Source organism: Notothenia rossii, assembly GCF_949606895.1.
Source record: "Notothenia rossii genome assembly, chromosome: 5".
In the NCBI taxonomy this organism is placed as follows: domain Eukaryota; kingdom Metazoa; phylum Chordata; class Actinopteri; order Perciformes; family Nototheniidae; genus Notothenia; species Notothenia rossii.
The window spans coordinates 15,286,529-15,358,617 of record NC_136903.1 but is presented as its reverse complement, the minus strand read 5'-3'; the positions used below and the strand labels follow the sequence as shown (position 1 = coordinate 15,358,617).

Below are 72,089 nucleotides of genomic sequence, written 5' to 3'. Positions count from 1 at the left end.
TCCCACGTGGGGGCAGGGTTGAACCTTCAAAACAAGGCGTACGGGCTTCGCTCAGACATGGCTGATGTTCATATCAGACAAAGGCAATCATCTCTGCTCTCCCCGCAGTGCAACTATTATACAAATGCTGATAGGTTGTGCAAGAGTCACGAGATATATTTAAGACTAAATATGTATGCCGAGTGGCTTTAATTTGGTGGACAGCTCGATCGACTGGTCATTAGTGTGTCCTTCACGGTGTTTGTGTGTTGGGGGGAGTTTACCCCGCACATTTCAGATTGTAGGTGCTACTTTGGCAGTTTTACAGTAACATAGCTTCACATTCTTATAACCATGTTTTACAAACAAGCTCACATATCCTCATGTTTCCTTGTATGGGGATAACAATTCAAGAAGGCTTGTTGCACCGCACACATCCCTCCCCCGTCCCGCTGGTGGTGGTCTCACCCAAATATTCATCAACTTTATTTGGGCGGTAAAAAAAAAACACTCTAATGAAGCGCGGATGTGGAATTTGTGCTGTCTTTGTCAAATGTGGATATCATCGTCGGCACATCAATGCCTGCTGTTGTTGTTGTACACGGTGGGACGGACGGATGATGCCTTGTGGATCCACGGGATGATGTCATGTATCGCTGCACCCCACGTGGGGGCCGTCGCTCTCCGATAGGCAGATGTGGCCGTATTCCTTCCGAGTAATCCGATTGGACAGATAGGCGCTTTCACGGCAGTTCAGCCCTGCTGCCTGTGTGTGGCAACCGGGGTAAGCTGGACAACTGGGGGAAATGCGAGATTGTGGAGAGTACCATGTTACGCTTTTAAAGAATCTCCAACCTCTTCGAGTCGGAAGACAGATTTTGGAAGCCTATATTTTTTCTTTCTTTTTGGGATTAACCGGCCACAAACGGCGCACATTCCTCGGAGGTTTCGCGGCTGAGAATAAAGTAGTTTTAATCGAGCCCGAACGCACCACATTTTCTCCCAAACTGCTCCCCCAGTCCGGCTGGGTGCGCTCCGGAGAGAGGATGCTTGTCGAGATCCGCGTCCACCACGCGTACATTAGGAGGGATTAAGCGCATGAATTATAGCCTCTTTGGTTTTTCTTCAGGAACAAAAGTCGGACGGACGGTAAAGACGCACACACGGGTATGTATTTATCAGAGCTGTTGATTTATTTGTGGGTTTTTTGGGGCGTTTGCATCGCTTTCCGCGGAGTCACACAGTAGGTGGGAGCCGGGTGCTGTCGGTGGTGGCCGACCTGGAGACGTCCTACAGCGGGGTTTGTTCATTTGGTGAACATCAGTCAAAATTAGAATCTGAAACAAACGTATTTGATGAAACAATTTAAAATTAACCGCGAAAAAGTAGCGTACGTTTTGCTCCATGACGTGTTTGCACCAGTTTAAATTGTAAATTGATATTTATTGCCTTAGTATATCGAGTGTATCGCTGACCACTGACCGAATAAGGTCACGAAGAAGACAGAAGCGAAGGAATATTGCTGCTTTTTTCACTTGCCTCTGCAATAACTGGAACTAGTTTACTGTTTTGACTACTTAAGCAAACAACATGCATTGTACTGTGTTTTCACCCCCGTCTAAAGATTAAACCGCGTCATTTTTCAACACAGGATTTTCTCGACCTCCCCTGCCCCCCACCCCTGCCTGCTGAGACCGGTGTGGCTGGGAGCACATTTCAACCATTTTGCCAAAGGACCTGCACACTGGAGAGATAAACAAAGGATACATTTCAAGATGTATCCACAAGGCCGACATCCGGTAAGAAGCTCTTCCTCTATACTTAATACAGCTTACATGTTTATCTGACAACACTGATGTTGACATGGTTCCTGGCTGTGCTGCTGGTCCCCTTTTGAAATGTGTCCTGCAAAACGGTTTACACTCTAATGCAGCTCATCACATCTATATGGTTATATCACAAAGCATGTATGCTACACAAGAATATGCACTTAGTGGTAAATGGATGCAGATGGTTTGCCTGCCTGGAGATATTTACTCAGCCATACACTAACATATGACTGCTGAATATGGGGACAGGTGGGGGCTTTAATCCTTTTATTTGTATATCATTATTTCATTTTATTATCAGATTTCATTTTCAGTGTGACAGCCACATATTCATAATATGTTATTAGCTTCTGAAGGTGTGAAGTAGTTCCTTACTAAAGAGGAGATATTTTCGTGAAAGTAGTCTAATGTGATCTAACTATTTTTTCTCCTTTCACAATGAAAGAAAAAGATGATTAAAACTTCCTCCTGTGACTCTACTGATGTGATTTTTACACCCTTTCTTTCAGGCTCCACATCAGCCCGGTCAGCCTGGCTTCAAATTCACTGTAGCAGAGTCTTGTGACAGGATTAAAGACGAATTTCAGTTTCTGCAAGCCCAGTATCACAGGTAACAATTACAAAGTATATCACCAAAGTATGACAATGTTAACGTTTCCTCTTCATTAAATAACTACGGTCAAGGGTAATATTTGGTTGTGAAATGAAATCTAAATGGTTGAATTAAAAAATAGCAGTTATTTTTCTTTTACATAGCTGTCAAGTGGTTGAATGTGTGTGAGTTATTGAAGTGATACAGATGCCAGAAATTGACACCTTGTCTTCTATTTTAGTCTTAAGGTGGAGTATGACAAGCTGGCCAATGAGAAGACGGAGATGCAGCGCCACTATGTCATGGTAAGATTATGTTACAAAAGGGAGCAATTATGGTTCCAAATTGCAAGGCTTGTTGAAGATCTGGTTGGGGTGGAGCGAGACAGCCTAGTGTGATCACCTGCATGGTGGTTAGGGCGGGTTGAGTGTCAGGTACAGGCCTGTGAAAGGCCCCGGGGGGTTTGATGTAGCTGGTAGTTACGGAGGAGCTCTTCCTGACAGGCAGTGGGCTGAGGCTCCATTAAAGCGCTCCCCTGATCTCCAAGGGTCGGCTGCAGTGCTGCCCTCTGTGTGCTGATCTGATTATTCTCCTAGGAGACTCCACGCTCAGACGTATGCATGGCCATAAATTAGGTGTGAGCTGATGGTGGAGGGCCAGAGCTGTGTGTGAGAAAATGCACCTCGGCAAACAAAATGGAGGACGTGGAACCTGCTGCAGTTTATTTTGCACTGACTGAGTCAACCTTAGTTTCTCTGTAAGCCTCAATTATAAGCTTTCATTTTAGCAGCCCTTTAGAAAAACATAGGCATGCCTATGACGCAGGAATTTAGCTCAGACATGACGCAATCAGGAGTTCTTCCGTGGCGGTGTACTCTGTTGTTCCAGGTAAACACACTGAGGATGACTTAAACCAATACATGCAGGCTTAAGTTAAACATTCTTTTCACAGGAAGACAACATGTCAGCCTGACAGGGAGGAGGTTAGGTAAACATGTAGGGAAGTATCCCACAGCCAGCACTGGGTGTCAGGTTACGCTACGGCTGTGGGGCTCTGATCTCAGACAGAATGGCTCTCTTGTTTGAGAGTAATTTTCGAAGAAGCTAATGGACTGAATAATGCATTGGCCTCATCAAATAGACGCTGACTGGAAAGCCATTTCTGCCCTGGCTGCCACTTGTGGGCTCCATGGATTACATTTCAGCCAGACAGACTGACCTGGCTTGAAATATCAAGAGTGTTGAGCAATCGCGTTACGCTAAGTAAATAGACATCCTGGAGATCTGAGGGCTCAAGATGGCGATCAATAAATCCAACCCTTTCTTCTCTTTGCCCGCAATATAAACAACAAAATATCGATTTATCGGCTGTTCACTGTTTGCTGCTCTAAGAACTCCCTTTTTGTCTGATCTTAGTTTATCACGCTGGCCAGCAGAAGTTGGATTGTATTTTGGTTTCAATCATGTTTAAAAGCATTTGATGATGGAGTTAGTGGTGTGATTAATTAAACTATTGATTTGTGGCTATTCACATTCAAATAAAACAAACGCTACATCTAAGAGTATAAAGTAATTGCCTAAATTAAATGTTGGCACACCATGATTCTAAATGTGACTTGATTAATTTCAATTAAATCTTTGCTTTCGTTTCAGTATTACGAGATGTCCTACGGGCTGAATATAGAAATGCACAAACAGGTATGTACCATCATGTTCCTCATATCTTTCCACAGTGTCGGGGGATGTGAGACCCAGGAGGAGCCGCTGTTAACAGAGCTGACTGAGCATCGCTAATGGGCTGTAAACACACTGATCTACTGCACGCAAACAAGGCAATACAAATGGAAACGTGTACCTCCGCTTTGTGAATTATTGTGGCCCTTTTTTTAAAAAGTGCTAGAGCCTTGATTTGTCTTGGCCTTTTGATAAGATTAAAGGTAGACTTTACCAGGCTCTGCCTTTGACTTAATGATTAAAGAGAGAGAGAATTGCTGATAGGTCAGTATTTCTTTTTTAAATGAACAGTAATTGGCAAAAGTCCTTTAGCCTCTTATTGTGCCCTTATCTTCCTCGAAAGATCCTATCTTGTATAGCTCCACAGATCAGTCACTGATGCTTGCAGAGATAAAGATGGTTTGAATGAGTAATCCTTAGATTCCCATCCATGCAGCTGTTGAACCAGTGAGGCTGTCCCGTCTGCTGCGACAGCCTCTGGTTAATGATGGTGTTGGGGGGGGGGGGGGGGGGGGGGGGGGGGGGCATGGTGGATTGGTGAGGTGGGTGATCTATCAGTGTCTCGGCCGTGTGTCACACTGCCTCATGTCTGTCAGGGCTCGGGCCGCTCTGATAGCTTCTGTCAGGCACTTATCGCCAACCGGAGAGAAGAGGAGTGGGGGGATGGGAGCTGGAGTATGGAGCTGGGGGAGGGGCAAGAGCCCAGCTCTGTGTAAACAGGTTAATCGACTGATCCATTTTAGCGCCTGACTTTTATCAGGAACCTCAACAGAGCTGATGGAAGTGCTTGAATAATTCATCAGTGGGGCCCTAACCTGCTGAACGGCGTGTTTGTGAGCAAACATTGTGGGCCCCGTCCATGCAGCTTCCCGGCTTACAGCCCAGGAGGGGGGGAGAAGAAGAAGATGGGGAGTGGTTAACGGGCAGGGCTGAGATGGATTATTGGATGCACATAGGCATATTATTTTCCTGCCAGGACATTTATTCCATAGTGAGGAAATCCATTCCTCTTACTGTGCCTTTTTTCATTACCGTGCAGGGACATAATTCAGATTTCAGAATGCACACACCGGCCTGGCTCAGGTGGACTGATGTGGCGGTGTTATCTGATCCCTCTCTATCAGCCCTGACGATGTAGACGCAGAACAGCTAATTTCTGCTGGGTGATGTCAGCCAGTAAATACCATCATCTGGTGCTTGTTTATAAGCGTTGCGCGGCGTTTGGGGCTTAGGTGTTTGTAAGGCTCAATCAGATTTGGTAACTGGAGTCGTTGTACAGACATGAGGACACATGGCAATGGGAATCATTTGCTAGGTAGCAAACTATCTGCCATACTGAAGGCCAAAACATTCTTCAGCCAGCGTAGTGTCTGCAGTGTTCATACAAAAGAGGCGTGCAGAGAAAAGTGGTGGGAGTAAATGTTCTCCAAGACATCAATGCCCAATCTGTCATTTGGGACTGGAATGGAGTGTAATAATTACGGGGTGTGAACTGTTGGCTGTCAGGTCCACTTATATTAACTGCAAGTTATCGTATTTCAAGATATGGCATATTAAATAAGGTTATGGTTTTATGCTGTTTTTGTTAGAATGAGTTTATTGTTTTTGGATCCCAGCTGTCACCTGACTGACTGCTGCGGCTGACAAGGTTAATCATAGTAATGACTCATGCATCCTTTTGGCCTCGCTCGGATCAATACAAATAACTTCAAATGCCAATTGGACATTTATTCTGGACTCACTTCACATTAACAAAGGCTCCGAGGCTTTGTGTAACATCTCAGTTTAGTGGAAACATGTGTCATTCTCTGGCTTAGATGAGCCGCCAGTGAAGTGCTGTTCTAATTTTCTCCCTACTAGAAAAATCAGGAAACGGGCAATGCTGTCATCTTGGACAAATTGGAGGCCCTCTAAATCTGACTTGTCAAGTATTGTTTATAGATGGATCATGTGACCAGAGCCACCAGTAGTTTTCCCTCTATATTTAATACTCATCAGTGGCTCGACTCCATTTTCCCACTGCTGATAGCAACAGGCGAATACCTTTCTGCACACCATTGACAAGCCAGCCTGAGAGTGCTCTTAAAGTGGTGCTACACGGGTCCGAGTACCTGTAATTGTGTAGCAGCAGCGCAAAGCTGGCCTCTCAAGGGCCGAGCTGTCATCTACTTAAAGTGACAACAGCCCCATTTTTATCTGCTGGCTGACAAAAAAAAAAATCCTCCTGGCACTACACTGTATCTATTCTGACAGCAGTGGCGAGCTGAGTTGGAGCCTTTTCCCTGTATTTGCATGTTGTGTTGTGAGAGTGCAGAGGCTGCCAGTTGTTTAGGGCACGATGGATCAGGCACCTCCTGACCTCTCTCAGCCAGCTGTCACCATGACACTAAGCTACAGAGGAATGGACTGTGCGCTCAAGGCCTTTTCAAAAATCCTGTCAAATGTTCGTCTGCTATTGACATGGCTTATCTCAACAAACATGGATTATACAGGCTCCGTAGCTTTTCAACCGTTTCTGAGGGCGTTCTTGAGCTCCTGCTCGAGCACTTACGACATAGCGTTAATACTAATGCAGATAAAGCCCTTATCTACCCCTCTCATTTCTTTATTGGTTGTAGGTCACATTAATTGTGTGTCAGAGGATGCGGGGGGTTCAGTGTTTTTCCTGTATGCACACAGTAATCAAGTTCTAATCAGGGTTTTCTCATGGACTATTGTACATTCTGTAGCTCATGCTACCATCAATTTGTTTCACATTATTGCCTGTGAGCCCAGGCTTTCCTCTGTCTCATCTGATATTTCATCTTCGGCTCGTTGTTTATCCTGCTGGCTTGCCCGGCTAAGTGGCTATCCATGTTGCAGCTTGGGTCAGCAGGTCTCGTTCTGTTGGACATTACTCTCCAATCTCTCTGGCTCTGCTCAGAGGTAATACGTCTGGCTGCCAAAACTGCCTGGCATTTCTGCCATGTGTAATAAATAAGCTGGCGGTCTGCAAAGTACATTGTGTGTGCCGCTCCAAATGAAAAATCAGGAGAAAATCCCTGTGATGTTTGTGTTCCGCAGTGGCCTTGCGTTGAACTGCAGCTCATAAATTCCATAGATGATGTAGCTTTGGCACTGTTATTTTTCTGCTCCCAGTGCAGAGCTCCAACGAGAAGAAGGATGCAGAACAAACTGGCTGTGTAGTGTTTTCACAGTGGCGGGGGATGAATCACACCCACTCTGCTCACCTCCTCCCCGTTGCTCCTTTTGTCCACCATTCATTTGCTATGTTCATGTGATCGACAGGCTGAAAATTCAATTTAATGACCTGCCTCCAAGCACGTAATATGATTTTAAAGCCTGTTACGGTCAAGCAGAGGTTCCATTTGCATAATGATCCCAGCAAGATAGGTCTGCAGCCGTTGCCATGGCAGTTGGTAGACAAGCAGGAGAATGGAGGCAGGGTGGCGCGGGCGGACGGGAGGGTGGTGGGCTGGGCTGCTGATTGCAGTGAGAAAGGGCCCAGACTCCAGTCTTGGAAAGGCAGCACTCTAGTACACTCTACTGTAGCTGTCTTCTAATGGTATTACTTATAGATTTGAGGTGTTTTACCCTTGAGGTCATTATGGTTTGTAATCTTTGCTCACTGCACATTATGACCCTTTAATGTGAATTGCCTACACTGTCACATGTAAGTAAACAGTGCAGTATGCTTCCTGGGCCTGACTTCCTGGGGTGTGGTTGTGTGGTTTAACTCTGAGGTTAACTGCAGGACAGCAGCGTTGCAGATGAGGGGAAGCAGGGCAGAGTGAGTGAGGATCCTCTCAACACAGCAGCACTCTGCCGGCTCATATCCGTTTAGCATGGAGTGCACTCTCAGCACAGCTGTGCTCCGTCCCCCTGGGCTCTCCTAATGTTTTAAATATTTCAAATGTCAATATCATGCTGTTTAGAGGATGTTGAGTCAAGCAGTTCTGATTGCCGCAGTAATTGACTTAATCGGTGTAAACATTAAAGGCGGGGTTATGTGAAGTCACTGTCTGTTTCATACTTTCCCGTCTCATTTTGCTCCTCTTTTGTTTTCCAGACGGAGATTGCCAAACGGCTCAACGCAATTTTAGCTCAAATTATGCCTTTCCTGTCACAAGAGGTGAGTTTTGAATGTCTCTCTCCAACTGTGTGACAGTTTACTACTAAAATAAAATCACTTATAGTTGCCTGCATTATACAGATACTACTTGAAAAGAAAATGAAAGCAATTTGCTTGTGTGGTGTTTGCCCTGACTTTTAGAATCGCAGCAGTACTAAGAGAATTAAGTGTGAAATTCTGTGATAAGTGAGTGTGGGTGTGTGATGGATGTTGGCATGCCCCCTAATCATCTTTTGTAAATGTCTTCCCACAGCACCAGCAGCAGGTTGCTCAGGCAGTGGAGAGGGCTAAGCAGGTGACTATGACTGAGCTGAATGCTATCATCGGGGTACGTGGACTTCCCAATCTGCCTCTGACCGTGTGTATACCCTCTTTTTTATTCATTTATTTATTCTGCTCATTTCTCTGTTAATGTCTTGTTAATGCACAAACTGTGAGAATAGAATGAGAAACTCTGAATCAAATGTGTTCATGCATTTTGTCCCAATTAGTTCTATATTCTTCAGCAATATATTCAAACAAGTTCAGCTCTCAAGAGAGCTGTTCTGTTGCTCCAGCTCCGGTCTCAGCGGCATCTTCGCTGCCTTGTTGTGTGTTTATAAATGCGAGCCTGAGAGCTCTTGAGATCCCCTTTGCAGCCTGTATTGCTTTAATTGGCTAAGGTTTTAACGAGGAGGCTCATCCCTCATGCTGACCTGGCTAGCTGAGGGAATTAAAAGGCTGAGGGTGAGCAGAACACAGCCAGCGCTGCACACTAGCTGAGGCCGTGCAGACAGCAGTCAGCCATAACAGCACAGCGATGCAGGTCTGTTTGCACACCGCAGCACTGAGCTGTACTACTGTGTTCCTCGCTGCTTCAAAACACCATCTGCCCCTCATTGATCAGCTGCGCTCACCCTGCCCTCCTAAAGCAGAGGTGATTGGTGTCACCCTCGATACAAAGCTCAGGCTATCAGTGGTCTTATTACTACAGTTGAATCTTGCAGAGTCTTTAGCATGTGCTAGGCTCGCCCCAAAGGCTGACTTGATGACTGGAGGCACATATTGGAATTCAATTAATGACCCCCCGGTGACCTTTTTGTTCCAGGATAATTGCTCCCTAGAATTTGTCCGACTAGGTGTCATGAGGTGATGGATAGCTGCTTGTTTTTTTATCTGCTGGGTTGAGCAGATGCTTTATCTCACTTTCACCAAAGCGGAGCAGCTGCAAGCTGCAGTTTTCCCAAATAAAAGCTCATTTGATTTGTGGCTCCTCCCTGTGTCTGTGATTTTCACATTTGGAACATTATAATGCTGGATTATTTATTTACTTTTAGATGTGTGCCTGAGTCTTTTACTTTGGACTTAATTCAAGATGAATATCATTAAAAGTCCAAATGTTATAACATGTTGGACACACAAACTGTAAGACCTTGACTCAAGTCACGCCGCTTGTTCCTGTCAGAGGAGGTGGAAATGTAGCTACTGTATGTTTTACGAATACCTTTCCATTAGTTATTCATTGAGGAGAGGCTCTGTAGGCATGCCAAAATCCTCATGCATATTGCAAAGCAAGGTGGGGTGAAGGAGCGTGCCAGGCAGACAGGCAGCATCCAGGAGCCAGCTGCATGCCTTATTGATGGAGCTGAGGGCCATTAATAGGATGCAACTGGGGCAGCTGCTTGTATTGAGACGAGCCTGACTGGTTGAGGATCCTGTTTGATTAGAAAACTCTGAAAATATTGAAGTCAGCTAAGAAGCAGCGCAGAGAAGCCCACCTGTCTCCAAGCGAGTGGCCACCTGGATAAACACACAGTGGCTTTGTTATAAAAGGATGTTGAATTTATTTTGTCTGTAACACTATTTATTGCAGTATATAATTGTGCAGAGAGGGCGTCTGGTGCAGCTGTTGCCCTGACCGTTTTCTGTCCTCCTTTTCAGCAGCAGCAAGCTGCCTACCCTGCGCTAATGGTCAGTGGCATTCCCAAATATCTCTATGTGCCATGCTGTTGTTAATTGACTTAGCTGTATGCACACATGTGGGCTTAAAGGGCTTGTGCATGCTGCATGGCACTTCTCTGTTAAAGTGCCATGCGTTTCACTATAGTAAGTGTGGTCTCTACACTAGAGACTACTCAAATACATTTGCTCAATCTTGCCTGTTCTTTTTTTTTTAGCTCTACTCAGATAAAAAAGGGGCAAAGAGTAGCTCTTTATCTTGGAATATTAAATTAGAGGAAATAGGCCAGACTCCTTTCTTTATTTATTATTGTCTTCATTGATGGCCCTCTAATGAGGGCTCTTGCTGATCAACCATGCATATTACCCATCAGTGCCTCATTAAACACAATGGCTTTCCCCTGCCAATGAACTGGCTCCTTAATTTCCCTCATGGACACAATATTCTAACACACTCACGCGCTCTCTCTCTCTAGCTCTTTGTGTCCTGGGTACATTTTGTAATTGGATTGACATCTGCCCTTTCAAGAAAAGGATGAGGTTGCAAGTTAAAAACCTCACTATGTTTTCCAATCCAGTTCTCTATACCTTCAGGACAGATAATATTGAAGCAATTAAAAAGGCCCTCCAGATAGTATTATAAAGACATGCTTTAGGAGTAGGTGCCCTTTGTAAGACCTACATTTAAATATCTCTGTTTTTAAAAAGTATATTTTAAAGTAAGTTATTTCGGAGTTGATGTATTTTTAACTCTGTGTTTGTCAGGTCCATCCCGTTGTAGCGTATGTTGTACCAACTCCCCTGCATTTACAAAGTGCCTAATATTCTTGAAATGGCCACTGATTGAAGTCTGTCTTGTAAAACAGAGGAGGTGCGTGCTGTAACAGCAGCTAAATTATTCAGCTGGCTCGTAGACGGGTAATAAATTGCTGATGTTTTTATTGGTGTCTCAGCTAAGTATTATTTAACCTTGCTTTAAACTGCTTACTTCCATGCTGAGTGCCTTTTAACTCCCATCCATTTCCCCGTGCCTTTCAAATATTCATGGTGAATATTGGAGGGTTGACTGAGTGCCAGCATGGGACCCCTGGTCCTGGCTCCCACAGCAGCCTTCAAGACACACACAAACACACACTCAAATACTTGGAGTGAGAGGGAAGGAGTACCAGCTTCTGGCACTTAGTGTTCCCTCAGTCTCTTAAAGCATGGGTGTGCAAATGATTCATGTTCTGTTAACCCAGGAACATGAATATGAGAGGAGTAAATAGACGCTGGTTTTGTTTTTGAAGTGTTTAAAGAGCAGGTAGTTGTTTAGCCCACAGGCTGACAGATTCTTACACAGCTTCCTGTTCCTTAAGAGGATTGCTCAACTCACTGATGGCATATAGTGCTGCGGCGCTGCAGTAAGAAATCCACCAGTTTACCTGAAGTGAAAGGATTCATCTATGCTGAGCAGTAGATGCATCGAACTTTGCTTTGCAGTTTGTTGTTAATGCACTACTAACACAGTGTAATGTATCTCGAGCCCTGCTCATGCAATGGACGTGTTGAGCAGTTGATTGTTAATCATAACTTCTCCTCAGCACAGATCTAGGGATTATGCCACCATGGCCTGGTATTGAAATAGCACTGAGGGGGATTGCTTTTGGATCCTGACAGTAATAGATGTGTGAATGTGCTAATATCATCCAGGGTTTAACTGATCAGCCTCATGTTGTGGTTTCTCCTTGCCTTTTCTCCCTGACCCACTGTGTTCCTGTCTATCTCCCTGTCTACAGCAGCAGCAGCTCCAGGCACAGCACCTCTCCCACGCTGCCCACGGGCCTCCCATCCAGCTGCCTCCTCACCCCTCAGGCCTGCAGCCGCCTGGCATCCCCTCTGTGACAGGCGCAGGATCAGGCCTGCTAGCACTGGGCGCCCTGGGCAGCCAAGCCCACCTCCCAGTGAAGGACGAGAAGAACCACAATGATCTGGAACACAGAGGTGAGGAGTTAAACCAATTGGGCATTAGCTGCTCATTATTGAGAAGAATTGAAAAGTATATTAATCTCAACATTATTGCATAGATGTTAAACAGGGGGAAAATAATATAAAAAGTGTGGTGCTTCTCAGTCTCTAGAGCAGAATGGTAGGGCCCTTAGGTGAGCAGCACATCCTGTCTGTTCACATTCTGTCTGGGTAATGAGCTGGTACATTCCCAGCCCATGACTGCATAAGCTATTCAACAGCTCCAACACACGTTGATAAGAGGGGCCTTGTGCCCTGCAGCTGATTCTCACACGTTCAGCCAGAAGCATCTGTTATGATATGCTAACTGACGGGTTTTTCTCTCTTTGCTCCCTGGGGTTTCTTCATCTCCTCGGCCGCCATTGCAATGCCTGCGAAACAGAGAACGCGGTGAGTGTCCACACCTGAAACTATTTCCTGTTGCAGGGCTTGTTTGTTTTATTATTATTATTATTATTATTATTCATTATCACACTTCCATCTCCACCATAAATGTCAAGTACACAATTCCTGCCAACAGCATGATGCTACTGATTTCATGCACTGTTGTAATCTGCTTTCAATAAAATGATTAATTGGAAATAAGGCTTGGAATATAAATCCTGTGTGTTAATCCAGAAGGGAAATGACTGGTATCATGCTGGAGAGATTAGAAGCCTTGTAATTTCATCACAATTAAAGCAAGACTTTGACTTCCCCTTCTTAAAGGATTTATTTGATCCCTCCTACTGTCTCCCTTGTTTACCAGCTCACTCTCATCCTTGGCATGTGATGAATATTTATGAACACAAATGGAGAATTGTTTTGTTTTCCCCACCCCGTCTGGCTGGACCTGCTAAAGCGTTTTATTTGAATGGCTGCGATCTCTGATGGCTGCTGATGTGCCTGTGAGATTGTGTTTCTGTAGGCTGGGCCCGCTGAATGGGTGCAGTCATGTCTGAAGAAATGGAACTCCTGGGGCGATTAGCCGGCCTGTTTTGTTTCTGTGCTCTTGTCCCAGGTCATCTGATAGCAGAGTGGTGACTTTGGTTAATGAGTCACGCTAAGCATCTCCTTAAAGGTCAGCCATTATGCAGACAGTGGCCCTTTGCCCAGACAGCTAGTCCATCGGCCATTGTTCACTTCTCTGGGATGCCACTGACCTAGTCCGTGTTGATGCTCAGGACTTCAAAAGGAGGGACAGAGGGAATCCGGAGAACTTGGCAGTTTGCAGGCAAATGGCAAACTCCAGTGAAAGCCGCTGGACACCTGCCGAGTTCCTCCCACTTTGTTGGCGTTTGGAGTGAGTTGTCCCAGCTTGTGTGGGCAGGCAGGCTCCATGAAAAAGCTCCAGTCAGTCCCACGCTGCCGTGCCCACTGGCAGGATATAGATTTTCTTTCTTTATCAGAGCTCAAAGCCTGAGCTGACATGGTGCCCAAGCTGCGGCAATCAATGCCCACAACATACAATTTCTGTCTCTCCTTGTCTCTCCACCCCTCTCCCTCTCACGCTTAGCCTCACTGACTCTGGAGAAAAGGCCCTCTGTTCAGCCACAACACACTGCTCATGTCCCTGTGAGGCTGTTTGTTGTCCAGTTATGAGGAGGAGGGAGCCCGGCTCAGAAAACAAGCCCTCCTCCTTTCAGTCCAGATAACGGCCCATTCTGTCGTTTGGCCACGGACAGGCTTGTGTGAGAGATTGGGCCTGGCTGGTGTCAGGGCACTGCTTGGAGCGGGCCCACAGCTGCATTTTAAGAGTCTGCAGCATCCCTTGTTGTGTGAATGGGGCCCTTTTTTAGTGTTTGGATTGGCACACTGTGTTCTTTGTGAATTCGTAACGGATGAATGACTCACAACTCTCTTTAACAATGAAAGACAAAATGGTAATAAAGTGTGTTTGGTTTTCTCTTTGCAGAATAATTCTGTATCCCCATCCGAAAGCTTACGCACAGCCAGTGAAAAGCACCGCAGCTCCTCTGACTACAGTCTGGACTCTAAGAAACGCAAAGTTGAGGAGAAGGACAGTATGAGCAGATATGTAAGTGAAAAAAGCATCTGTTCGACATTTGGGAAAATACGCCTACACGCTTTTTGTCATGTCTGTCTGTTACATAGCTACAACCAGGACATGTCTACAGGCATAGCTTAACAAATACATTTATACTGTACAGTGCATTTCAGAACCAAGCCATTTCAAAGAGCTTTACATAAAAAAAATACACATTCAAAACTCACACATTTAACACTTTTTAAAAAAACATTTAAATTCAAAGTACTTAATCGTTAAAAAAGCAAGAGAATAGAAAATGAAAAACGGGTAGAAAATACGACAATAAGTTGCAGTGTAAGAAATACAAAAATATGTTAGTAATGAAATGCAGCGGAAAATGGAATGCCCTGATATATAAAAAAATAAATAAAGACTAGCTCTCTATGGCTCACTAGGTCACCTTTTTTACATCTTGTTTTTCTGTACAAAAACAAAGTGATAAAAGCTATTGTGGTTTTATTGGGGGTTATGTTTGCGACAATTTTTGGCCGGCGACAGTGGCTTCCCGGAGTCTCCGCTGGTTGCCTGGCAACATCACCATGACTCCAGGATTTTACTGCTCCAGGCTCATCCAACTCTTGGCGAGAAGGCAAATGAGTGCATTTCAAAGTACTCCGTTGACCCTCCTGTGGCCAGAGACATATTTCAAAGGATTCATTGAGAGAAAAAAAAGTGACTAATTTGAAAAAAATCTCTTTACAGGACAGTGATGGAGAGAAGAGTGACGACCTGGTGGTAGATGTTTCTAATGAGGTGAGCAGAGCAATTCTAGTGAATGGAATATTGACATGTACCGTGTTATAGCTGTTGCATTAACGTACAAATCTGTCTTTCTCCAGGACCCTGCCACTCCACGTGCAAGTCCCGCCCACTCCCCACCTGAAAATGGCATTGATAAGCCCCGCCCTCAAAAGAAAGACACCCCCAACAGCCCGGCATCAGTGGCCTCTTCTGGAAGCACCCCGTCATCTAAGGCCAAGGAGCTCAGTCATGTAAGACACCAAGAGTTTCAACAAACTAGGACAGTAAGGGTTTAAAACCAAAATTGCAGAGAGAGCAAAGGGATATGTGCAAATAAATCTGGGACGTTTTCTGCAGTGGATTAGGAATGGCTGTCGGTGCTTTAAGTGCATGACTAAACGTCAGGGATAATATTGTCCCGCATCAGGATCAGTCAGGTCTTCTCTGTTAATAGCTCAATGTATTTAACTCCTCCAGGATTTGTTTCTTCCTCTCTGCCTCACTAAAAGATTAAAGCCAAAGCAGTAAGGGGATAAAAACGGCCCCATCTCCATTGTGGTCATAATAGGTTTTAGAATAAATAGCAGTTTATGGCTCTGCAGGACTATGAGGGTTGTCAGAATTAGATTGGATTAAGTTCAGTTTGCTCTCAAATTGTCAGTCAGCACAGTGCCTGGTTTCGGGATTGTGATTTTGGTTGCTCTTTCGTTCCCTCGACAGAATGACAAATCCTCCACGCCTGGCCTCAAGTCCACCACCCCCACTCCCCGAAATGATGCCCCCACCCCTGGCACCAGCTCCACTCCTGGGCTCAGACCCATCCTGGGCAAACCACCAGGCATGGAGGCTCTTGGTTGGTACCACTCTTTTTTTTTTCCTCGCTAGCAACTGAGATAAATCATTTTTCCATCCTCTCCCACTGTACCGTTATGTCACATACCAATATCCTTCTCCTGTCTTTGTCTGTAGCAGCGCCAGCTTTGCGCACCCCTCTATCCATCGCAAGCTCTTACCCTACCCCCTTTGCGATGATGGGCCATCATGAAATGAATGGAGGCCTGACCAGTCCTAGTGTGTACGCTGGTCTGCACATCTCCCCTCAGATGAGCGTTGCAGCAGCTGCAGCCTATGGACGCTCGCCAATGGTAACACTCTTTCCTCTCCTTTTATTTACCTGCATCACCTAAACGACTGCAAATAGTTAAAAGGATAGTTTGACATTATTGTCTTTCTTGCTCGGAACCAAAGATCAATATTTTCTCTTAAAGTGTCCCTGAGGAGTTTTAGACCTCATATAGCGATATGGAGCTTTGTCTTTGAGTAGGACCCTGACAAGAATTGTATTTACCTTTTTGGAGAGAACCAAGCCAGCTGTTTCCTACGGAGCCCTGGAGGGTTCATTGAGAGAAAAATAAATAAAATGTTCGCACGAGTTAATAAAGCGTGGCCTCGTTTTATTTCAATTGAGGGATTCCTGTCCGTGACTCACAGTATCTGCTGCCCACAGCTGTTTTATAGAAGGAAAACCTTCTTCACTTTATGAAATCTCTGCGGCACTAGTGGCCTGTACTACGAAGCAGGATTTGCTATTTACACTATTCATTCATGAAGTATGACGCTGCGCTGTCAGCACGCGTCTCCATGTTTGTGATTGGTCAAATGTTGCTAACCCCGTCCCTTTCACGTGAACGCGCTCTCAGCCGGTCAGAGAAACCCTGTTTGATTTACTGAGTTGATAACCAGCTTCGCAGGACCGCTTATCGACATTGCGTTTGTTAGGGTTAGTTAAGCCGGGTAAATCGAACATATCCAGGGTCTGTTGAACTGGCTCCGTAGTACAGGGCTCTGGAGGCAGTAACGTGTAACTCAGCAGAATCTGAGAAGAGCAGCACCAGCTGCAAAGAACTGTGCCTTTTACTGTTTACTTCACTGCGTTTCCCTTCATTAGAACCGCTGAATAGAGATCGAGGCTGCTACGTTCAACCTGGTTTAACCACACACACTTCTACACATCGAACTACCAGAGTATTCCCCCTCGTTTTATGAAGGAGATGTCCTGTCACCGGGGCGCATGATGTGTGATTGTGCTCAGCAACGCTCTGTGTGCGTGTTCGGTGTGTTTGTGTTTGTGTGTGTGTCCGACACCACCGGCATTTGTTTTCAAATTACCACGAACAGTAATTTACACAAATCTGGTTCTCCATAGTTATATGTGTATTCCCAAGTGAAAGACATTTGTTTAATCTTAATCTCGATGTGCTATAGTCCTGCCGGAGTGCACCGGAACGAACGATACTATCATAAACAAATGCCCCCACACAGACACACACACACACACACACACACACACACACACACACACACAAACACACAACGAGGCCACGCTTTAGTAACTCGTGCGCACGAGTTACTAAAGCGTGCGCACGAGTTACTAAAGCGTGCGCACGAGAAGGTAGAACGTAAAACGTGGCCTCGTTTTATTTATTTTTCTCTCAATGAATCCTCCAGGGCTCCGTAGTTTCCCACTGCTTCCAGTTGTGTTTTTTTATAGTTAGCTTATTTATGCTAAGCTAAGCTTACTGTAGGATAATTTTTAACAGAGTAACGTGTTTTTAAAAGGTTTTCATTTTGTTATTTTTCAGGGGTTTGATCCTCACAGCCACATGAGACCCGGCCTTCCAGCCAGCCTCACATCCATTTCTGGTGGCAAACCGTAAGTGATATTTATTGAAGTGTACATTTATGTGTATGTAAGTCACTTTGGCTAAAAGTGTCAGCTAAATAACATGTAATGTATCATAATAGATGACTAACATTTGTCTTTTCTATCAGGGCTTATTCCTTCCATGTCAGTGCAGACGGTCAGATGCAGCCCGTGCCCTTCCCGCCCGACGCCCTGATTGGTCCTGGTATTCCACGGCACGCCCGACAGATCAACACACTGAGCCACGGCGAAGTTGTGTGCGCTGTTACCATAAGCAACCCCACACGTCATGTCTACACTGGTGGCAAAGGCTGTGTCAAAATCTGGGACATCAGCCAACCTGGCAGCAAGAGCCCGGTGTCCCAACTGGACTGTCTGGTGAGCACCGCTGCTGATTCACGTTTCACTCAACAGCTACTTTTTTACTCTTAGTTCTGTTTGTGTATACGTGTAGTCGTAAGGTTATGAACTCTATAAACAAACAACCATTCCTCTCACAATGGGATAATCCTTTGTTATACATAAGGACCACAACAGGAACACAACCCCCTGACAGTTTAACAGCAAATGCACTGGAACACAAATGCAGATTGAGATTTCGCTTAATTTGAGAATTACAAGTATGAGTACGCTTGGAAACAACCAAAGGAGAAAAGGATTAACATCAGATGAAATGTGCAGTTAAATTATAATTGGCTTGAAATGGTAACTTCACCAAATAAATAACAAAACTAACTCAAAACTCAAAAGGTAGCAGCGTAGGTTTGAGAACCCTTTGGCTTGTTATTATTACAGAAGGATTTTCATTTCCTTTCTCACTGACTTGTTCCAAAACCTCTCTCTATCTCCACTGACCTGAACACGTATTGATTTGCTTTGTCCTCTGTGCAACAGAACAGGGATAACTACATCCGCTCCTGTAAGCTGCTGCCTGATGGCCGCACATTGATTGTTGGAGGCGAGGCCAGCACATTGACCATCTGGGATCTTGCCTCTCCGACACCCCGCATCAAGGCTGAGCTCACCTCCTCAGCGCCGGCATGCTACGCCCTGGCCATCAGCCCCGATGCCAAAGTCTGCTTCTCCTGCTGCAGTGACGGAAACATTGCCGTTTGGGACCTGCACAACCAGACTCTCGTTAGGTCAGAAGAAAACACTTTTTCACACTGTGTGGGCTTTGGTCCCACAACAGGATTGCTGTTGCCTGAGCCATTTTAGGAGCGGATGTCAATAAATGTTTGTATGCTGTTTGACTTTGATTGCAGGCAGTTCCAGGGTCACACGGATGGTGCTAGCTGTATTGACATATCCCATGATGGCACTAAGCTGTGGACAGGCGGTCTTGACAACACTGTTCGCTCCTGGGATCTGAGGGAGGGGCGACAGCTACAGCAGCATGACTTCACTTCACAGGTACATAATGCAACAGAGGAGAGATGGATAACACACAGCCAAAGTCTTAATGTGAGGGGACACTTCCTTTGAGCCCAAGAACCATCAGTAATTACTGTTCTGGCTTGTTTCCAGATCTTCTCCTTGGGCTACTGTCCAACTGGAGAGTGGCTTGCTGTGGGCATGGAGAGCAGCAATGTGGAGGTGCTCCACCACTCAAAGCCTGACAAGTACCAGCTCCACCTGCACGAGAGCTGTGTCCTGTCCCTCAAGTTCGCCTATTGTGGTATGAACACACAAACTGATGGAGACTTAACGCTGACTGTGCTTAACTGTGAAGGGGCCTCCGTTAATTCAGCACTAAAGCTGCAGTGCCCCTTAACAGTCTTTATCTCTATTGTTTTTTTGAAGGCTACCTGCCAACTCTTTATTTTTATACCACTTTTTAGTCCAAGTAACCTGATTTCACTGTTGTTTTCTTTGCAGGTAAATGGTTCGTAAGCACTGGGAAGGACAATCTGTTGAATGCTTGGAGGACTCCTTATGGCGCCAGCATATTCCAGGTATGCAGATCAATACACTCTGTCTGCAGCCAGTCCAAAAGTACGCACAGTTGTGTCTGAGCGGAAGGGCACAGCGACCGCTGTCTGATAAGACTCTCCTATCAGTGAAAACTGAACCTGAATTATTGACCTGACAAAGAAGTCTTTTTGATGGGCATCAGGCCAGAACTTAATATCATTGCAATCTAATCTTGCCCTGTAGTCAGCTAATCTTTTCCACTTAACTTCAAATGAATGTTACCTGCCTCAAGACTAATTTGTTTTTATCTTCTTCAGTCCAAGGAATCCTCATCTGTCCTGAGCTGTGACATCTCGACAGACGACAAGTACATTGTGACAGGCTCTGGTGACAAGAAGGCCACTGTATATGAAGTGATCTACTAGGACAGACTGCTTTGGATGAACAGTAGACTCTTCCTCCATCTACCTTCCCTCACACAGACAGCATGGATGTTGCCTGCAGCCCCGGGGTGGATGGGCAGGAGGTTTGGCAGTGCCAGACTGAAGTGAACATTGGTGGCCGTGGATGCTGTGTCCTTCGGCTCTGCCCTTCCTCACCCATGCAACTAACACTTGTACAGCAAGTGCAGTTCCCCAAGGCACTAAGAAGAAAATAATGTCTTGCTGTTATTCTGTTTGTTGGATATTTTTTTTTTTTTATTCGTCCTTTTTAATGTGGAGATAAAGTTCCATGACACAACTAGAAGCGGCGCTTCGCTCTGGAGCTTATCCTTGGAGGTCCTGTGAAAAGTGTACATAATGGAGTAATAAAAGGCCTTTTATAGATTTATATTTTGGTGTCCAGTTACGCTTGTGATGGTTCTTTCTTGTTCTCTCTGTGATTTTCTGTCCCCTCTGGGGGTGGAAATTAGATTAGGACTTTGTAAGAGGATATTCTATTTCAGTTTTTTCCCCTCCTCTGCTTTTTTCATGTTCGTTGTCCAGAATGACCTTTTCGGAAATCTAATTTGGATTTTTTTTCTCCCTGACAATGCCATTTTTCTTCGCTATTTGCTGTAACAAAGATGTTTGTCCCATGGATTTTAGCAGTGGAGAATTCTGGAAAGGCCCTTTTTTCAGACTGGAAGAAGGAGAAAATCATGGTTTCCAGTTACGTCTACCCTTTGGCCCTGGTCAGCAGAAATTCAACTTCATAATGAAGACCTATCAATGAAAACACTGGCTGCTTTAAAGGACATTCAAATGGATAACTATCAACCGGAGGACTCGTGGCTTTTAAGGAGAAGCAACTGTGACTTGAGTTCAGTCTGTTGACAAGACTTTCTCCTCAGAAAAGTTTATTCATCAGTCTAAGAGTGAATTATTGCCTCTCGATCAATTATGTGACTGATGTGCTAGACTTACATGGTTACTTATAAAGGTGGCAGGAAAAGCCATTACCACATTTTACATTTTGGGTATGCTCTGTTTGCTTTCTAAAGTATTTCATAATGTTCGACTTCAATCTTCATATGGACAGGAATGGTCTCTACATAAACACACATTAGACTGTGTAGCATACACGTTTCATCATCCCTAAGGATTGTACAGTTGACAGTTGTTGATAAATCAATAAACTGTTTTTATATAAAAGAAATATATCTTGGCTGTATTTCTATAGTGCTGATGCCTTGCTACTGTTTCACGTTTGAAAGAAATAATTTGGTATTTTGTGAAAAAGCATATTTGCAGTTAGATAAGATGTACATTCATCCCACATCTTGTGTCTTTTACATAAGCTACAGCCAGTTAACTTTGCATAAACATCAGATGGGGAGAAAAAACAGCTAGCCTTGCCCTGTCAAAAAGAAACAACTTTGCATACAACCTCAACATTGCTGTTTTTACACACTTTATTTTTTTATTTAATAATGTATTATGTGCTAACTAATTAGTTTTAAGGTAGCAGGTAGGTCAACTGTAACCTTAGGATAGAACCAAGCTAGTGGTTTCCCTCTTTTTCCACTCTTAATGCTAAGCTAACTTGCTAATAGCTGAAGCTTCATTTTTACCATAAATGGGCCTCAAGATTAGTATCAGTCTTCTCAATTAACTCTGGGAATGAAGATGAAAAAGCTTATCTCACAAAATGTCAAACTATTTCTTTAAAGTAAAGCCAATTTAGATGTATTAGACACATATTTGCTGCAGTGGGAAAGGGAGTGCAAACCAGGTAATGTAGCGACTGACCGCAGCAGGAACGGAGGGAAATACACTGCATAAATACTGAAGGTCTCCTGGCTTGACTGTAAACAAGAAACGTGTCCTTAAAAGAGTACATGGCCCTGGGCTCTGCTAGTGAGGGCTCTCCCTCGCTTTCTGCATCTAATATAGATACAGGCTCCCCTTGACAGTGAACGGAAGTGCATGAGTAAATGGCTGTAAATGCAATCCAGATAGGACTCGACAACAGTCTCAGGAGAACCGCAGACAAGAGAGGAAGACATTCTTGGGACTGTTAAGAGAGGCTGCTGGGGACCTCTGGCAGGGCTAAAGTTTAACTAGAAAAAGTATGGTCACACTGTCAGCCATCATCTTTTTTTAGGGCTGTATGGTATTCATGTATGGTGAGTGGTGACAGCACTGAAACCGCACAGCCGTCTCAGAGTGATACAATGAGGTTTTTATGCAGTGCCACTTCAGAAATATGACGCAAACACTGCTCTTGAGTTCTCTTGAGTGGTCTTTTGGTAGTTGAGTACTTTTGGACAGGATGAGGTGAATGGCCCAGTCCTTCCACTCCAGAACAAGGCTCTTCTAGGACTCTGCGTGAAGCTGTGAGCCCTTCATATGGCTGCCTCTTCAGAGATGTTGTTGTTAGATTATAAAAGCCGGGCCGGATGCTTTCAGCATGGAGCCAGCCGCCGCGCTCGGCTCTCACGGGCTCATTTGTTAAAAGCTATAGTCTTTCTTTTCCCACATTGCTGAAGTGTGTACTTCCTGTGTGCATTTGTAGCTTAAGCTCCCTGCTCAAGTAGAATTTTCTTCCTCACTTAATCAAACAGTCGAATATCTGCAGATGAAAGGTTGTACCTCTGAGTGGCTATTGCTGGACACTGAGGGGGTCATTGTCTCCCCTTCCGCTGATCCACCTATCAATGGAGGGCTTTCAGCAGGTTCTGTCCCATGCTGCCTTGTTTCATTTAGAGCAGAGCTACACTGCAGACTAAAGAAGAGTGGCTTAAGTGTTTTACAGCAGCTCTAAACGTAAGAACATGGTCAAACTTCTGCTAGGATTGTTAGACTCAAAGACTCTACTGCAAATCAAAGGGGGTCTGTCATACCAATATGTGGTCTTGCACATGCAAACCACTGAATGGATGCTATTTTTTTGTTGTTGCCTGGCATTGATCACAGTCCATCAGGATTCTGGCTGTTTTTTTTTACTTGCTTTCTGTTTTCTGCCCTCCCCCATCCTTCACACAGCGAATCAGGGTTTTTTCTTCTTTTTTTTCAACAGCGAGGGACTGGCACCGTGCTGAAATGCAGAATAATAATCCCCTAATCACCTGAGCATTGCCAGTTCTAGGTTTTATCTGCAATGGATGTGAAAGCCCCCAGTGCCTAGTGATTACAGCATTTGATCTGGGTAATAATGTCTTCACTGTTGCCCTGCCTAGGGCCCGAAGGCAGTGCAGCTCTAATCCACAGTGCATTCTAGTGGAATCGCATTACACAAAGACCACCAGGGCTCTCCTCTAGAGGGGAGGGGTGGGGGGGTTAAAGGAGGAGGTTGCCATGGAAACAAGCTCTTCTCTCTCTCTGTGCATCTCTCTCTCTCTCTCTCCCACACACACAAACTCTCTCTCTCTCTCTCTCTCTCTCCTGGGACAGATAAGCAAAGGACAGGTTCTATGTTTACTTTCCATGGGCCCTCCAATCCCCGTGCAGGCTTAGCCCTGATAACACCGTACAGCCGCCGACTACTGACAGCAGATAAGCCCCCCAGCAGAGCAGAGCAGTCATCACCCTCCAACCAGGATGAACAAACCTGGGAGACCCGGATTCATTTGGATTAGGCCGGATTGCTGCTGCTTTTGCTGTGGCTGCTGTGTTCAGACTACTGATGTTCACTTTCTACATGAGAACTAGATGTTGCACTTCACCCCCGTGGAGTCTCAGAGCTTAGTCAGAGGACAAGGGCACAGTAATGGACTGGATGCTATTTTAGATATCGAGGTCAAGGGACTGTCTGCACTAGGCAGGTTTGTGTCACCGTAACTGGAGGGCTTTAAAGCTAGAAAAACTAAATTCCTCCTGATGTAACCCGAGAAGCAGATGACCACATATGAGAATGTTGATTCACCGTCTTCTCATTCCTGCCTCTTTTGTAATGGACATTATTCTCTATAGGCCAGTTAGGGTAATTCCTTTGTATTTGTTCCAAGTACCCACTAAAACCCAGTAATTTAATACCCAAAGTAATTAGATTTGTATCATGCCATCAGAAGGAACCAACATGCTCTTTGATGTTGAGATCAAGACAACTACAAGTTCTTCTTTATTATGTGTATTATGCTAACATTTAATTATATTTCCACACACATTCTTTGATTAAGGCACAGCTGGAGGTGTATAAGAAACATGACTAATTACAGAGGAAATAGTGATATTGAGCTAAAGTGGCGGGAGCTAGATTTCCCTTTGGCCCGTTCTTCTGCTTGTGTTTACTTGCACGATTTTTTAAAAAAAAATTTGTAAATCTGATTAACAGCCTGAGCACATACTCTAAATTAAAAATGGGGGATTCTCCAATATCGTTTTAAATAGGTTTGTAGGCCTGTATTTCCAGTTAATATGGATTTATCATAGGGATTTGCTGTTTGTGGCAATGATTGGGTTGATTCAACACAATAAATACAGTACAGGAATTAAATATGTCCTACTGCATATTTCCCAAACAGCACAGGCCTTATTTCTGTTGTTCTTTCTGGGAGTGATGAATACGATTCAATAGCCATATTTACCATCAGTGCATTTGAAGCACTACAATGAAGACTATCTTTCTGGTAAGGCAGGACATACTTATCAAATAGCCTAGTAATGGTGGGTCCCCTAACTTTATGGTTTAAGGAATGAAGAACATGCAACCATCACTCTTTTGTAACACCAAACTACATATTGTAGCTGATATGCCACTATAGCAGTCAACTAGGCCTATTTAAAACTTGAAATGTTATACAAGGAGGTTTATACCTGTCAGTTACTGTAATTTATACATCCCCCTAATATTTGAAAGGGCAAATAAACCTTTTCTTTTAAAATATCTCTAAATTACATATTTTAAAATAGTAATATAGTTTAATGAGGATGTTATGCAAGTGCTATGAAGTTAAAGTGACAGGGACATTGGCTACTGTTGGCTTCGTATAATACTGTAAGCTACAGACACCTACATTTAGGCTATAGTTTAGGTAGCACATAAACAGCATTACTCATTATAAATATATGAGACACACTTTTTTCTGATTTGAATTGTAAAAGGTGTCAGGTATGTTAAAATGGTCATTTGGATTTGTTGTCCTATCCAGATGCAGTTAAAGTGCACCAGACCTGATTTATTCCTACTAGTTTACTTTGAGCAACTATTCTACTACAGGGTATATGCAGGAATCCTGAAGTCAAATGTAATACCTTTTAAGACCTTTTTTAAGACCCTTTCCATACATTTTAAGACCTCATCGCAACTTTGAGTTCTAACCGGTTACATTGGCAACACACTTTACCTCACATTTACTATATTGATTGTAAGATAGCAAAACTAAACAGAGTGCAGACAGACTACTGAAGCCTCCTTTCCACATGAACTTCAACCTCTCTGTGAAGGTCAGGTTTAATGCAGTATGCTGCTTTTTTGCTTCTGTAGACTCTGTGCTCTTTCATTCCAGTAAAACTCCTCAGAAAACATTAGAAACCAGTATTTGACCAATAAACAAAACAATTGACAAAACTTTGAACTATGAAATATGTTCAACTTTGGTGAGCTTCAGCGGGGTAATGCCATATAGGAGCTCCCTCACAAATACCCAGGGGTTAAATTGGGCTGGGGCTGTCCGGGGCTAAGCCCTGGCACATAAAACGATGCTCTGACGTCATCACCCTCACACATTTTTCATATGTTTACAAAAAAGGATATATATGTTAAGACTTTTCTCGTTCTTAATATAGACTATATTTAGTGTTGTTATATGAGTTGACTTTACTTTAAAATAGCAGATCTCTGTGACCGGATATAGTTTGGCTTAGACCCCGACCCCACAAGGACGCATACGGTAAAACGCATACGCAAGCACAAAAAAGGCTTCCGTTCACACGCATTCGATTCATTAATGTGTCCGTTCACACTAGACCGCTGTAAATGCTGGAAACGATTTAGTACATATGTCAGGCCTGTAAGTGGCGCTGCTGCCGCCCGAAAATACACCAAAAGCAGCGAAGAAGACCCCGGAGCATGGTTGCCATGGTTGCCCTTCTGTTTATTCTCCGCGGTGGACGGCGTGTTCTCCTGCTGTATCTCTCAGGTAGTCCACCAGCAGATGAAAAACATCCACCTCTCCGCCTCTTCCAAGGAACGAGGGGACCGTGCGGCAGTTTCCGTAAAAAAAATGTTCCGCCGGTCAACATGTCCGTTAAAGTTGAAATCTTCCGTACAAAATTAGGAAAGTGCCGGTCAGAGGTCTTCTTTGTTATTTATTGAGCTTTAAAACAAATTGATAACGACTCTGTTCTCTGTATAATAATATAATAATATTTAATAAACGGTGACTGCCTCTCTTTTTCTCCCCCTCTTCTGACAGCCCAGCAGCAGCAGGAGACGTGGGGAGAGGGAGGCGTGCTCTTTCATCGTTATCAGAAAATGATAGGGAACACACGGAGCCGTTGGACCCCCAGAGCGTTGCGTATGTCGCTCTACCCACCTTGGGACCCGTTACCGTAGTCGTTTAGTCCCCCCCCCCCATACACAGAGCGGAGCAAGGCAACGAAACTTAAAATAATAAGCAGCATTTTACGGCGCGCTATGCATGGGGCCGCCTTGGGGGGTTTCCCCGACATGTCATTTCAGTACATTAAAGGGTGTTTCATGTTGTCATTGCTGTGAACCTTCTTAATACCTTGGAAAATGCCGTTTAATACTTTTTAATACTTTTTAACTGCCTTAATTTTCGCTAAATCGATTTATCAACTTTTAATACTTTTTAAGACCCCGCGGACACCCTGTACTAGCTTAAAACAAAGAGCCTAACAATAGTTAACTATAAATATTTCGGTCATAAAACTATCGCTGATGTCTGAGATTTGATCATGTATACAATAATGTTATTGACTTATATCATGGAAAAGAGACGCAAAGCTAACCGTTAGCTAGCACCGGATATCGTTATGAATCGAGGACGGAAGTGGTGAATTTGGCCTTATTCTGTGAAAACAATCATCATTAGCAACACACTTATTATAGACGACCAGCAGGGAAGGTGTGGAGGGGTCATTGAGTATTTTTCAGGACGTTTTGATGCTGTTTCGGTTTGATGTTCTTGCCATGAAGTTATTCGGATGCATTGCAGCCGACATGAAGAGGAAACAGCCTCCTCTGAAGCCTGCAGTCGGTGAGTGTTTGATATCTGATATGACACAACGGCTCCAGACCAGATTCATTTTAAACCAACTTTAAAGGGTTGAAAACATCCATGCTCATGCCAAATCAACAATTAAATCAAGCTAACCCTGTTAGCTAATTCAGCTTGGTTAACCCTGAAGAACAAGGCTCTGAAGAAAAAGGGACTCTAGTTTTTAATAAGCAACATTGGCCCATTTCAGAATAATATAAATTACATGTTTTGATTATAATTATTGATGCATAAGCAACGACTGTTATCAAAGATTGTTAAGGTGGAGCTAATTTTGTTACTTTGTATGCTGCATATTTCACATCATTCGAAACAATCTGCATATCACTAAAGGTATTAAATAAATGTAGTGGAGTAGAAGTACACGATTTACCTCTGAATTGTAGTGGGGTAGAACAAAGTAGCAAAAATTGGAAATACTCAAGTAAAGTAAAGGTCCCTCAACATATTACAATACTTAAGTAAACGTACCTAGTTACTTTAAACCACTGTCTTTATCTGATACCTTGACTCATTGGGGAACATAACCATTAAAACATGTTAAGGAAAGTGGCTCACAACATGAGGTTTTAATAGTATCAGCCTTTCTTTATCAAATAGCTAAGTTAAATACATCAGGTCATCACAAAGTTTAAAAGTGATCTTGTGTTGCAGAATCATGAAGTTGAACTTTCTTTTTAACTTTACAGGTTCTCTGTAAAAAAAACACCTGAATTGGTTTCAACTGATTTTCACTTCAATCCTATTAGGTTAATCATAATCTCATTATTATGATTTTGTTTGTTTTTCTAAAGCAAAAGTGAACTGTTAACTCCTGAAACGGGTCCTGTCCTGATTTCGGAAAGGAGAAATAAAAACGTGTATTAATTTATTTTCTTTAAACAAACAACACTGGGCCTGAATATCTGCTCTCTGACATATATGTGAGAAAAAACCCTAATCTATAGTGTTGATTGTAAGGTCACATCCACCACACTGATAGAGCCTTGCATTGTTCGAACGGCAAAGAAGAATAACCAGTGTGGGGGAAAGGTCATATATTTACCCATTATCTGAGCAATGTAACTGTCTCATTCTTAGCACCTCACTGTGTTTGGGAACACTGGACCTTTGGCTTTCCTCACAGCAAATGCTCTCATTTCAGTATTGCTTTAGTGCACTGTAGTCATCACTGGAGAGGTGCAGAGTGCAGCCTACACTCCAAAAGACCTATACTTTGATCATAAGATTGTCCACCCTTGTCTCTTGGCTTTTTGGAAAGCTCTTTCACATATAAGTAGTGAAGTGGCTGCATGATCTCTGTGTTGGAGAGCTCAGTGCTGTCCAAATACTCTGTAGCCCATACTTGAAGCTCAAGTGTTATTCTCAGCCACACAACGATACACCTACTGGGCCTCAGGAACTAAACATTTTGTTAAACAAAGTTGAAATCTGTACTACCGTTTTAGAAAATTCTCATGGTCGTCATATTTTTAAGGCTTCAACCATCAATCCAATTTTCATTGTCAAAACATTGTTTGAAATTGGTAATAAAAAGGTCAAAAATGCCTGTTATAATTTGCCAAAGACCAAGGAAATGTATTTAAATGTTGTATTTTAATCACCTAACAGTAAGGTATTGAGGTTACGATAAGAAAAGCATTTGTTGGTCCGTCTTCTTGACGATGACTAAATTGGTGAACTGATTATCAAAAAGGTTGCTACTAAATTGCTTATCATTATATTAATCCATTTATCAACTAAAAGGCTTATTTTAGCAGCTCTGAAATGTACGTTTTTCTTATTTATGTTGACAGTTTCGAGTTATAAGTCAAACCATATGCAAGGATTTATGAACAAGACAGCCCCGCAGGGTATGTACGTTACAGAAAGTAAACCCAGGAAAATCCTGACACCAGACTAATGAGATTTATTTGATGAAATTGTTAGCGAAACTGGATTTCTTGCCTCTGCTTCCGGTCTCTGGTGATTTCTTTCTCTTCCTGGTAAACACTTTATTTCTATTCCTGTTGGGTTCATTGAAGCATCTGTCATTCCCAGTGCTCCCACTGCGCCTGACAAAAGCAGAGCCATGTTAGATTGAAAAGACAGAGGGGCAATCTTTCAAATGGATCTCTTTTTCGAAAATATATTATGACATAATCATGTTTTCTCCCTAAAAGCCCGGGGGAGGCCTGTCTGTCAGATTGCCGTCCTCTCTTGGCTGCCTGGCCTGAACAGAAACAGCAGTTGTGTGTTAATAGAACCCAGAGGCAGTCTGAAACCTTACCCATTCTGCTTCATGCTCTCAGCCAGGAGATTAAAGTCAGGGAAACATTACAGGAGGCTGGATAATTGCCCCTGTGTCTCCAGCAGACAAAAGGCAACGCTCCGGCAATTCCCTCGGTAAATTGTCAAGAGAGGCTCAAGGATCCTTCAAGGCTGCAGCAAATTGTACAGTGCTGTCTAACAAACTACCAATCTCTGGATATTATGAGGCTTCCATATATCCTTGGCCATAATGACAGCTTGCACTGCTATAATGGAGTGCAGGCACAAGATAGCTTTTGTGAACACACTTTCAATAGAAAAATTACTACCTTAGTTCCCACTCTGCGCTTTTCTTTTTTTCTTTTGTTCCCATTTGTATTTTGATTTATTCTGCTATCCTTTTTATTTTCCTTTTTTATCCAGAGCTGACTGTTGGCTGCTGCCACCAACAGATGATTGCAACCTTTACTGCTGAGGGCCACTTGATCCCCTGACAGGGAAAAAAAAAGCAGTTAATGAGTTGCCATCCATGCCTTGTGTTAAGGGCGTCTACAAATTAACAGAGGCTCTCTTTCGCTCCCTCGCTCTTTCCTGCTCTCGCCACCACTTTCTCTCACATCTCCCCCCCTCTCCTCCCCCCCCCCCATCTCACCCACCCCTGCTCTTCAATTTTCTCCCTCTACCTACCTGCTTCACGCTCCAGTAGCTCCGTGGCGGGAGCAGCGCTGTCTGGCGTTTGGCTCTGAGCGGCACTCATTGTCAATGCGGTTCATGTTTAGAATTAGCCATTTAATGAGAACAAAAGAAATTAATTGGTGGTTTAAGCCTAATGAGACGTCTGTGAAATGAACGGGCCTCGTCAATAGAAACAAATAAAATCCTCCAGCTTGTTGTTGTGGAGCATTATTCTGACAAAGCTTTTGACACAATGATGAATAGCAGGTCAGGAGAGACCATCTGTGCTTTTTTAAACCCCTGCAGGAGGGGGGTGGAATGTGGGCTGGCTCGAAAAAGAGGGTGATAAAAGAGAGGGGGGGAAAGAGGGGAGAAAAGAGAGGAGAAAAAAAGCTGAGAAAAAAACAAATTCACCGGCTTTATTCATCGCCCTTTAGCATGATACCGCTGTCCAACCATGGTTACAAAGGAAATAAAAAACACCGGCATTAGCATGTGAAAGGCGCTGGGTCTCTGACTATGCGTCCAGAAAGCCAAAGAGCTCTGATTTCGAGGGATATTTAACCTCCATTCAGATGGCAACAAAGGCCTGGCTGTCGCGCTGAGAGCAGTGGTTCAGCCTGATTGGGGCAGGAGGGAGGGGGAGAGGGGGGGAGGAGGGGACAGGCAGGATCACAGACCTCATTTGTTCCCCCTCTTTACTTTAGCCTGTCTCTATTCCCAGTGAAGAGCAGCATTTCCTCTCTATCACCCCCCTCCCTCCTCCCCCTCCGCCTCCTCCCCCTCCCCCTCCTCTCAAAGTTGTAAATGTATGACCTGAGGAATAAATTGGATGGGAAGGAGGCAGAGCCAGAGAGGGGTAATGCATCTCTATCATGTTTCCGTGACCTTTATTTACTGCGCATTGAGCAACATCTTTGTCCATTACATGTGTCTGCCTCGCTTCCTTTGCCTCTTTAATGCCCCGGTATGGAAGTTGTGGACGTGATGGAGGTGGTTATCTGCCCGTCTTTGCCCCCCCCCCCCCCTCTGCGGCCACCCAGCAGGCCCGGCCCTGCCCTGCCTGTTTGTGTATCATGGAGAAGCTGTTTGCTTTCCTGCGCTGATCAAATAAACAGGCCATGTCTTTGGGGGCAGGAGGTTGGAGGAGTGGTGTCTGTGTGTTGTTTAGCTCTCTGGGTGTAGATAAGGAATTGTTTGATGGGCTAGAGAGAAACGAGAGCGATTTAGGTCAGCTAATCTGATTTACACAGAGATGGTCTGGCCATTGCAGGGAGCAGTAATTACATAGAGGGATTAGAAGCCCCCCCCCCAAAGCTCGCAACCTGCAGAGAGGAGAGAGAGGTGGAGGCTTTAAAGGCCGCAGAACTGCTGGAGTATGTTGCGGCAACAACAACAGCTTGAGCAGTTCTTGGTGCAGATTAAAAATGGCGGGTATGGCGCTCAAACAAAAGGGGGCATTTGGCTAAAGTAGTATTACTGAGCTTGTTGACACGCATTTACATCTGCTTTGTTCCCACAATTATCAGAATTAGTTTTCTGTTGCCAAATATCACAGTTGTGTCTGCCAGGGCTGTACCAGCTGATGTCCTCGGTTTAGTCGTTCATCACATCGTTTTCTCTTTCCTCTCCAGGAACTTGTTTACAAGGTACACGGCATATCATCGTGTGTTATGTCTCCCATACTCTGGATCAGCCTCAGTCACAGCAGCTGTGTTTGAGTGTGCTTTGCAGATTGATCACTTTCAGCCTTGACTTTCTGTTCACGATTAGAAATGTTTCCGTGTTTCTTCTAGGTACACTGAGCAAATATTCTTCACTCGTTGCCATTTGTCTGCGTATTTAAAATGCACAGCTGAATAATTGCACTGCCAGAGCCATTACTTCATCCACAGGAATGACTTGCACGCTTGGCTGCTGTTTCTAGAGTGTGCTTGGCTAATCCACTCATTGCTTTGTGCATTCAGTGCTGTGAACCATAGGGCACCCGCTTGGATGCCCGTGCATAAATTACTGCCATGGAACATAAAGTGCTGGGAGGATTTTCCTTAACGATCGCCAACGCTTTAAACGCTTCTGCTTCAACAGTCGATACTGCTCAGCCCATTCAATTATTCAGCGGCCCGTCCCTCATTAACAAAATCCTGACCTTGACATGTCTGCCCTATTTCTCTCCCCTGACAGACTCGGCTCTCCAAACGACTCTGTTTGCTCTGATATTGGCTTGGAAATCCATGCATATTGATAAGTTGTTTGCAGTGTAATTGAAAATGTCAGTTATGAGGCCCGTGCACACAAAGGTCGGCCCCAAGAACAAAAGCTGACAGGCTGTTATATATGGAGCACATGTAGTATAGGGATGAAAGAGAGGAGGGTGACAGTAGAATGCATTAGGATTATTCTATTACTACTTCATCCACTATGTACCAAAAGGACTAGGTAAAACATGGAGAGATAAGGTGTTAAGATGTTTTAATCCTGAGGTAATTACATGACTCCATTCCCATAAAGCTTTATTGATTGGTTTTTGTTCACCTGATTGGAATTCTAATCTTCCTCCAAAGGTCAAATTGTTCATCATTCATATCTCATGTTCTGGGTAAACATCCACGGCTCAAACGTTCGATGACACTTATGAATATGCTCAGCAAATTGGTAACCCGCCATCTCTGGAGGAGTCACAGGTGTCACAGGTGTCCTGTGGGTGCTGCCTCACCTCCGGGAAGTGTTGTACCTTGTGCATCAGTGATGTGATGTGTCAATCAGAAGCCGCCGCACTCTGCCCCCCCCCCCCCCCGAGGCACAACCCCCCGCTCACAATCTGATGCTCTTAATCTGCTCCACAGGAGAGGGATCTGAGGGTTAAAGTGCTCGCCACTATTTCTACATAAACAATGATTTGAACCTCAATCCCCAGGAACCTCAGCTGGCCGACGAGCCCCCACCCCCGCCATACCCCGTGCTGCCTGCAGGCAGAGTGGTGACTGCCTGCTGGTTCTTTAATCGATTGCTAATGGGTTCAATTCCGTCGTCGAGGAGCTGCTTGGAACCTGGCCCTGAGACTGAATGAAGTGGAAATACCATTTGCGGCTTTATGAGCCGTTATACTGCAGCGAGAGACCTCTATTCGCCATGCTTGGTAGCGCTGCCGAGAGTTTTGCACCACCGCCTGATGGTTTTTCTTTTGCCGGCTCCGACTGCTTTCGTCTCAGTGCTCTCCATTTACACTGTGGCCTAAAGCATTTACATCCATTCAATCTACAACAAAATGGCTTTGCTTTGCTGCATTCTTCACAAGGGTTGATGTTTAGGGTAATTACCATAGTATATCTCCCTTGTACACATGAGGCCCAACAGATTCTCCCCATCTTTAAAGCTGTGATATTATTCATCGGTTTTTACCAGTGTGCCTCGCAGGCTTCTGGGATCACTGTGTCTTATTACCCACAGCAGAGAGCACGCCGTTCAGACAGTATGAAATATGTGAATAGTGGATTAGTTATGAAAGTGCAGATGTCGGTTTTATATTGCAGTAGCATGTTTCCAGCTTCTGTGGATGTTGCAGAGAGAGAGGTTGTGCCTCGTACTCCGCTCCCTGGTTTACAGATCTGCCCAGATTTCTGCAGTGCTCTTCTGAGCTTGCTCTGGCTGAAATGCAAAGCTAAGCAGCCAACACTGCTCCACATTTCACATCCAGTCCCAGCAGACATGTGCTCTTTGAAGCATTTCTGGGCCAGGGATACAAGTCTTGTTTGTTCAGTACTTCTGGAAAGAGAAAAAAAGAGGCAGAAAAATGTAAGCTATTTTTTTCTTTCACTATTGCAGAGAGTAACATTCTTTGACGTCTCAACAGAAAGCCTTGTATTACAGCACTTGCTGCCAGATGCCTTGATAGAATCACCCATGTCAAACAGGAAGAGAAATAAATGCTTCATTGAACTAGAGCTTAGCTCAGTGATGGTGGGAGGGAGGAATGGTGAGAAAGAGAAAGGGAGGGGCGACAGGCTGCTACAGTGCGTGGGTGTCAGTACACTAGCGGAGGGTTATTCTCAACCCTCAGTATAAGCACTTTCTTAGATGTGGTGTGAATAATTAGTGCTCCTGGCCTAGATAGTCTCATCAATGAACATCTAATCTTTAAGAAAATGAGTAAGAATAAAGCTGTAATCAAGGAAAAATACATTCTTGGTAGGCGCCCCGATGCCAGCAGTTGCAGCGGGGGTACAAGGCACATGTTTGTGTTTGTTCTCTCAGGCTCATCTTCCAGCGCCAAGTAGAGTATGACAGGATTTACATGCAGGTTTCTAATCTCTGTAAGCGAACCTGTTTCGGGATGTAATTCACATGGTATGTCTTTTGATTCGGATTAGTCTGGGCAATCCTCTTACCCGTGGCTCAGTATAACTTATCACTGACAAGGCCGTCTCGTGGAGCAGTGCAAATCCTCATATCCACCCCTCCCAGACTTCCAACTCTTAATTCTAATCTGTCCAAATCTGATCTGAGACTTTAACTTCCAAATACCTCTTGAAAGCCAGAGCTCAAACTGAAGTTCATGCAAGGGTTTTGGATTACATAAATTGAGGTTAGGGATTTCCAATATGGCCTTATGTTTGAGAATAGAGCAGGATTTGGATGTAGGTTGTCGAGGCAAATCTCATGCATTTTTATCATCTTTTCCCTTCAATGTTGAACCTTAAATAAAGGGATCCTTATTCACGTTCTTATCAATATCTTTTGGTAAGTGATATTGTACCTTTTTGTAGGAATTAACAAAAAATACATAACTAATTCTACACCCTAAAATATTCTTTTTTTGCTACTGCATTTATTTAATGTTTAGAAATAACACATTGTGCGACAGAAAAAGTCTTCCTAACATCGCATACTTTACTTGATGGTGTGCTTTGACGTGCAAATACCATCAAATATGTATATGTGTGAGTCACACTCCTGATCCTTTAAGGTTCTTTATAATTCAATAAACAGGATTTAAAGTAGAGCAGGCATGCTCCACTTTTTCTGCCTCAGCCGGAAGGCCACAAACGGGTTCTTATTAAACGTTGTAAGATTATGCCTTAATCTCACCGAACACATGTTGGGTGGAATAAAAGCAATTTTATTTCTGAAACAGTGCTCCACACAGCTCTCCCTCTCTATAAGCTTATCCCAGCTTCTGCTGCAGAATGAAAAGTGTTGTTGGCCGTGCCAAAGCGGCTGTGTGTTTTTAAGGAGGCTGGAAGATCAAGGTCCTAATTGAGAGCTATACCATTAATGTACCTCTGCCAGTTTCTGACTGTACCTACTGCCCCGAGAGACAAAGTTGGTTCCCAGTCGGAGAGGATTTGGGTGCCATGTTCTCTGCTCTTGGTGAGACAGTGGTGTGAAGATGAGGATAAGCCAAAGCTCTAAATCCCAGACTCAGCTGTCTTATCTGGAGCTGCTGGGCCGTGTGGCATGCTTTAATGGAGGCGGCTCACTGTCTGAGCTTTAGCTACAATCGCATTAAGATTCCCCTTCACCTCAACTAGGCTTGTTTGTTGTCAGTTTTTGATTGAATCTTGTGAATTAAGGTTTCATCTCGGTTAAAGTCACCCCACGCTTTAATTCTCCTGACTACTGTGTCCCCAGGAAGGAACAGTCTAATTTAATCTCTTATCATGTGAGAGAATACTAATAATACGCCATGTAAAACGGATTTGCCTTTTTGCCTTCCTTGTTAGCCGCACAGGAGAAAACCTTAAGTACAAAAAATGATCACTTATTTTATGCACATGAAATGAATTCCACTTTTGATTAAAACAAAACACCACTTCTTTTAGCATGGAATGACAGGAACAATGCTAGTTAACAAAGCCCTTTGAAAACACCACGGTGCAGGCCTTTTAGAACAAGACATTTCCTTCCTCACATTTCTTCTTGCCACCTGTAAATGAGACATTTTATTAGGAGGAAAAATAAGCCTTACATAAATTAAACAAAGTGTTTAAAGAGTGAGCAATAACTCATATAATGTGACATACATGTTCTATTTGAAGTTATTGATAAAGTAATCTTTATGGAAACTTACACTTTAAGTTATAAAGGTTAAGATACAGGAATACATATGATGGTTTTAATAAGAAGTGCCCTTTATCATCAGAAGTGGTTATTTACAGACTAGGAAACTGTGTGTGTGTGTGTGTGTGTGTGTGTGTGTGTGTGTGTGTGTGTGTGTGTGTGTGTGTGTGTGTGTGTGTGTGTGTGTGTGTGTGTGTGTGTGTGTGTGTGTGTGTGTGTGTGTGTGTGTGTGTGTGTGTGTGTGTGTGTGTGTGTGTGTGTGTGTGTGTGTGTGTGTGTGTGTGTGTGTGTGTGTGTGTGTGTGTGTGTGTGTGTGTGTGTGTGTGTGTGTGTGTGTGTGTGTGTTGACTTTCATGGTCATATTTTACTGTTGTAACCGGTCCTTACCTAGAGGAAAGGTTTGGCATGAACATTCTGTGAAATAGAAACAGAGTGAAATATCCTCGTCTTATCCTCTACGGTAAAAACATTTAAAAGGGTTATAGAGCGGAAATGACATGTTTAATATGCTTACTCAATCAGCTAATTGATTGATAAACCAAGGTTGACTAAAACCTTGATAATCTATTAATAGTTCATTTCACATGACCAACATTTGAAATGCAAACTGCTTCAAATCCCCTGGGATAAGTAAAACATGTTATGTTGATTGGTTACAGTCTCTCAAATGGCAGAACGGCCCATCCACACAGCGGCGTGCGTTGACTCTTCAACGCTTCTGTCCATTCACTTTGAATTGGGTGATGTCACATTTCGCCAAACTGCCTTGTGGGAGCAAAGCGTAGCTTCTCTCGCGGTGCTCGCTGCAAAAGTAGAGTAATGTTCTACTTTTGACGCTTCGACGGAGGCGTCAGCCAATCAAATCCCGCTTATGCAAATCTGCCAGTACAAGCGCTAGCCAATCAAACCGCGTGTATGCTGGGAGAGCCAGATCGCAGTTCATTTCCTCATATGCCAAAATATGGAGGAGAAAATAATCGTAGCGGTAGGGAATCACCCGGTGCTTTACGGCCCCTACACACGGCGGCGTGCGTTGCCGCTTCAACGCTTCTGCCAATTCACTTTGAATGGGGTGATGTCACGATTCACCGAACTGCATTGTGGGAGCAAAGCGTAGCTTCTCTCGCGGTGCTCGCTGCAAAAGTAGAGCAATGTTCTACTTTTTGCCGCCTCAACGGAGGCGTCAGCCAATCGAATCATATGCCAGTGCAAGCTCTAGCCATTCAAACGGCGTGCGTGTGTCTGGGGCGGGAGATTCATGTGATTGGTTGTTGGTCGAGTTTCAGCCCCCCCCCGCCGGCAAGCGACAACGCACGCCGCCGTGTGTAGGGGCCGTTATGATCAGTCCCTGTTCACCTACGGGATACAAACCGGAGGAGCCAGGCATGGAAGGAGGTGGCAGAGACAGTGGGTGAAACTGGTAGGTTTTCGCCTGTTTGGGGAGTTTATATCCAGTGTACTTCGTTTGAATGGACAGCTAGCAGGCATAGACAGTATTTAGCCAGCATGCAATGTTGCCTAAAATAGCACTTAAGGTCATAAATATTCATCATATAAAGTGTGACATGTAAAACCTTTTATGCAATTGACAGGAGAGATTCATGTGATTGGTTGTTGCTCGCGTAAACTCCACAAGCTCAAGACACGCTCACTGCCAAGGGGCAACGCACGCCGCCGTGTGTAGGGGCCGTTACGGTACGTCCGCGGGGCAGCGTCGCGTTGAAGCTTGCCGGTGGGCGTGTCTGGCTTGGACCAACAACCAATCACATTAATCTCCCGCCCCGGACACACAAGCACACGGTTTGATTGGCTAGTGCTTGTACTGGCATATGATTTGATTGGCTGGGGCTTCCGTCGACGCTTGAAAAGTTGAAATGTTCTCAATTTTCGAAGCAAGCAACAGAGGCAAAGCGACGCAACGGAACCACAATGCAGTTCGGTAAAGCGTGACGTCACCTCATTCAAAGTGAATGGGAAGCGTCTCCGTTGAAGCGCGCGACGCTGCCGTGTGGACGTACCGTTACAATGCAAGTGGAATATCTTTGCTTTTGTACTGCATGTTAGAGAAAACAAGACATACAATATATGACATATACTAGGAAATTGTGATGGACATGTTTCACTAGCTTCAGGATATGGGGGCTGTGTTGGGGGTCAGCCGTCTGGCCCTCTCAGCCTCGGGGTCACGCAGAGGCAGGTTGGGTTGACCTCATTTCAAAGTGATAGCCTGGCCTGGCAGAACCTCTGGCATTGTTGTGCTTTTGCTATTATCCTCCCTCTGTTTACATCCCTCCCCCCCCCACACAAACACACATGTGCACGCAGCACACCCATACCCCCAGTGAGTCCCAATCTGTTTACTCAGGTGCCTGCGCGCTCGCTGCAGCGATGAACTCCTGTGCAGACTTTAACACTCCGCTGCCTCTCAGGCAAATGCCAAAACAAATCTTGTCATAATTAGCAGTAATCCTGCTCATTACCGTCTGCTTAATTATCCTATTAATAGCACTTCCTGGGAGAGCTTGTTTGCTACGCAGGCAAATGTTTGTTCCTAAATTAGCAGACAAGAAGACAGCTCCATTGTTCAAACAGCGGCTTTGACAAAGCAGAACAGGCAGGATTAACAGCAGACAGAACGGGCCACAAGCTCATCTCCGCTTGGCGCTGACAGGCAGGGAGGAGGCAGCCTGGGCCAACAACAGCACTCTTATCCTGCAAGCTGCTGTATAATCTCCATAGTCAAGTACACACAATCAGCGCAAGCAACTTGTCATATCAGAGCTGCAGTGTACTATGAAATAAGCATGAGTGACAAGAATAGAACAAGCCACAGGTGCACTTGGATTATTGGTAGTTGTGCAGGTAATACAGTATATAGTGTTTTTAAATGTGTGTTTAATGCTTCTTATTGCTGTGAATGAATGAATAAAGCCGCTGTGTTTTCCGTTAATAGGATCCAGGCAGATTCCTGAGAGCCAAGAGCATTACCGGAGCACCCTGCAGACAGCCGCCCGACTAACCTCATTACACTGCAGGTAACAAGACACTAATGTGGACTTACAAGGCTGTGTGACTTTCAAAGGGAGAGTTGTGCCCACTCCCCATCTTGTAAGGCGACAGGCTCATCATTGTAAAAACGGGGGTATTAGTGAATTAGATCTGTCTTATCCATCCTGCCTCCCAAGTTCCCAAACAAGGCTCCAGAGGAAAGCTTTTAAAGTAAATAAGGCAAGTGCTCAGAGGGAGGTGAAGAGCAGCCACACAGAGCTATGCACACTAACCTAAGCAGACCCAACACCTCACGCTCCAGCAGGCCTATACATTATAAATGACCCTCTCTCTTTCCCCCATGCACCAACCCCCCCACCCATACTGTACATACACAGCATGCCTTAGCTGGAAGGAGCAGCGCCCGCTCTGTGGAGCCTGCAGCACTGTCAGCTCATTGATGTACAACACTCTGCCCTTTGTTCCTTGTACACAAACATACTTTCCACATTAATATTTCACAGGAAATGTACTCTGTGCTTGTGATTTAAAGCCTTTTCTTGTTAACAATGCTGTTTTCTCTATTCTGTTGCGCTGAATTATGAAGGCAACTTGTCAGAAAGAAGACATGCCCATTAGATTATAATACTACTGGAGATAAATGATTACTGGCAAGGCACATGTGACTTACTCCACTGTGCAGCGCTGCGTTCTAGTTCAAACATTTTCCCTGAGGTTGCACTTGCAGCTATTAGTTAAGAGCATGGAGATGTGTTTAATGTGGTGTGTGTGTACAGTGTGTGTACAGTGTGTGTGCGAGTGAGCATGTGTGTACACATTATGCACATTATGCATATAATACATTGCTTTATTGCCCATGCCTCTTTTTTCTCAGATCTGTTTTGTCGGAGTGTGAGAAAATGTACAGCCATGTGATGTCGCTTGTTTGTTCTTGTTGTCAGAGAAAAGGCAAGGATCAATGGATTCCTCTTGCTAGAGTGAAACATGACAGACATAACGAAAGCCTTTCATGAGAAATGAATGAATAATTCATGGAGCGCTCTCTTGCTGTGCTTTGTTGTGTCTCATACAGATGGGATTACAGAAGGCTAGATCTTGGAAACATATGAAAGATTAATTTGTGATCTGGGACACTGCTTGCTTACAAAAGGACTAAATAATGATTTTACTGAGAGTGGCAGGGATCTGGGGAGGGGTGTGATGTGCACATGGGGCTGGACACACAAGCCTGCAGAGAGCACAGCATGCAGAGTAATGTGACCTGACATATTCAAAAACTTTGTGTGAAAATGTAACTTCATCTTTTAAACCTTCCTGTCATAACTGATGGATTTATGATTTGATGCAACTCAATACAAAACTGAAAGACAAGTAAGTGTTGGACGGTGCTGTTAATCCATTACCTTATTTAGACGGGCTGTCAGACACGGCTACAACAAATATTTTCTGAGCTGCAGGGATTTGCTGTCTTGCTCAAGGACACTTCTTCAGCCGGTTGATGGACTGACTTCAAATTAGCAACCTGCTGCCTGAGATTTAACAACTCATAGAAGGATTATTAGTACAACTAGTCTAGGTGTTTCTGTCTTCATATTTGCTGTGTGTAGAATTTAAGGGGTTGCCTGAAAAGAAGTCATATTTTTTCAAAAGAGCCCTCCAATAATTCACCATGGGGCACGAGAAGCTGCTGTCTGCTGTCTCCCAGATGGCACCGACTCCAGGGTGGCACTGCTTGTTGTTTTTGATGAGCTGTGCATATACAAAAGCAAAACATCTGGAGCCGCCATGTGGCCTCTCCATTTGGCCAACCCCATACCTCCCCGAGCCAGATGCACCCAAACAACTGTGAGCTAAACAGCATGAATGATTCATCGAAGAGTGAGAGGCACGGCTCACACCAGAGACCTGCCAGCTACTTTGATTGGAAATCCGAAAACGCTATGAATATGCACGAGACATTAAGCCTGCTAGGGGGGGATGATTTGTCAAATGATCTGTATTTGACCAATATGGGGAAAGCTCCTGTGGTTATTCTGATTAAAAAAATAAAATAATAAGAAATGTAATGTCCAATTGCCAGAATCATTAAATTATTAAGAGGTGCTATGCAAATGTGACTGTGGGATTGCTTCCAGTGTCAAACATTAGCAAACAGTGTTGAAAGAGCGGGATTCACACCTGCCTCATCATGACTCCATCAAACTTAATTAGATTCTAAATTGGAAAGACCTGCATCTGATATCAGACCATTTATGCATGAATCTATCTGTTGAAATGGTTTGAATAAACAGACGGTTGTTGTGAAAATACATGCAGTCGGGAGATTAGTAAGTGGAAATGAAACATGCTGCCGGTTATCTTTTATATATCGTCTGAAAACCAGGATTGTTTTTTTATCATATGAAATTTAAAAGTGACTTCTTTTTTTTTTAAATTACCAAGAATTGTAACATCTGTTTCATTGATTTCATCTTGGTTTTTTAGGGATTCAGGTATAAATTGTCTTTGTAAGGGTTTGTTATTGTTGTAACATTTTGAATTAAGTTTTGTTTCCTTTCAGTGCAACTTCAAATGTCCCGTGAGATCAGACCAACACATCTAACTTGATGTGTTACTGTGTGAAAAGGCAGAATGCTAACTTGGGGGACACCTGTTGTGTGTGTGACATAAACATGTAGAGGGACTAAGAAACCGTCACATTTGCTCTAAAATGTCAAAGTGCAGCAAGATCTAGCTAACATATAATTCAATAGTGAGAGCCACACATTATACTGGAGCTTTTCACTGTGCACAGAATATTTCAGGCATGCCTTTTGATCAGGGAAAATATATTAAAAGACTATTTTGTCCTTGCACGATGTGCCACGGATGTCTTATGTCTTGCTACTGAGTCATTACTTGTAAATATTGTGCACTTCTGTTCTTCTTTTCTGGAAGCAAATAAAATCTGTTCATTATTCTGTTTTCAACAATCCTACCTTCTGAGGGTAAGATTTACACATCTGAAAGGTTTGTGGGTATTCCATAATTTGCCCATTATAAAAAGGAACCACGCTGCACTAGGTCGGAAACCAGAGGAGACTGTGAAGTCCACCGTAGACCAAGGCAGCTCATTCTGGAATAGCCTCCCAACTGAGATACGGGATTGTCCCACTCTCAATAGCTTTGAAGGTCAACTCAAAGAATGGTTGAAACAAACAGAATTGCAATCACCGCTAAATGCACTTTAACACAGGGGTATCTCCTCTTGCACTTTATGCATTGTAGCTGCTATAGTGTACTGCCATGTGGTAAATACTTGTATGCTGCTCAAGTTCTTTCTGCATATCCTGTATTTCTGTTTGCCATGTATATAACTGTCATGTTCATACATGTTGTATGTGACTGGACTACGGATGGAAATGAGCTCAAAGCTAAAATCCGGCTAATTTACATTTGAAAGCATTATTTTGTTTAAAGTGTTCATCAATGTGCACTGTCCCGGTTCAAATAAACGATGAACTAAATAAATAAATCTGAAATGTTTTCTGAATATATATATAGGGCTATTCTTTCTATACTTTATTTTCAGGGGAACTTAATTGCATCAATTATGGATTTGTTGGCTATATTAATTTTGAGTTACTGTCAAACCAGACCTCTGCTTGCATCTCTTTTCTTTCCTTGTTTTTTCTACCTTTTTAATATGAAATGGAATTGTTCTTTTGATATGTTTGCAGATAGGGAGAGAAATATTAGCTAGAATCCTGCTGCTCAGCATAATCAGTGTGGGAGTAAATTGATAAGGTTATGAATATTCATCATTCCAAATGAAATATCCAGTTATTCTCTGAGTTAAGAATAGTATAGTGTAATTTAGAGATATGGGTCATATTCCTGAGTTAAAATTATTTGCGCATTGATTAAAAGATGTGTCGGTCATACACACCGTTTCCCTGCTGTCTCTCTCCCTGCAGCACTCACTCGCTCAAACGGGATAGACCAATAAATTAGCAAAAGAAAATGACAGAAATTAGCCCAATTATTATCCTATAAACGATATCCGATATATCAATTTGATCGCCCAACCCTATTAGAGACATGATGATGCGCCTGGGCGAGGAGGTGGTCACATCTATAAACGGACGCATCAACATGCAGAGTGGCTGCAGCAGGTCTGTGGAGGAATGTGTCATCAGAGCTCTGACAGCGTGTCACACTCAGCCCTGATGCCATTCACTGTCTAATGAGATGAGCTCTTACTGCTAATGAACCCATCCATAACTCCCAGAGCTGCATTCATCACCGCACAAAGCTGAGTGAAAACAGTCAGGCGGATAAGAAAAACAACATGTTCAGACCTACTTAACGTCTCAGAAGAGATACAGGGCACATTTCAAATTAGTTACATTAAGATGAGGTACTAGAAACAAATATGTTTATATTGATTTGTAAAAGAGAAGTCATTGCTTTTTTAAAGTAACGCAGCGTCCACACGGCAGCGTGCGTTGAAGCTTGCCGGCGGGCGTGTCTGAAACTCACCCAACAGCCAATCACATTAATTTCCCGCCCCGGACCCACAAGCACGCGGTTTGATTGGCTAGAGCTTGTACTGGCATATGATTTGATTGGCTGACGCTTCCCTCGAAGCTTGAAAAGTTGAACTTTTCTCAGCTTCTGAAGCTAGCAACGGAGGCAAAGCGAAGCGACGGAACCACAATGCAGTTCGGCAGAGCGTGACGTCACCCCATTCAAAGTGAATGGGAAGAAGTGTTGAAGCTTCAACGCACGCCGCCGTGTGGACGGGGCCGTAAGTTCATACTTGGCAGAATTTTTTTTTAAGGCTGTGGAGGAAGTTGTAAAAACCAAGGCATTTTAAAAATACTCCGTAGATTGTATTACATTACGTTACAGCGTATATAATACAACATTTTGCATAAGAGATGACTGTTAATGTATACATGTGGTGTGCTGAGTTTATGTCTTTATTAGGATCCCCATTAGCACTAGCATGAGCATTGGCTATTCTTCCTGGGGTCCTCACACACTCAAAACATACATAAACATACATACAACAAAGTTAAAACAAAATAAAATAAGTTAACTGTATGTCAGCTGTTTTGAGTGTGCAACAACATTTAAAACATAGTGGAATAATCTATAATAGGGATATTTCACTTTAAAGTGAAATAACCACTGTGAAGGAAAGTAACAATGGCCACAGATTAAATATTTCACTTTCAGAGAGTCATTTTATTCTCAAAACTACTTTTGGTCATTTACATTTTTGAGGACTGACTTTCTGTGTGTGTCTCACTTTGGATGAGATGCAATGACCGCTCAGACCTTGTGCTGACTCAGCCTAATCTGTTTGATGGCTTTGACTTTCACTCATAATCCAGTTAGTAAAAAACTGACACCTCTGTTGGAAGACTTTGATATGTCCTCCTGTGTTGTGTCTCTCTGACTCTATGCAGTTTACTGAGCCAATTACCACAGTATTGCCACAAAAGACAAAACCTGCCTTTTCCTAATCCTGAGCCTCTGATGTTCTAACAACAAAATAAGCAATAATATTTACAAAAATGGCTTTTTAGCTTTAGAATAGCTCATTATTATGCAGGGAACATTCTCAATCTCAATCTCTACATGTATGGCAGCCAAATTCCAGTGTCTGTTGAATTCCAGCAAAGAGAAAGGTTGTCAGTAGTTTATAGAATACAATATTTAATTTTTTCATTTTATTCAAACGCATACCTATAAAATAAAACCAGAGAAACTGATAATGCTGCAGTGGTCTTTTTTTTTTTTTTCAGAGCTGTATGTGTCCCCAGTGTCTTAAGAGATTCAGAAAGTTTCAGGAAAAAAGCAGGTCTCTCTTTTACTCCTGATCCACCTGATCTGAATAGGAGCTGATCAGATTTAGCCACGTTGTGATGTCACAACATTTTTTGGGGTTGGGCAACCATTAGCAAATCACCAACCAAAGTAACACCCGCCCACCTTATCACCGGAATCTCCTCCTAGAGCACCATTGTGTCTTTTTTAACCAATCATCTCTCAGAGGGGCGTGGCCAGCAGCAGCTCATTAGCATTTAAAGCTACATACACATCAGCACTTTTAAAACAGCACTGAAACAGAGGGGTTTTTGGGATGCTACAATACATTATCTGTTTAGTATTTCGAGCCAAAAATTTGATTTGATGAGACATGATTTGTGTATATCTGAGACCTATGACATATTGTTGAACACTTGTATAATAGGGGACCTTTAAAAGTAACAATCTGATATACATTTTGGTACATGTTAATGGGGTAATGTCTCTTTAGCCAAACTCAACAGCACAGCGGTCTGAATTTAAAACACCACATAGTGAACTCAATGAAGTGAAGAGAGTCTAAAGAAAAGCCAATCTAGTGAAAGGGAGAGCATAATGACCTACTGCTGTATGCTTTGTGTCTGTTGGATTTGTACATTATTCACCACTCTCCAGAACCTAGTTTCCCAATGTAGAAGTTCCTACATTACAATCCGTTGCTTTGCAGTGAGGGACACAGATGAACAGCATTAGTGTCCTTGTATGAGAAGGAGTTTGTGCCCTTCTGCTTGTATTTGATTCTGGTTTATTGCATTGATGGCAGCTTTCAATTTCCCCTGGTTCCCTTTGGTTTCAAAACTAAGCTGCGTAAAAAAGGATTAAGATTATGCTTTGAACGAGTCATCACTTTAAACTACAGATGGAGTTTACAGTTCAAAAGGGATTATAAATATTAAAGAGGGCATTTTTTCTATTTTCAAATGATTGGGTTTTGCTCCAGTGCATTGCTGAATCACACAGCATACACAAATTCAAAGGATTAAGCAAACATAAATCTTCAAGGTCTCTCTTATGACTAGGTCTGCATTTGAATTACCTTTGAATAATATCCAATTAAATAATTCATTGTTTCTGAGACAAACAGGCCTGTCACAGAGGCTGAGTGAAAGCACAGGAGTCGGAGTATACAGATAATCGCTCTGCTTTGATTTGCAGACGGCTTCAAAAGGCTCAGGAGCTTTTTGCTGTTCTTTGAATTTTGAAGAACGTCACAATTGCTGAACAAAAGCCTTCCTCACAAAGTCCCTTTAGCTTCTGATCCTGTCACTGTTGGAAATCTTTCATTTCATTGATTACTCTAGTCTAGATAGTAACAAGCTTAAACAAAACAACATTAATATTCTTAGTTAGACGTTTTTGCTGCAATGTCAACATCCTAAAACAATAAACATTGGTAACTTTGTGTTAAAATAATTGGAAACTTTACATGTCACTTTTAATTTGACAATTCTTCTTGTACACAATGTCCATGGCATACAATGTGTTAAAGGAAAGGCAGCTGTGATTAATATAATTAACCAATAACTTCTCTCACCAAAAATTAGCTTTGTAGGTGTAGCAAACAGCACCATAAACATCCGTTTTTGTATTGATTGAAGAAAACAACATATGAAGGTAGTTAGTGAGTTTAAGAGGTGCTGGTCAATTTTCTTTTAAGCTTTAAAACTGAGCCAGGCTAGCAGTTCGCCCCTGTTTCCAGTCTTTATGCTATGCTAAGCTAAGCTAGTCACCTACTGACTTTGGTGAGATTTTCTCTATTAAATAATAACATGAAATAAAAAGGTGGCCTCCACTGCCTTCGTCTTTGCACACTGAGAGCGTCTCGGTGAGGAAGCCTGAGCTCTATGGTGAGTGTAACAGAGATACAGGCCATCATGGAATAGAAACCTCATATCTCAAATCTGTTTGGGAGCAAATTACTGGCCGGGTCGATGACCAGTAAGCACATGAATGGATCAATATCTCCTCTCTGAGGGAACAATCTTCACTTATAATGACAATGTATTGACTTTTGAATAACCGCTCATGTTTCAGCAGTGCTAATCATTTTGCTTCCCCTGAAAATGGATCCGTGTGTGTGTGTGTGTGTGTCATGCATACATAACTGGCTACATCTAGTGTTTGTGTGGCATCTGTCTGAGGCTGAATGGATAAGTATATGTGTGTCAACATGTGTCTGGGTCCCATTTAAAGCATTTAAATCGAGACGACTAATTGCCACAGTCTTGCTGTCAAACATCTCACCAGCTGCTCAAATTAAAACAGTTATTTTTTGCTGTTGTAAAACGATACGCTTCTGGTAATTGAGAGCCACCTGACGGGGTCACTTTGACCATCCAGGTATTCTGATCCTTGAACCGCCTGCCAGGCTGCGAGCTGGTGCTGAGCTGCAGGTTTGGAGGCAGAGTGGCCAACATAAGCCATCGTGTTGTGACAGACTACCCCCTATGAATAAATGATGGACTGTGTGTGTGCAACGGTCAATGACTGAAATAGCAGCGCTGCTGACGTGCTGCTGCTTTCATCTCTCCCTTGATTCAACAGCTGGGAGGTGCAGGCTGCCTACACTTGCATTTCACTTAAATTAAAAACATTTACTTAGAGATCAATACATCAGAGGGTACTTTATTTAAGTAAGAGGAGGTTTGACGTAAGTTATGAAATCAAAGTGATTCAGCTTTGTTTTACTACAGGTATACACAGTGTGTACTGCACTATCATACAGTGGGAAACAATTTCTAAAAGCAAATCTACAATACTTTTAATTTCGTTTTAAATGTTCCACATTAACAAGCACTCAGAGAAAAAAGACAACACAGAAAAACAAAACAAAAATTGCAAAAAGAAAAATGTACATTACATCATTGCTCAATTAGATAATGAACTACCAAAGACTTCACCTGACATTACATATCACAATATTATTTCTCAGCCACTTACAACATTGTATTCAAAACAAATCTGAATGTTTTTGTTTCATTGTAGATTTTTGCATTTTGGGCGTGAGAGATTGTGTCTTAGGCAGTATTGGTGTTCTTGTATGGAAATCAATCGTTTATTTTTAAAAGAGGTACATTGGTAAAGCTTTCCAGTAAGCTAGCTATAAAAGCTGTCCATGTGTGTCTGAAAATATTTGTCTCAAATATTGGCTCAATGAAATTAAAAGCAAAATTCACACACATTTGGCCAGCGTTGAGTCTTCAGATTTTAATGTGACAACAGCTAAGCAGGCATTTGGCTGAGAAACTCTGGATCTTCCAGACATTTAAACAACATGTTGGCATAAATTCCTGCGTAGGTTTGAAAATAACTGCCTAATCTTACTTGCAAATTTGCAGAGTGCACTGAAAACCTTTAAAATCACTCGCTCCGTGTTATCATACAGAAAGCATACAACCTTGTTATAATATGTAAAACGTTATACCACTCTGCATAGTATCTTCCAAATGTAACCCAAGTGACGGATGGATTTGTACATATAGGTGAAAAGCAAATATAACCCAGAGTGCAATTTTCCTTCCCACTTGTATCTACCTCATTGCAGCATGGAGAGGAGAGGAGCGAGAGGCCCCGTGTTAAGTGTCTTATTAGTGGGAAATGACTGCAGTGTCAGACGAGCCCAAGCTGTCACAGTGCAGCCGTCATTAAAATAAGCACGAGAAGCTCTTGTCGTGGATGGAATCACATTTTAATCCGCAGCACATTATTACTATGGTGAGGAAGGTCAGCACTCAGGCACATTTAAGCAGGAATAAACCCCCTTGAGAGCTTATGATAATGTCTTCCCTCAATGGGAAATATTGGTCATATTTTAGTTTCAAGCTTTTTGTAGAATACGGCACGGCTAATGAAGAGCCTAATGTAATGCAGCTGTGCGGGCCGCCATGGTAACCATGAATAATTCAGCCTACTTGTTCTTTGGTTTCCTGGTCTCAGGAGGGTTTTGCCTATATTGTCCATTATGACAGGCCATTATCCAGCCTTCAGCCTGCTAGCTCTCAGATGGTGCGCAGAGCCCATTTGTTACCCCTCTTGCCCCTGGTAACCTTCAACCAGCTGGAGAGAATGATTGAGACTTTACTGTTATATAAACATGAGAGCAAGAGGTGCAAGAGGCAAGACAACCAAGAGACCCCTCAACACCAGGGAATTCAAGGAGGCCCTTCCATTTCATTACAAGTGCATATTACATCTGCATCCTACGCCATCAGCTGCTCTTTGAATACAGATTTCACCAACAGAATACTGTCATATATTAACCTGCATTGTGCATGTCCTGCTTTGAGCAGTGGTGGAAGATGTATTCAGACGCTTATCTTAAGAAAAGTAGCAATAACAAACTACAATACAAGTAAATGTCCTGTATTTAAAAACTCAGTATTTAGATATTATCAGCAAAATGATCCGTCAAAAATAAAAGTACTCATGATTAAGAATGGCTTCTGTCAGTGTTAAAATCAATATATATATTATTGATTTGTTAAAAGCAGCACTTGAAATGTAATGATTTTACACATGAAAGTCTACTTACTAGTAGTACTACTGCATATTATGTGAACAAAGTATTTTGTTCCCAATTGGGACTGTAGACTACTACAGGTTCGAAAATGCTATATAATCTGGATGTGGATTTAAAAAATAAGTGACTACCAGACCTCTGCTCTGCTTGATGCTAGCTGCTTGAGGCTATATTAGCCACAACTAGCATAACACACCAACATTTCCTAACAAACTGTCAGTGGTTAAGTTGCATTGTGGGTGATATTGCAATCAATTTTTTTCGACAATGAAAATACTCAAATGTACAAGAAAAACATCCCCACACGAAAATAATGAAGACGGAGTTGTGTTTAGGTACAGTATCTTCTGGTATGATAGTGGTTTTGAGCTTTTTTCTACTGACATTTCTTTCATGGTGAATATCAATAATCAAATCACTTCCTATGGATTCAAGTAAGGAAGGAGCCGAGAATAAATTCAGGAGTCTAAAAGGGAATTAGCTGTGTGATTGTATTTGGTCTGGAATGTAGTCGGTATTGGAGCTGCCGGTTGAGAAGGTGTGATGCATTTGATCTGATCATTAAGGCGGGCAGGGTGCTGTGCTCCCTGGTACCTCAGCCATTTCAAATCAATGCCTGTGGCGGGTCTTAAATCAATGAGCGTGTTGCATCTCAGAGACTCATCAGTGGGCAGTCCCCAGAGAGGGTGGATAGCGAGGAGGAAGCAGAGGGAGATAGACACTGGGCGAGAGGAGGAGGGAGGCAGCGGGTACACTCTTAGCTACTGACCTCTGTAATTATCCTGTGCTACTGCCTGAATCCAAATGTGATCCGATTGAGATAATTGCCTATTGGAAATCCCATTGAACCTTAGTCCACTCACAGCTCTCTGCTGGACCATCCTGAACCTGTGTCACGCTGTGGCCGAGCCGCCGCTGTGCTACGACTTGATATTTAGCAGAGGAGTAAATTGAGACTGATGTTTGTGTTCTTGTGATTCCAGCCCAGCCATTGTCCCAAGGGCAGGGCAGTGTAATCAGGGCCGTGATAGCATCTCTTAGGGGGGGGGGGGGGGTAGGCGGAGGAAGTAGGGCCTGTGGGCTGATCCAGAGGGCAGATATATTTATCTAGGTAATGAGAGCCCAAACACTGTGGCTCTGTGGGGAGGGCCGGGGACATGGCCTAGTGCGCTGAGAGACCCGCCGATGCCATGGCGGCGCAGTCCCCGTGCTACTCATTAAACTTCCATCAGCGTGTGGTCGCCATGTTCCTGCCAGGCCTCCAAAGTGCCCGTTATTAATTCATGAAAGCACACTGCACATGTGATTGAGTCTGGCGAGCAGTGAAGCATTGAGGCACGAGAGATGGGGGAAATATTGTCTGTGTCTGAACACCCTACCCTCCACCAAACCCCTCCCACGCTTTCCCTCTGGCAGTGTGCCCTTGAAAAAAAAAAAAAAAAACTCAGAGACACAGATACACTATGTTGTGAAACATTAATAGCCGCTGCTGCAGTTTGCCTACAGCTGGAAAGAGAGCAATGCAGGTCATGTGAGTGTGTGGGTGCGTGGGTGAGCACATTTGTGGATGTATATTGGGTCTGCATGCATGTTTTGAGCCTATTTGCTTTCGTGTTTTATAAATGTGGAGGAGGTGGTTGTGTATTGTCGAGACATTCTGTGTGAATATATTACCAACAAACGCAGTGTTGTTTTGGGATGGGATGCTTGTATATGGTGAGCCAGGCGCTTTTATCTCCGCTCCACAGACGTGCTCTCTAAAGCTTGTGTTGGTAGGGCCGCCTTTTTAAAGAGGAGACAGTAAATTGGCCTGGATATGGATTGTTGCAATTGAATTTAAAACATTAGCTCCAGGATAATAAGGGTTGCTATAGAGAAAATCTAGGAAATGCATTTGGTCGTTAGAGCATGGAGGGATGGGACTAATGGCGCACGGGGGTGGGCCGGGGGTGGAGGCAAAAAACCGATGAAAACCATTTTTAGGATGAATAGGTTATTTCAGGGAGAGTGCGAGGAAGTGAAATAGAAATGGGGAGACGAGGGAGACGGCAAGAGAGAGGGGTGCTACATGATTTCAAATTAACCATTATTGTAGGCTGTGACATGTATTATGTCTCCTGAGGCTCCGAATCTTGAGCTCATTTTCACGGAGAAGAGGGGAATAGGAGTCCACTGTCATAGTTTGAGCGTGTACAGCTGGCTTGAGCTCCTCATCTTACGGCCAATTATAACTTCTCTTCTTCCAAATCCTTACCCGGGCTCTCCAAGGCAAATCTCACCAAGCATAGCTCATTGTTAGTCTCACTCGATGTCCAATTAACAGAATGTTCCTCTCACTTCCTCCCCTCCCCTTGCAGTGAAAATAAGACAGAGAGCAGTAAAACTGTGTGTAGCTGCGGCTCTCTTTATCAATATAATGATAACATAATAGCAGTGGGAATATTTAACTGTTATTACCTCTATGCAAGGAAGAAAAACACTAATTGTATAATCACTTCCTAAAATAGAAATGTTGTTATAATAACAAGTCGGGGTTATTAAAAGTGTTCTTGTTTTGTTTGCATCCTAATTAAACAGTCCAGGGACTCTATAATATATCTATGCGTTGGCGGTATGTGAGTGAAAATAGTATCTTAATCACTTTTGTATGACTTCTCATAAATCAACAGTTCATATTTGCTTTATTCTGACAGTAATTGAGCTGTTCTCTGTGGTATGAGCCTCAAGTTGTATCTGCTCAAGCTCCTCTCATAATTGGTGTTGCAAGGGACCAAAGATTTGACAGAAAATGTAATTGACCTTGTTCTAGCCTGTTAGGAAGCGAGCAATACCTGTGTGTCAGCCCACCTTACATGGCTAGTCATGTAGAAAAAAAGACAAAATGGCAACTGTCGAGAGAGAGAGAGGAAGTCTCACTGCATTATATTCTTGCGCTTACCTCCTTGAAATGTGAAAAGCAATGTGCTGCCCAGGAGCATCTCTGTCAGATTCAATCAGAGTGCAAATAACAAGAGAAGCATAAAAAGCACTGTTTATGATATCATTAGGCCAGTATGTGGTGTCATTATCAGATGGGTGGAAAATGTAGCACTGCAAAAATACAGAGAGGTTGAAGCCTAGTGTGAAACAAGCTATAATTACTACGTGGATTTCATCACAGAGCTAAACAGCTATTCTTAGTTGTTTATCTGCAACATATGAATTACATAGAGATGTTGTTTCCTGGCTTATGCAAGTACAGCAGCACCAAGGACCTTGCCCCCTTGGTGTGCACTCTGGTTAGCCAGTTATAGATACAAGACACGGATACAGCATTGAAGCCAAAACAGTGCGAGTAAAGTGATTAGAAGTCCATATCTCCTATCATATTGCTCTCATGACCTTCAAATGTGGGACAAATGACAGTGAAGATACTTATAGAAGAACAAGGGTCACGGTTATATTAATTGATATAAGGGATTTCTACTAGTGATTATACAATTTGGGTTAACATTCACCTTGCATGTTTCCCATTATGGATCTAAAGGCCCTCTAAATGTCCACACAGAGCCATGATACCAGCGGGGTCTATTCACCTACAAATCATGAGAAACTGAAGACTTTGCGACGCACTACTGGGTAATGGTCTTTCCGACACAAAATTGGCAAACTGATCTCCCCTACACCTCGTAGAGTTGGTAAATCATTGCCAACATTTCCCAAGAAAACATTAATAAGTGTTTCATGTCTTGGTTAATGTGAGTGTTAAAAGCTTGTTCCAGGATCCAAAGATCCCAATATCTCAAAGTCCTTGAACATATAAAGTATAAATTGAAAACATCCTGCTACTGTGTCAGGCATTCTTCATTCCTATTTAACAGAGAAATATACACATTAACCCTTTTTCCACAATTATTGACAATATGCTGTTTGGAAACTTAGTCAAATGTGACAGCCATCTGGATGTTGCTGTTATGTCTACATGACATCCATTTGGCGTTGAGCATAGTTCTGCACTCAAACCATACAGTTAAGTATTCATAAAAAACTGAAACTTTAGTTTTAAACTTATTTCATGCCTCTTCTTTCACAAAAAGTGCATGCAATCTAAATCAGTGTGTGTGCCAGCCGCGGTGTTGCCACCTCGGCAAGTCGTCGGAAATGTAATCTGATTGCAAATAAAATCGCTGGCCTAGAAAATAATATAAAATGTGTTTTGCTTCACAAAATTACATTTTCTGTGGGATATTGTACAGCACTCTTCAGGTCTTATTTAATTTGAATATTCTCTAATTAAATAAGGCAATATGAGACTTGTATTAGACTCAACCAGCGGTGAATCTAAGTACATTAGTCTCTATACTTAAGTAAACATGTGAGGGACTTGTACTTTACTGAAGTATTTACATTGATGTAACTTCTACTCATGTCTTGTCTTATGACTTAAGTGCTTTTTCAGATACTCATTAACTCTAGTGAAAATCTCCAGATGTGAGGGGTTTGAATGTTTGTGCTGAAGGATTAACTTTTCCTTTAAGGGGTTTTCAAAATCCTCTTTCTTCTTGGGAAAGTAGGAAATAAGGATCTAAATACAGTCAGTACTTTCTACAACTGCTTACAACTCATACATGCAACCTATGACAAAGGGTTACAAGGTTTATCTGCAAGTCAACTAAAGATCAAGAGCCATGACTGCTGGGGGAGACAGCAGGGGTCAGTTTACTGAGTGGAGGTCCAGCTTCACATCAGGAGACTGTAAACTGTGCTCTCTGACAGGATCAGCCCACGTCTGAATCCTAGGCTGACTTGCATTGTTTCTGAAATGTGCATACAGTTAACAATAATCCATCGACACATTCACGTAGGTTCACACCACAGACACAAAGCAGATGTGGGTCTCTTTTGAACGAAGCCCTCTCGGGAGCGATGTCTCTCTCAGTGAAAGGTGGCCAGGATTGGTTCAAACTAAATGCAGATGGAAAGAAACACGATCTCTGTGGCTGTGCAGGAGTACTTCTCCCTTTTAGGTTCAAACTTATTTTAGGCTGCAGCCATTATTCAAAGGACAGAAAAATAATCTGCAAGCATTTTGATTAACTGTTAAAGGTTTAAGTAATTTTTCATGCAAAAAAATCATAAATGGTTGTTTTCAGACTCTGATGTATTTCCTATTTTTCTCTGTCTAATATAATTTAAAACTTAACACCTTAGGTTTTGGACTGGCAACGGAAGACGTTTAAAGACATGCCCTTGGACTTTGAGATTCTGGGATGGAGATGTTCACTATTTTCTGACATTTTATAGAATAAATAATGAAACTTTTATATAAAAAATCAATTAAATTCATATTGAAGTAAGAAAGATATTATATTGCAGTTTTACACAATCGTGTTTATGATGTAAGAAGATCAAACTGCCTGAGATGTTATTAGGTTGTTATTTTAACTTTTACATTTATCCTCCAAACAGTCCGCTAAGTCTCTGAGAGGCAGGACTTCCTGCATCAGAAGGATGGGTTATATGTGTCAGATAAAGTGTTTGGTAATGTAGTTGTCGCAGGGGGCGCTGTGGAGGAACAGGTCCCACTGGGAGGCAGATGGCAGTGGCCGCAGAAGTACGAGGTGTGTGCTGGCTCGGCACATTCACTGTAGGGCCAGATCTCAACACCTCACCTCTTTCGATTAATCAAGCCTGCCTTGGTTATTTAAGGCCCCCAATTAATCATGCAGGATAACTGAGGTGATAGATTAGGGTTACAGGAAAGTTTGGGGATTTGAGGATAAAAGGGTTTTGTTCGGGGGTTACTGCAGCCAACGGTCACCTGACCAAGAGGCTGCAATCAGGAACTTTGAATGCAGTGAGTTTATAATAATAATAATAATAATGCATTTATTTTATAAGGCGCCTTTCAAGGCACTCAAGGTCGCCGTACAACAAGGTTAAAAACAATTTTTACAAACATAGTTAAAAGCAAAACACAGTTTAAAAACATAACTACTAAAAACATACAGCTTGCAGCACAGGTCAGCCATACGTTTATGTATCCATCCCTAAGAGAAATTCTCCACAGTCATCGTTAGTAAGGGGATATTTGTACATAGTGATCTGTGTCAGTGATGTCTGTCCATAAACAGACTGATCACAGACCACAGAATGCACTTGAGTTACCGCTCTTTCTTAGTAAGACGGCAATGATACTGCAGGTGGTAATGCAGAGGTGTTAATACGGGGAGTGCCCTTACCGAATTCATTATGAAGAAATTACGTTAACCTTCCTTAAATGATTCCTTTTTAAATCAGAGGTGACGTGAGTGTTAATTCATTCTGATGGGGAAGTGCGGCAGCGAGAGCCTGAGAGCACTGCTCTTCAGCCCTCTTCACTGGTAATTTAACTTCAGCATGTGAGAGGATATGCATACATCAACACTCAACACCTCAACACTTGCGATTGGCGGGGACTGGGGGAATGTGTGAGAGTTTGTGTGTGTGTGTGTGTGTGTGTGTGTGTGTGTGTGTGTGTGTGTGTGTGTGTGTGTGTGTGTGTGTGTGTGTGTGTGTGTGTGTGTGTGTGTGTGTGTGTGTGTGTGTGTGTGTGTGTGTGTGTGTGTGTGTGTGTGTGTGTGTGTGTGTGTGTGTGTGTGTGTGTGTGTGTGTGTGTGTGTGTGTGTGTGTGTGTGTGTGTGTGTGTGTGTGTGTGTGTGTGTGTGTGTCTTTCTGCAGCTCAGCAGATCATTGGCAACGAAGGAACAACCAAAATAACATTTCAGTACCTTACTATGTTAACGATTGCTGATGTTAAGAGTGGAGAAATCACGACTGCAACTACTTGTGTTTGTGAAGACGTGTTGTATGCCTTCTTTCAAGCAGTAGGCCTGTCAGTGTTATCACAGCATTAGGTTGTAATGAATAATGTCTTCACTAGCAGGCATTCCCTCCGCACTGCAATAACAAGTCCTTGGTTTGCTAATGAGCATCTAAAGTGAGACAGTCTGGTGTGCTGTTAAATGGCAGGCAGAGCTGTGAGGATCTTATTCTAACACTTAAAGCTGACTTGATCTTCTGTCTTTACTCCTGCCAGCTGCTCTCCGCTCTTACAGACACGAGCACATTCCTTGGAAAGAAGATTCTGGTTGAGCCGTTTACCTGCCAATCAAAACCAAAGGGGTCAACCCCTCCCGGGGATGAAGGGTGGCCGGGAGGGGGGGGGGTCTCGTCATGCACTCTGGGTTTCCAGATGAACCCTGCCGCATGTGTGTTGATGTAAGATCATTGGAGCATGTCAGCCACAGCGAGTACGCCACGTCTATAGGGGCCCACAGTTAAGTTTACACTAATTAATGGGGCTGAACTTTTCAAGGCAATGCAGCGCCTTTCAAAGCAGCAGGACCACATTTCTATATTTAAATCTTACACGCAGCAGGGTTATTTACAGATGGGAATCCAACACCTCATTTTGCTGAATCCAAATGAAAACTGCCACCTGAGTGCAGAGATTAGGAGACCGGAGGGACACTGTTTCCTAACTGATGTATATATACCCAAATACAATGTTTTACCATCAGCAGAATATACTTAAAACAGTCGCTACATGTATTACTTATACAGGTTTTTAATCTGGAATTAATTAAGATGGTATTTTAACTGCTTGATCTAGCAATGGATTCTTTAATTAATAACAACACTCATGTTTTATGTACATTTTTGATATGCTAAGTTAGTCACGGACCTGACCAACAAACTGTCTGGCTGATATCATATGCTGATGTTATCAAAGATTTATTAATATTAGCACCTACTGCCGGTTGGCTGATAAAGAACAAGCCAATTAAATTGGAAAGCTCATTTAGGTTGTCTGATTGTGTATATTAGACACTTTATTTATGGTTTTGTAATAACATTTCTGTTAATTATCCTTTGGCAGATTTTGTGTTGAGTGCCGCTGTAGCTCATTGTTATTGCTATCTTGGCAAGGACAGTCTTTAAAAAGATATTTTTCATCTTAGTGAGGCTTTCCTAGTTTATGAAAGCACAGTACTTGTAAAAGTACTTTAGCTATTTTCCACCCCTGTAAATAAACTGTGTGTGTGTATATATACGTATGAAAGGAAGGGCACAAATATGGAAGGATACTGTGACATTTCACAATAGCGGTCTAATCTGAGCTAACGCTCTCAAACAATGTAGCACCTGATTGTGGGCTTATCCCGGGGCCTGTGGTCAGGGGGGCTGTCGTCCCGCCGGAGCCTGCTCTCCGGGGCTTTACTGAAGCATTGCTGCTGGGAAGGGGAAAGGGGATTCGCCTGCTGAGAGGGGTGGAGGGCTCAGAAATGTGGGGGTGCTGAAATACGTCCTCTAGTAAGACTTTCTCCCTCTCCCCTTCTCAGCAGGGCCCTGTTGCCACCTCCCCCTCAGCCTGTAACCCCCATCTGCTTCCCCCACATGACAGAGGAGCCGCCGGAGCAGCTGGGGTTAGGGATACTTGTCAGCAGAGCGATCGTGTGTCCTCTGAGTCTGTCCCCTGTCTGTCCCATAGCCACGTCCACTGACAGCCAGCATCAGCTGATTATCGCCACTGTCGCAGTAAAAGGAACCCACTTTGGCAGTGACAGGCTTATGACCTGCAAGACATACTCATATTGAGTAACCAGCACTTCATCCAGAGGTCCAGGCCGTGTTACCCTAGCCTTGAAAACACACTACCGGGCAGATAGTCTGACACATTAGCAATATCTTTAAGGTTAAAGGATCAAATCATTGCCAAATCATAAATTGGATCTGTTACACGAACAAGTTGTTTATATGTGTGTACACTGTAATTGCACTTTATTGCTTCTATGATAGACAGCAGGGCGATTGCAGAAGGCCAAATGTGTTTGTAATAATTTTTACAAAATCATGACAAAGTTGGTTAACCCAAAAGGTTTACAGTTCAAGAATGTTCTTATTAAACCAGTGCTTTGCTATGTTTGAATACATTATAATGCTGACCAGAGACAAGTGTGGAAATGACAGTATATGAGCATGGCATTCAGAAAAGTTATTTGAATCCCCCCTGGCCAGTCGTGCTTGGCGTTTGTGTATTTTGAGAATCTCTGAGAGGTTAACACCCCATGTGCTCAGAGGCTCAGACAGACTACTGGTGTCTGGTATCAAGCTGAATTAAAGCTATGTCAACACATTCAGTCAGCATGGCTTACATGACAGAGGCCCCCATTCGCCTCTTATCTGAGGCACAGACATACAGTCAGCTACATTACACACACACACACACACGCACACACGCGCACGCACGCACGCACGCACGCGCGCGCACGCACGCACGCACGCACGCACACACACACAATAGATATTCCTCTCTTCTCTTCCCTGTTTTTATTCTCAAAATATATTTCTGTGTTGAAGTTTAAATGAGTTTGGAAGTCTGTCTATTGTCTGCCGTGAGGACATGTTTGCCTAGTTAACAATTCACAAAGATTAGTAAGCACTAGGAGATGTTGTTTATTGATAGAATCAAATTAAAAGTCTCATACTTGTATCCAAAAGCATTAGCATAGGAATTTATTTATTGGGAAAATGTGTGTGGGGGTGGAGTATTGTTGTGCAGACATAGTAACCTTCCCTTCCTGAGTGTGTTATTGTGTCACCAGCCTCAGGCCCTCATGCTGCAGACTAATAGTTACTGACTAGCTCTGGCTTATGCTGTTATGTAAAGAATTTCGGTCCAATAGGAGAGGCGAGCTGCTGCTAAAGTCAGCGTGAATGAGGCTACGCTGATGTTGTCCTCAGACTCCTTGTTCTGTGGATGGCCTGTGTGTGCAGCTTGTTAGGCTGAGAAAGCATTGTGTTTAGCCCCAGAGATGGTGCCTTGAAGGTGACATCTGTCTGGGAGGTAGAGGGGGAGAAGAGAGTGCTGCGCCATGCTGCTATAAATACGTAGCAGCCGTGACAGCTCACAGAGGAAGCAGCTGAGAAGAGGAGCTTTGCTATGCTGCATACCTCCTAGTGACCCTGTCACTTCCACAGAGGTCTTAATTATTCTACACTGGCAGCTCCCCTCTGCTCACTGCTGAAGCTGTGACACCCAGGGGCCTGTCAGAGGAAAGGGCCACACTGTTCCCTCTAAAATACTGCACCCACAGAACATGTAAACAGCAGTGTGTGAACACCGTAGTGCCAATACACACATCTGTCATTTAGGTTTTAAATGAGTTTGCCCTTGTGTACTCCTGCACTTTTTTTGGCAACTGAAGCCATTTATCCTGCCATTATTTTCTACTATTTCTCGAGTCTTCTTCACACATAATAATTTGTCTCTCAGTACACTCAGTGCCTCTGATACTTAAAATGTGCTCTGATATTGCAATGTCATATCTTCTGTTTCCTTTGCATTTAGGTGTATATGTTCAATACTTAAGACTACACCTGTTTATGTAAACTATTTCTTTTTTACTTCGCTGTCACCACAGAAATGATTCAGTTCGATGTTCAGTTTCTAATCTTATACTCAGGGTTGCAGTCCATAAAACAAGTCATATTGTAGCATAGTGTGAAGGACCTCTGTTACCCTGCAAATGACGCTATTGGCCTCAACGGCTGCTGCTGGTATGGAGGTACATCTTTATCACCTTTGCAGGGTTAATGGCAGCTTATAAATGGGGCTTGTGTTTCCACACTCAGGTTTCAGTGTGGTCAAGGTCACAAAGTTCCTGTTACACATGCAGGAATTCACACTGACAAACACATCCAGTATTCAGTAAGCACATTTCATACTGGGGTGTTGGTTTTATTTGACTGTAATCTGATTTAAGGCATCTCATTATCACACAATTCATATCACACCAGACACTATTTGTGCTGCATTTGGCTTCACATGTTAGCAAGAAAATGCAAACTACTCAACTGAAACTTATTCTCATGCAGTTTGCAGAGCTATAACCAGCACTCTGCTCTGACAATGACTGATACTGTTGAGTTGCCTTTATCTGGGCCCAACTGTGTGCTTATGCACAAGTGTGTGTGTGTGTGTGTGTGTGTGTGTGTAGCTGTGTATATGTGTGCAATACTAACTGGCACCAGTGGATAGATTACCTAATACAGTCCAAGCACGTTATTAGACCCCAGGGCGCTGGCTAAGTCACTCTGAGTTCTGTTTCTGGCCTTTTAATTATTCATCAAGGTATTGCCTGGGATGTAACCTCAATTACTGTGGGCTTCGGGGCCAGGTCACGTGTTGTTAACACTGCGCTGTGATCAGAGCCACCACAGGGAAGGCTGCCAACGGGAAGAAGTGCTCTGTGGCTTGGCTTTCCACCCACCACCACTGATTGGCTCACATTTAGCAGGATGCTAGTTTCACTGAGGGGCGGGAGGAGGGGAAGGGCATTTCTCAGATTCCCTGTAGCCACAATGGGGACAGGAGGATGGTGTAAATACTGTAAATCAAAGCTTGATTGGTGTGATCAGCGTGGTGTGAGCAGCCGTATGAGGCTGGAGGAGGGGGAGGGGGAGGAGGAGGATGAGGAGGAGGGAGAGGGAGAGGAACAGCTGAAGGTTTTAATGAGCCAAAAGGAGGGTGAGATGTGAGCTCTCTCTCTCGGGCCCACCTGTAGCGGGAGGACAAGCTGTGCACCTGCAGTCCTGGAGCAGAGGGGGAGTGAGGAACTGGCAGACCCAGCAACACTTGACAGAAGGACGCTGAGATTAGAGGATGTTCTGATTTGAGTGGCTCCAAGGTGCCAAAACTAAGGACATTGTCCATCTCATGCCCCCTGTGTTTAGTGTTTTCATGTTGAATTATCTCAACAAACTCCTACGTGTTTCAAAGAGAAACAGGCAAATAAACTCAAATTGAATGTTTCTGCCTCTCAATTTGCACCGTAATAAGGCATCTGCTTTTCCATTTGTAACATCCATAAAGTGGAGCAGCCAGAGCTGAATTTCTGTCCTCGTATCAGATCCGGTGAGAGTGTTCAGACATCCCATTTCTCGGCTGATTTGGGCCGATCATGTGTGGCCGTCCCCTGTGCCTGCGTCGCTCTGACAACCGTGCCATGCATATCCAGGTAGTGATAATGAGAGGTGCTGTCATGGCGATCTATGACTAACAGCAGTTTCACGCTGTGTTAAATCGGGGCTGCTGCCTGGTTAGAGTCGGCTCCCCCAGGCCACACCTACCTTTACCATCTGATAATGATCCCTCCGAATCCCACCATTTAGGATATAAAAAGACGGCTATCATAAGGTGACAACTTTTCAGATATTTTTACTGATGGTGTTATCTGCACAAACCCTCACAGTAGTACAAATAATCATTTTTCTCCCGATGTTTCACTGCAGTGATCCTGCACGACACCTGCCAATTCGGTGCTGTGTGAAACACTGGTTAAATGTACAGTATCCTAAACATTACTGTAAGGATTATTCTACTTATAGTCATTAGGTGATTAAGGAAAACTAAGATGGAACATTTATAATGGTTGATAAATCTTGCTCAAGAATGTTAACCATTTTCTGATCTCAGTATAAAATACTGAGGACTATAGGACTATTTGCCGATTTCCTGTGATGAATATATCAATTTTGAAAATGTTTGTAACAGTAAAAGGATACACACAAATGGATGACGTGATTTCCAATGACCTACAGGGGGTGATAATGTGACAAGAAATGCAAGAAGAAGAAGACTTCAGATTTGTAATTGAAAAAGCCTAAGAAAGTTTATTAATATTCAACCAGTTAATCGGTTATCAAAATTGTTCTCTATTATTTGTATGTTTATCAAAAAATGGAACATTTATTTATCATATTCCAGCACTAGATAATAATAAAGAATAATATAGGCCGCCTTGAATATCATATTAACATGTCTGGGGACAAACAGTTTTGTCTCTGTGTGTGTGAGACTGTATTGCGTTACACCCAGAGGAGAAGAGCAGATGTCCCAGTGAAGTGCTACTGGAGCTCCGGGGGGGGGCAGCAGACAGGAAGCAGCTCCAGATGGGACATCCTGTGTCATAAATATTGTGTGAATTGTACTTGCTATAGTGGCACATGCCTATTTCTGCTATGCTTCCGAGTAACCTTGACTGCGGATTTACACGTACGGACATAAATTGCGGTGAATGATTTAGAGGCTGCGAGGGGGTTCAGTGAAACACGTGCACCATGTTAAGAGTTATGCCCTGTGAATGACATATTATTTTTTAATTCCTTTTGTAGTTTTCCTACATAAATAAATAATATACTTAAGTCGATGCAAGTTTTTTTCTTATTATAGAATAACTGTTATAGCGTTTGTCTACAAAAAAGACAAAAGGCACATATTAGTTTACATTTAACACCTTTTGTTTTTTATCCAGAGGTTTAATTGTGTATTCCCTCTTGTTTAGATAATGTAGTAGGTGCTAATTAACCAGCTTGCTCTCTCACTTGTTGCTAAGGTCACGATATTGCTTTGTTGACGTTGATCCAGCAGCTAAGCCATCACTCTCGGCTTTCCATTATGCTTAAAACCAGAGAACGCTGAATTAAACCTACAAAATGAATTCTGGGGTAAGAAATGCAAACGCTATGCGATCCGCGTGAGCTGAGTGGATTATCTATAGCTGCAGTCCTGCTGCTTCTTTGGGATAGTGCCTTTTATTATGGAGTGTTTTATTGCTGCGAGGAGTAAAGCTGACAAGGAAGAGGCAGCTATAAAATGAAGCCTCCCATTCTTGGTCGTCTGCCACCTCCTGTGAAAGCTTTGCAGTGTGTATGCATGCATGTTCATGTGTACTGTATGAGCATGCAGGGGATTGCTGTGCATTGTGAGCTTGTTTGTTTGCTCAGTTGGTATAAGATGAGTCTCTAGAATAAATAAGGCTTCAGAGATTACTCATGTGTCGCTGTAATCTATGTGGCTCTGATACCTATCTGTCCTGTACTCCAAGTGCATACAGTAGTTTATGAGTAGAACAGTATCAGCAGGAAGTGATTCATTTTAATGTGCAGCCACATATCTTTTTGGGTTGACAGAGTTCTTCAAAGTGCCCCAAATATTTCTTTTCGAGAACACACAATGAGGTAATAGCCCTGTCCATAACACATCATTTGAGCAGTGCTGTGTCAGTGTGGTGTTTATCTCAATTTGTCCACAACACCAGGATCAGTACAGCTTCCCTGGTGGACGCTTTGACACACCCTGGGACATTTCTAAAAGGTGTGTGTGTGTGTGTGTGTGTGTGTGTGTGTGTGTGTGTGTGTGTGTGTGTGTGTGTGTGTGTGTGTGTGTGTGTGTGTGTGTGTGTGTGTGTGTGTGTGTGTGTGTGTGTGTGTGTGTGTGTGTGTGTGTGTGTGTGTGTGTGTGTGTGTGTGTGTGTGTGTGTGTGTGTGTGTGTGTGTGTGTGTGTGTGTGTGTGTGTGTGTGTGTGTGTGTGTGTGACAGCGTGCAGATGACCATGTCTGTTTGTGGCGAGGAGCAGCAGGGATCAGTGGAAGCACAGCGCTGACAGGTTGACCCTCACCAAAGCCCTCTGTCATTACAGGGATCAAACTGTTCAAGGCCACAGACTCTCACTTTTACTCCTCCCACTGTACAAATGCTGCCCTCTTCAACCAGTTACACGATCATGCAGTTCAAAGGCCTCATCGGTGTCAGTTGGGCCTCATGACATTAACTATCTTTACCAAATTGTGTGTGCACAAGGTTGAATGATGCAAGCTTTAATAGATCTCAGCCTGACTGCCATTCATGTTGAAAACACTTTGAGGAAGTTGAAGTTGTCCGTTGTCCAGCGTCAATATTTGTACCCTCGTGAAAAATTATACTGAATTCGATTATACCGTGGGACCATCTTTTAAAGTTTTGACATAGATTAAATCTCTACTACTTTTATGCTGCCAAGGAATGAAGTATATCCTTTTCAACATCGCTTTCGGCCAAAACACCTCCGTCATGCTTTCATTTGGTGTGCAAAGACTTTATGTCGATTTCCTACTCCATGTCAGATCAATTATTATAATAGGCTACAGATTTGTTTTGCGAAATATGTTTACAAGGATCATAATTGCTGGCTGGTTTACTGACATCGAGATGTGTTTTTTTCCAGTAAATGAAGTGCTCAGTTCTTTGCGCACACAACATGTCGTAGGGAGGCGGTCGCTCGACATGGGAGACCGAGGTTCCCATCCTGTCCTGTGGTTTGTTTAGGCCAGTAAAGCCCTTTGGTTAAGGATAGTGAAAAAAAGGTGGTTTTGGTTGAAAACTGTACAATTTCACATTTCAAGTCGTGCATGTCAACTTTGATTATTTTCTATATTTAACCACAGACCACAAGCTTTTCCTAACCTTAACCAAGTGCTTTGAGTGCCTCAACGTAACCATAAACAATAAGAGTCTGCAGCCATGCTAGCAGCACTGTGAGGCCGTACTGAGGCACAGTGGTACTTCCAGCTAAATGCTAGCATCTGCATGCTAACACGCTCACAATGACAGTTCATTTTTTAAAGACATTCTTTGGGGCATTTACCTTTTTTATAATATATTTCAGCTGCATGACAATCCTTACAGTACATTCTATTTATTACAGATAAAGTTAATCGGTTTTAGAGGTATTTATTCATAAACAAAGTGGACTTAGATGAAATGATAGAGATCACCAAAGTCAGTAGTGTTCTTCCTCTTAGGAATCTGAATGTATGGATGTACATGAATCAATCCAGTAGTTGTTCAAATATTTGTTCTGAACTTGTGAACTTTCTAAACCATTTGAGTGGTGACAACCCCACATTACTATCCCAACTCTAGCATAGTTGAAAACGTTAATCATACTGTAGAATCGTTAGGAGCAGATATTGTAAGAATCGAAAGGGTTGTTGTTCCAAGTTTTTGGATAGTAGATTGTAGATTCAGTCAGTCAGCATTTGTGACTTTGCAGAAACATTGAATACATTTCTTTCCTTATAAAAACTAATACAAACTGTTAGTAGGGGGGCAACACTTTCCTCACACCATATTTTCTGTTGCTAACTAATAGCATACATACATCTAGAACAGGGGTTCCCAAAGTGGGGGTCGCGAGATGACAATTCATTTGATGGGGGGTCGCCAGTCTCTGGCACTGTTATTTTGGGGGTTGCGGGCTGAAAAGTTTGGGAACCCCTGATCTAGATTAAGACAAGGTTGCCATTTCGTGTGTATATAAGTATAGCTCAAAAATTCAACTGCACTGAATGGTATTTAGCTGACGAACAATTTCCAATAAAAGGCAAGAAGTCAAATTACACCAGTGTGCTCCTTTTTAATAATGGCTTCTGGAAACGGATGAACAGATGTTGAGTAGCAGTTTGAGCAGTATGTCTGGTGCCAGTTACATGTGTATGTATGTGTTTGTGTGTTTATGTTTTCTAACAGTAGAGGGAAAAGGAAGGTGTCTGTTGTGAGAAAGCGTGTTTTCTTTCCTCTCTCCTCTGATTACTGCTGTTTTGGCAGCTGACGCCCAGTAATGGAGACCTGGCTGTCAGGGAAATTTGTAGCTGTCTGCCGTAGCGCTGCTCTTCATTCCAATCAGCAGCTGTCAACCCAGCCTAGGCCGTTATTAATGACGGCCACTAACTGCCTCACAAATTCTCGGCACTATTTGAGAGCCAGCGTGAAATAGGGTTACACTCTCCCAGTGTGCTGCTGGGGGTTAATGGAGGGGTCTCAAATATCAAACAACAGTAGGAACTACTTCTGGGCCTTCTCTCATTAAGGGAGTGTGAGCATGATATACAAAAAAGATCTGTGATTGCTTTATGTAAACAATAATACAACTTCTGTCCATGGGAAGAGTTCAGCTGTTAGTTCCCTTATGTCATTGTTATCACGCTGATGTGTGTGTCGACATGTCAGGGTGTGTAGTCACAGTGCTTGATTGACTGAGATAACTGCCATCATAAAAAAACTACTTTATACCCTTGTATGGTAGAGGTTGCACTAATAGAATTGTGTGTGAGGCCATAAATTCGACCGTGACAGAAAAAACATGTTTGTCAGCTGTTGAACATGGGCCACGGCTTTCACAACAGCACACTGGGGAACAGCTGCCATATAAATCACTCACCTTTTTAAATGCTGCGATGAGCTCGCCCGCCCTCACGTCACGCTACGGGTGAACAGAGGAGCGATTCAGGGCGGGGAGCGGCTGACACTCGGGACGAGACCCCGCCTCCAATCTGCCTAGCAGGCAAGGCAGCAGAGAACGTCAGCAGACACCTTTCGTAAGATTCCTCGCTGCTCAAGCTTGCTGCTCCCGTGACTCTTTTTGCGCTCGGGGCAAAACGGTGCAGTGTGGCAACGCCTAGAAAAACACAAAGAATTTGACCACAAGCGACTTCTCTACGTGGTTGATTGACTCACATGGTTTCCCTCTTATCATTCATCTGCAAGATTACTTATCCACCCTTTTAGGTTGATGAGTTACACCACAAAGAGGATTGACGCTCTTGGCTATTATAGGCCTTGTAAAAGATTGAAGATTCCTGCCCTGTGACAGGTAGCAATTAAGTCTTTAAGAGGTGTAACAAGGCCTCGGATTATCCTTGTCAGAGGTCATATCAAAGAACAGCATGTCTGCTATTTGTGACTTGCTATGAGGGATGAAGGAGAAAGAGTAGGGATTCTTTTTGTTTGACCTTTGCTTCACAGGTAATCCTTATCTCAGGCATCTTGAGCCTCAAAGGTGCGGCTGTTTCCTACCCTCATTCACGGGACAATCTTTCCATCCCACCACAGCCTGCCCAGGAATGCTCACACCTGTGGCACTTCACCCATAGGTGAAGCCTGTTGTGAGAATCCAAACCTTCCTCTGCTAGCACATGCTGATCACTCCTCAGATAACAAGCTGTTGTTTTGGCAACAGCTTGGCTATCTGAGAAATGATAGAGCAAAAGGAAGGAATGATAGTTATAATAATAATAATAATAATAATAATAATAATAATAATAATAATAATAATAATAATAATAATAATAATAATAGTCAGTGTTATATGAGGTGCTGGCGCCCCTGAGTCCTGCGACCGTTTGTGGTTCATTAAGACCTGTTCTCCCTCAGCTTTAGTGTTGAGCCACATTCTTCAGCGTGTTAAGTTGTTTGTTAGTGGCTGTGTGGGTGCAGTGGAGGGCGGAGAAAGGGATATGTGTGTGAGTCAACAGCTCCACTGATCTGGGATTGAGGAAAGAGCTGTATGATTTACAGCTAACCGCCCAACCACCTGTCAATCTGCACACACTGTTACCACCCTGCCCTGTAGGCACATCACTGTGAAACCGCTGACAATTACAGGATGCAGTGGATACTGTTTCGGGGAGGAGCCAACACTTCTTCAAGTATTCTGTGGTATTTGACCCCGCAGTGCAGGGTTTATGATTTAAGTGCGGTTGCATCATGATGCTACTCTACGGATGTATCTTCCATCAGCCGCAGAGTAACAGCACAAGAAGAGGTTGAGGTGGAATTTTTCCAGAAAATGTTGCAAAGGCTTCTGGTTATTAACACAACTCAGGTTTGCTCGAGGCAAGCATGGCAGAACTGTCAAACAAAAGAGTACCGGAGCCCTAAGGCACACTGGTTTTCAAGCCTTATGTCTAGTTTCAACTAGTGCATTCGTTGTCGATCAGTTTGACTAATTGTTCATATGTAACAAATATAGGTGGGAGAAGTTTGCTGGTCGCTTTTTCCTTCTTGTTTGGGGTTACGGTCGAACCTGTAACACGATCAGACATCTGAAGAGATGAAAGCAGAGACGGATGTGAAGGTCGCACAGCTTGAGGCCGACGCTTCACACTCGAACACCCCAAAAGCAGTTCCATTTACGTTGTCTTTGTTTGGCTTCTTGACTTCAGTTTTTCTCTAGCCTGTGCTGTCACCAGGTAAATGAGGGGGAAAATCACTGCCTGATCAAGTTGTAAGATACATGCGTTCATCTACTGAAATTCCTATCAGTCAAAAATGGTCAAGATGTTTCACTCAAGGCCAAAATGTCAATATGGTAAAGAGGGAAAGTCAAGGAATCATAGAACCTATTAGGATTTATCCACAAGCGGCACAAATATCACCCCACCAGATTGCAATATATCCAACAGTTGTTGCGATATTTAAATCTGAGCTAAAGTAACCAACAAGCATTTATATTTCCATAATCACAATGAAAGTGTGTCTTAGAATACAACTCTGAATAAAAGACCATAATAAAACACATCATGCTCTAAAAGGATTGCCAGGTTGAGAAGCTGTATTTGCATTTGTCTCGCTCAGAAAAGACTCAAGTAAATGTAAATTGTAAAGCATAAACTAAACTGATCTCCCTTAAACATATGTGAAGCTGGCAGCAAAGCCTTTCTTTCTTAGAAAAGAAGCAGCAAGACAGTCTTGAGATATTATTATTATTACATGTCACTTGTTTTTATCCAAAGCGACTTAAATACTGAATACTGTGGACAATCCCCACAGGAGCAATTTGGGGTGGAGTGTCTTGCCCAGGGACACAACGACATGCTGACTGCAGTGGGGTTTGAACCTGTGACCCCCTGATCCCAACACCAAGGCTCTATGCGCCACACGCCTCCCCATGAATATGGGATATGAATCAACCCCGAACATACATACATTATGTAAATTCAATAAATTAAAGCTGAATAATTCTAATGTTTCTCCCCTGATAAGTTATGAGAGGATGACTAATAATTCAAGTTAAACGATGAATTGATTAAATCATTGGTTGAACAACATATTTGGCAGCCTTTTAAATAATCGATAAATATTTTAAATCAAGTTCCAATAAAAGGCAAAAATGATCATTTGAAGACTCATTTAGGCTTTAAGGAATTCAGATTGTGATCAATGTGTTGAATGAGTTTTCACATTTATTGGACATTTTATAGTCTAAAATGATATATTTGTCTAACTATGACTGGAATTAGCTTCTGTATTGTTCCATAAAATATACCATAAATGTATTTCACGCGTGATGTAGAAAGTAGATGTATTTAATTATCAATTGACTCAAAGCACGCTCTCCAGAGCCAATATAATCGACGCTGGGGTCTGCTAAATCCATCAGCCTGTGTGAGTGTAACAGCAGACTGCCAGGGGAAATGGTAAACCTCACTTTTGTGCATGTCATACATAACATGATGAACAGCCATAAAGTCGCACGGCATTAGAAGTTCACTTTTCCCATGTCGCTCTGCCACAGCGCCGGGCACGTCGGCACCAACCACAAGACCATAACTCATGCACGCTCTATAAACTAATCACTTCCTGGGTTTCTTCACACTGAGGCGAGACCGTTTCATCTCTGTGAAGATGAAAAATCTAGGGTTTTGAAACGTACACTCACTCATGTATCAGCTTATTCTTGAATACTCAACGGACAAAAAAAAACTCAAAAAGCTTTCACAAGGGAGCTGTTACATTCTCAGAGTCACCGTTCGTCTGTGCACTTTTATGATCTGGTTTCAGATCCATGAAATAAGACTCCTCTGTCTGGGTAAGACCTAGACATGGCTGTCTGTAGGTGTCGAAATTGAACGTCTGTGTGGCTGGGAAGTTATTTTAGCTCAGCTCTCTGGAGGAAAAGCTGCAGATGAAGAGCGGCTTCATAAAAACGACCGGTCTCACTAACAATTACTATTATTTCACACTTCCACACACACACATTTAAATCTACGTTTTTGGATCCCTTTGGATGAGTACCTCACAAATGGCCCCTGGGCCTCAAATGGTTGTTTCCACTTAGGACTTTATCTGAGCTCACAGACCAGTTCCTAGAAACAATACAAGGTGTCACTTTAGAATGAGCGTCACACTGATTTTGAAAAGTGTCTCACTCTTCATCCACCAGAGCCAAATGTAGGTCATCGATTTATTCAATGACACACCCGATTGTTCACACTCTTCCCATGATGGGAATAGTGGAGCATCGTGTGTGGGTCACGACAAGTTTATCAGAAGACTCATGCTGGATAATAGCTGTGTCAATGTGCCGTGTAAATAGTTTGAACTTTGGCCATAGCTTGCCTTGAGGTCCATGGAGCAGCTTTTCTGGAGCCTTCAATCAAATCATGTTGAAGCTTAGACACTTTAAAGCCCCAACAAAATGGAAATATAAATCATTTCTTGAAAACGTAGCAAATTGTGCCTGCTGATGGATCTCATGTGATATGATTGACATTTCCAGAGAAGCTGTGTGAGACTGCGTTGTAAAATCTACTCTGCTTTTTATAATAAGTTAGAAAAAGTATAAATTAAGCAAATAATTGGCATGCAAAATACACTATGCGTTACATTTTAGTCACAGCCAACAATAATTATAAAAAATATATATAAAATACAAGAGGAGTAATGTACTGAGTACAGCAAAAAAACTGAGATTTCTTGATTTTTTTATATTACTTCAAATGTTGGAGCTGGATCTGGATGTCTGTGTATTTTAAGGGTTAAAAAAAGAGCACAAACCTAATTGTGCTGTAAAAATCCAGTGAGCATACAACTTAAAAGTCACCTCCTTGCTTGGCTTAGTGTCCGTCTTTTAAAACAGTATTAATTACAAATATTAAACACACACCAGACAGTGTTTAGTTTGTTTTCATCCTCTAAAAGTCAACTTTTATTCAACTTTCACTTCACATCCCCAGTGGCCTATGTAGCCTAAATTGGTTAATGGATTTCTGCCAGATCTTAAAAACAGTTGTAAAATTAACAGGAATCTGGAATAAGGCTGGCATGGAAGCTTATATGTCTCCTAATCCTCGTTAAAGTGTGGTTGTGATTAACCGTATTGTAGCGAGGTTGTTTCATGGATTAGATCACATTATTACAGCCCACATTTCAGGATTGGGTTCCTACTAAAACACACTCCTGTATTAGTTTTAAGAGCAACAGACCCATTTATCATGGAGGCAGCTATATATGTACGGCCTGCAGGCTTAATGACAGTGTCCATGACTGAGTGTCATGCTGGAATGGGCTTTGTACAGAGGCACCCACAAATATAGCAGCCTGTTTTCCTGACGGAGCGTTTTGGGGGTGACAGGGTTGTAAAATGTGGGTAAGGAAATGGATCATGTGAAACACACCAGGCTGACAGGGTGACACTGAATATCTGTCCATTTTATACACTGCCATAGAACACTCAAAACAAGGAAAGGAAACCATGGAAATTAACAATTTTGTGGCTAAGCTATTAGTGGCTTTTTGGCTGGCAATGCTAAAGATGGATAGCTTATCTGACTTTAATAGCTGGCACAGCAGCATTAGTGCTGAGCTGGAGCGAGGAGAGGAACAATACGGCACATTAGAGGAGCAGCCAGCACACGCTAGAAACTGCTCCAGACTTCTAATTAGCATTCATTAACAGTAGGGGAAAGAGCGATTATGGTCTTTAAGTAGTGCATTAGCTAATGTTGCTTTTTCTCATGTCAGCAGATTCAGATAGGGAGCCGGGTGCT

The 72,089-nt window shown here is 43.0% G+C and overlaps 1 protein-coding gene and 1 long non-coding RNA gene across 5 annotated transcripts; both read left to right on the top strand.

The window, feature by feature from the left end:
• Window positions 1-147: 147 nt before the first annotated feature.
• tle3a (TLE family member 3, transcriptional corepressor a) lies at window positions 148-21,050 on the top strand. Of its 4 annotated transcripts, none has more exons than XM_079683581.1 (22): window positions 149-1,146; window positions 1,631-1,778; window positions 2,318-2,418; window positions 2,642-2,705; window positions 4,054-4,098; window positions 8,204-8,266; window positions 8,520-8,624; window positions 10,187-10,216; window positions 11,983-12,187; window positions 12,594-12,601; window positions 14,106-14,228; window positions 14,943-14,993; window positions 15,080-15,232; window positions 15,702-15,834; window positions 15,954-16,126; window positions 17,624-17,694; window positions 17,814-18,063; window positions 18,580-18,827; window positions 18,951-19,098; window positions 19,213-19,363; window positions 19,564-19,640; window positions 19,917-21,050. In XM_079683581.1, exons 2-22 carry the CDS (start codon window positions 1,755-1,757, stop codon window positions 20,022-20,024), a joined length of 2,331 nt encoding a protein of 776 aa, XP_079539707.1. In that variant the 5' UTR covers window positions 149-1,146; window positions 1,631-1,754; the 3' UTR covers window positions 20,025-21,050. The 4 variants fall into 4 exon arrangements, with proteins under 4 accessions (XP_079539709.1, XP_079539707.1, XP_079539708.1 ...); XM_079683580.1 differs by having other exon boundaries at window positions 154-1,146; window positions 15,951-16,126; XM_079683583.1 differs by lacking the exon at window positions 10,187-10,216 and having other exon boundaries at window positions 148-1,146.
• Window positions 21,051-26,184: 5,134 nt separating this feature from the next.
• LOC307039243 lies at window positions 26,185-42,748 on the top strand. The gene is made up of 3 exons (XR_013808186.1): window positions 26,185-27,244; window positions 39,204-39,285; window positions 40,134-42,748. It is a non-coding gene; the product is annotated as an uncharacterized lncRNA (long non-coding RNA).
• Window positions 42,749-72,089: the final 29,341 nt, after the last annotated feature.

Bases quoted from the DNA above. Each gene is read 5' to 3' on its own strand.
- tle3a (XM_079683580.1), top strand. From the start codon at position 1,755: ATGTATCCACAAGGCCGACATCCG. The intron at 14,229-14,942 runs GTAAGTGAAAAA...ATCTCTTTACAG, and splicing joins AGGACAGTATGAGCAGATAT to GACAGTGATGGAGAGAAGAG. The intron at 16,127-17,623 runs GTAACACTCTTT...GTTATTTTTCAG, and splicing joins CCTATGGACGCTCGCCAATG to GGGTTTGATCCTCACAGCCA.